This window comes from Schistocerca cancellata, chromosome 2 (assembly GCF_023864275.1).
Source record: "Schistocerca cancellata isolate TAMUIC-IGC-003103 chromosome 2, iqSchCanc2.1, whole genome shotgun sequence".
Taxonomy (NCBI): domain Eukaryota; kingdom Metazoa; phylum Arthropoda; class Insecta; order Orthoptera; family Acrididae; genus Schistocerca; species Schistocerca cancellata.
Window position 1 is genome coordinate 161,507,933 of NC_064627.1, and position 72,089 is coordinate 161,580,021.

The 72,089-nt window shown below is 44.9% G+C and overlaps 1 pseudogene; it reads left to right on the forward strand.

Annotated features, from left to right (window-relative positions):
* Positions 1-22,143: 22,143 nt before the first annotated feature.
* Positions 22,144-22,261, forward strand: LOC126163640 (5S ribosomal RNA; annotated as a pseudogene).
* Positions 22,262-72,089: the final 49,828 nt, after the last annotated feature.

Here is a 72,089-nt window from a genome sequence, read left to right on the forward strand (position 1 = left end):
AGGAGAAATAAAAATTAAAAATTAAATAAAACATTATTTAATATGTAAAAGCACCTTTCCTCTCCCAACACAACCACCACCCTACAACCTCAAGAGTAACAGTATTCAATGTGAATAACAACAGTTCAGTATACATGCCAACGTCTTAAGCAGAAGACAAATAGGCACCTCAAGTACATGAGGATATTAAACGAGCAATTTAGTATGAAAGGGAGACGAAAACTTAACAGCCATGGGAGACCAGAAAACGTTAGCGGGGGAATGAGATGAAGAAGTTACGGGAAAAAATGGGATTGGTAACAGGAATGAGAGAGGAGAATGAGCAATAAATTTCAGCTCAAAAATCGGAAGAAGACGAGGCATACGTGGAAAAGGTCTAACCCGAGAAAAGCGTTCACCAACGTAAAGTGTTGCAACATGTTGGAAATTCTGGGAAAAATAGGGCTAAGCTATAGGGAAAGATGGATAATATACAGTATGTACAAGAAACGAGAGACGACAGTAAGACTGAAAGACCAAGAACGAAGACGTCAGGATAGAAAGTGTACCAATAGGGATGTATTTGTTAGCCCATACTATTCAAACTATACATTTAGGAAATAACGGCTGAAATGAAAGGCAAGTGTATCAAAATTCAAGGTGAAAGGATATCAGTGATAAGATTCTCTGGTGACACAGTTATTCTCAAAGAAAGTGAAGATGAGTTACAGGACCTGTGGAATGAACAGTCTAGTAAGTACACAATGCGGACTGAGAGTAAACCGCACAAAAACGAAAATAATTAGGGGTAGCAGAAAAGAGAATAGCGAGAAAGTTAATATCAGGATTCGTGATGAAGTAGACAAAGGGAAGGAATTCTGCTACTTTAAAAGAAAAATAACTCATGACGGACAAAGTACGAACGAAATGAAAGGCAGATTAACACAGGCAAAGAAGGCAAACCGGATCAAAGTAATTGCGTTGGTTGTAACACCATAGTACGATATTATGTAAATTTTTTCTTCAGGTTAATTATGCTTTGCATAAAGTGTACTGCTCTTTGATATGTTGTACTATGTTTTCTCTTTACTGAATAATAGCTTTGGTTGTATTTAGAAATGGATGATTTTGGTTAAATAATTTTGTATTGATTTGTTAATATGGGTAAATGCAATGTTTGCTTAAAAATGTCTACTTGGTGCTTTGTAACTGCTGACCCACACTTAGGGCTCTTGGTTCATGTTATGGTAAAAGTTGGAGTGGTTCCCCTCTAAAACGGAAGTTATTTAGCGCACGCAAATTGCGGTTGGTGCAAGTAAAAAGGTGGACATGAGAGTCAGTCGGAGGCTAGCTACCGTACAGTTGGCAGCTAGTGATTGGAAAGTGCATTGTGCAGGTGGCGAGTGAGGCTTTTAGTGCTTGGATTTATTACGCCAAAGCCTCGGGTGTATGCATGGATTTAATACAATCCTCTACGTGCTGAAGTTATTATAAAATTTGATGATCGACGCCATGAAGAAAATAATAGAGCATATCAATTACAACTGCAAGTCCATCTGCCATCATATACTCGCCACCAATACTACGCAATCACTGTAACAGTGACGAGGAATGATAGATTTGTAAAGTGATGGATCAACACATTTAGTATGTCCAAATACAAGGTAACTCATACCAAAATTTATGTACCTACCTTGATTTTCCCCTTATCGTAACACATATCAGGATCCTCTCCTTTTGAACTATGATTTCCGAATGTCCATATTGCAAGAAATGATTATCAGAAAAGAGAGACAATTATCTGATTCAATTTGTTAAAAATTGAGTGAAATAGGTTATCTAAAATTATAGTGGATTTTGTTGAAGTTGAGGGAGGAAGTAAGTGTAGCTTTTCTGAAAGCATCCCAGTAATTGAACTTCTTCATCTTAAAGTTTTGTGATATCTTAAATTTACTTGCTTAACCTCTGGTTTCAAAAGTAAACAACTGAGATGGTGATACACAGAAAACAAACAATTTTGAGGTCAGTTTAAAGTAAATGTTCTTAATTATTGGTTTGAAAAGCAATACCCAGTGAATAAATTAACTGTAGAATCTGTTAAAAATGCACACAAGGCGAGTCAATTTACAAAGAACTGTTTTCCTAAGTTGGCATCCTCTATATTGTTCATGAAAGTCTCTTTAGTTTGCTTTACTATAGTAGTCATGATTATGGGGCCTCCACACTGAAAGTTGCTCAATATGCACAAAGGTACTTGATTATAGAAAGTTCCAGCTGCTCTTTAAATTTGAGTTTTGTGTACATTGTGTATTAAAAGGTGTAATATCAGTTCATGAGCACCCACTTACTGTTTTATTCTAGCTGAAGGTAAAGTTACTATGAATGCCAATATCCATGAAAAAAGTTACTTCTTTGTTTTTAAAGAATAGTGTGAATCTTACAGCATGTGCATTTTATTTAAATTTGTACTGTGTAGAAACTATTTGATGAAATAAGACTAGGCACATGCCCAAATTCCAGTTTAGCAGTGACTTGCAATTGTAGTGCTGATGAAGTTATTCAGTTTTGACAAAGTAATATTGATAAGTGTAACTGTCTATCGTGTTTGTGAGAACGTGAGTATCTTTCTGCTACTGCTTTTTCCCACTATAGCATTTTCTGCTTGTAACTGCACTTTCGTAGGAAAGAATAGGGTGAGTTTTTCCACTACAACTGTCTACTTTTTCTTTAAAAGAAATGTTTCACATTTTTATGCCTAATAAGGCTGGCGACCGTATTCTATTACATTTGAGTAAGTTTGAGCAGTTAAAACAGTTTCTAAATTAGATCTCTTACTTTCTGTGTGTTTTCGTAACTTTAATTTCATGTCCGATAAGCAAAACCCTTTAGGCAGTTCACGCTCAATCCAGCAAAATTCTTCACAGAGGGTAACATTATACTGTGTCTAAATACCATGATTGGTTACAAATATAGTATCAGTAACAAACGGTGCCGTGTATAGTGTTATACGTGGCTTTTTCCGTGAGAGGATTAGTTGTTCTGTTGGTACATTCTAACATTCTGTGTGGTGTCTGTTTGTTCTATATCGTGTCTCCCTACCACTTTCACGCAACGACGCTCTGAGCGTGTTTTTTAGGGAATTGGCTAGTTTGAACCTGGGACCTGTTGCTGGAATTAGACGCCAGACCACACATTACCTGTAGAGTTCAGAAGAGTTCAGTGAGACTAGCAATGATATAACCAAATACTTAATGATTTCAGCGTCAGCTCCACTGCACAATCTTAATACTAACTAAATTTAGTGGAAGGGGTTCAAGGATTTCCTATTTTTAGTAATCTGGTAAAATAACGTCGAAAAAGCAGTTAAGTTTACCATTGGAAATTTTATTCTACTCACAAAACATTGTTTATAAATTGCACTATTGATAAAAGGAAATGTTTTAATACAGGATGGTAAAAACCAACTGCGTTCAACAAAAATTTGAACGAATATTCCCTGAATGGGCTTCCAAGTTCTACAATGGATCGAAGGATGACCTATGCCATATCAGATCTATAATCTAGGTTTAAATAAAGTTTCACAAAAGAGAAAACTATCAAAATGGTCTACAGTGTCCCTCAATTACCATTAATTACTTATCTAACTTGTCATAAATTAAAGTGGCTGATGTGGCGTCTCAACAACTATATAACAGAAAAATCATTGCATTTCAGATTTTTACTTCAAGTGGCAAATGTGAACACCATGAGCTTTAATTGACGATCGACACAAGTATTACGCAAAAAGGGGGTGTAACAGATGAGACTTCTGCAGTTCTGAGTGAAGCTTTATGCGCTGTTATGCGGCATTGCGTGCGTTCATTACCTTGTCGGTGTTCATCAGGGGGCGGCGGGCAGCAAAGCTCCGCTCACCTTGCAGTCTCGGAAGCAACTCTCTCCTAATTTCTCCTTACTACAATTTACCAAAGTTGGTTTTAAAAAACTATCTGGCTGTGTTTTCATCTGACCAATCAGGGTCTCAATGTTAACCTTAAGCTCCGCCTACAAAAATTCTGTCTATCCAATGAGAAACGTTATACTTTTCGTGGTGGGGCAATGGTTTTAAAGTTCGCAACGTAACAGAGAAGCGAAAAAGTCTCACACTAAAACTTGCAGCTGGTGTGGTCCTTTTAGTGTCATCGTAAGATCTATACTGTTCTTCTGGAGGGCTCTATCTTTTAACATGGGCGGGGGGGGGTGGTCCTGACGTAACAAAGACGCGAAAAAGTCTCACGCTAAAACTTGCGGCTGGGGTAGCCCTTTTTGTGTTATCGTAAGATCTATACTGTTCTTCTGGAGGGCTCTAGCTTTTAACATGGTCCTAGCGGTTAGCTAGCGACGTGGGTGTCCGTACCTTATTGTAGGGCCTTTCAGCTTAACACGGTTCTGCTCTCGGCTTCTGTTCTCGTTTCTCCCCTCGGAATTGCGTCTGTCTCACGGTGGGAAGGTATGACATGCATTTAGACATTCTTGTGTTAGTCTATGGTATTCCATTTGCTCACTTGTTACTCGTATTACTTTGGTTAATTTAATGTCACGATTTATTCGGAGCTATGTGACTTACTGCTGGATTTGCTTATCATGTCAGGGTTTTCATGGAAGGTGTTGGATTTGCCTGACACCTTACATATCACCAACCTTCGAACTTAATTTTTGTACTGAAGTTATGCAATGATTGAATCGTTGTCTAAGCCAGTCAAAAATTATTCCGTTCTCTAAATTTTGTGGCCTACTGTTCAGCCACTTTATTCTGTTCTATGCTAGTTTGTATTACTAATTTATATTTTTATATTCTTCCACATTATTATCAAAAATATGTTTATATTGACAAGGGAAGAATATTTTTATTCTGTTATAATCATTATTTTTTAATCATTTTCTTTCTTTATTTAGTTGTGAAGTTTGTTTTTTAAGAAGTTCATTATCGAAAGTGAGGAGTCTTTCACATCGATTTTCTTAGAAATATTGTTTTTATAAATGTAGTAATCAACTAAAATCTATTACTAACACATTTTCTAAATATCATGTACAAGTAAAATGTTTTTGTTTCTAGACTCTCATTTCAACATTGTTACACTAACAAATAAGAATTGCTTTGACAAAGAAATATACATACACAAGTATTGGGATGTTATCCTAACAAATGTTACAAATGGTAAAAAAATGGAAAACATCCAACAAGATAATTTTTTATTCTTTGTTTTTATAAGGAGAAAGTAAGTAAAATGTAGTTATCCTTTTATTTTTATGAGGAGAAAATAAGTGGTGTATAGTTTTTGTGTTTATTATGCCTTACTTTTGTTCTTTATATACTGTCCATTTCAGAACTAATGACTTATTTTTATCGATAGTCTATTTTTTACTTAAGTCCATAGTCAATGACTGTTATTTTGTAGTTTATTAGCTGTCTGGTGTGCTTAACTTATTTAGTTTTTCACACGTTTCTTTTGCACAATTCCTACATCACATAATTTGATTTCACACATTCACACAATCCTATGAATGTTTAAGCATGAGGTTGGCGAATGTTTTTGCACGAAGGTGGTGGACTTGAGCGAGATGGATGTGGGCAAATATTTGCTGTACAGCTTCGTTCGTCGTTCCTTGTTGGCTTTGCAAGTGTGTGTTGCTGTTGTGGAGATCCCATAATGGAATGCAGCTGTGAGTGCAGAATCTTGTGGGTTACTGGCTTTGTATGTGTGAAAGTCATCGTTATGTGTCACTGAAAGCGGTCGTTTTTCGTTGTAATACTTCGCTGACGACTAGTTTACAATAGGATAGGGATTTGGGAAGGTATGTCGTCTATTCTTCACCCATCTTCTTTCATGGTCTCAATCTTGCGAATATTCAACTTCTGTTGTTCCTGCTTTTTCTCTGCATCTTACTTGCTTCTTGGTTCTTCTCTGCGCAGGATATGGAAATATTTATTGATAACTAGTCGCTTTGAAGTTCTCCTCTTAGTAACAGTTTGATAAATTGTTTGGGCATGTCATTTTTACTTTGTGGAAGTTTTCTTCAGTTTCGTGCATCAGCATGCTGTTTAATAGCAGTAGTGTGACTTTTACACATTTTTTTTTTTTTTGCCAGTGGTGGCTTGACCAAGCCATCTTCTCGTTGGGCCGTTTTTTGCTCACTCCGCTGAGTCAGGGCGTCCCGGGGTTTACGAGGGGTTAAAGTTTGGTGTTTGCTTGTCAGTCCCTGCACCGGTCCCTTCCGTGTTCCGCCACTCTGTGGTTCCATCTTCTCTCCCAGCAGGATTCTACCACCCTGTGGTTCAGCAGATTTACTGCCTGCTTCAGCTAGCCTCTGTTGGTCTTGCTGTCCTTTCCCTTCTCTCGATGCTTCTGCCTTGTAGGAATCGTGTCTTGCTAATTACGTCCTTTCCTTTCTTGATACTTCTCGCATTGCAACTTGTGGGTCGTTGCATCTCGTCCTTGCTGGAGTTTTTACAATGGTTCTTACAAAAAGTTTTACTTATAATCATCTAACATATGTCTAGTACCTACATTGTTTTACGCCTTCTTAAAAGCTTTACAAATTTCGGCGCCCTTTCCAAGTTACAATTCTAAGATATTTTGAGTCTTAACTTCTACAAAAATCCTCAAATTCGTTTTTTTTAATTTTTTGTGTAGTGTCGTGGTGTATAGCATTTTAGTATTTCATGCTGTTAGACTATCTATGCTTTATCCCTTCACCTTAATCTATGGTACTATTGGTGTTATTTTTGTTTTTATTTTTATTGAAACTACTTTCTTTTTCCCACCTTCCTCTCTCTTCATTCTTCTTTCTCCTGACGATCTTATCTGCAACATAATCTTGAAATATTGTGCTGATTATTTACCAAAAATAAAATTAATCTTCAAACTTGTACTGAAAGTGTTTAATACTGCCAGTCTTAGGTAAAAATACCTCTGCTTTATCTCGTAAAATACCCTCTAATTCTCTTTTACTGTGTTCCGAAATACTTTGAACTTCTTGCAATTTTTCGTCGATTTCCTTACGGACTTCTAACATGAGTTGAGGCGATTCCCCCTTTTGTGCATACCATTCCAATTTTTCATCCTCTTTATCTCGTGTCATTCTTAATTGTTTGTTTATAACTGGTATTTCTTCTAGTTTTAGCTTTTGCTCAAAGAGAAGTGTGACATTTTCGAATGTTACGCTACCTTTCCCCATATCTGTTATCGCTCGTCTCTCATTTAAAAAATCTGCACCTATAATCAAATCTACAGTTAGTTTCGGTATAATCACGAAGTTGGCTTCGATCTTTTGACCTTGACACGAAAGAGTTAACCTTGTTTGTCTCGTAACTTCCGCAGCATTGTTTCTAATAGGACCTCTTACTTTAATCGTACGTGTTTTCAGAACTGGCAATTCCTCATTGGCATTACACTGCATGAATAAATTTTCTGAGATCGCAGTCAGTTCACTTCCGCTATCAATTACAATATTGACTGGGATATGCTTTACCATGGCCTTCACAATTGGTTGAATTTGAAACGGTTGGTTCTGTTCTTCTTCTTCTTGCATCAACGAATCCTCCACTGAATCATACATGAGTCTTTTTAGGAATTTCCCTTGTGAATTCGAACTTTCTGTAGGATAAGCTTCGACTGCTACTTCTCTCTCTTTTATTTCCTCTTCTCTATTTCTTCCTTCATTTACGCTTTCTTCAACATCCTCTACTTTTTCCTCATCCTCGTCTATCTTCTCCTTCTTCGTCGCTACTTCCACATAATCGCATCTAAATGCTCTAATTATCGCTTCATAACTTCCTTCATTATATCCGTTGCGTTGTGTGCCCACTCGTAACTTATTTTCAACTTCAGTCGACTGCGCATTATCCTCATTGAATTCGCTTTCCCTGGTTTCCATCTCAAATAGCTCTGCAATACTTATTACTTCGCCCTATCCTCCTACATTCGTTGTGCATGCCTCTGGTAATTCATCTTCCTCATCAGTATTCTCCCAATTAATTTCGTCCCAACACGATATTGTTGTTTTCCTGTCTCCGTTTTCATCTGGTCCCTGCGGATTTGTTTCTTCCTTTTTCTCTTCTCGTCATAAGGTATTTACTTTTCTGTTCAAGGTGCTGCAATTGTCCTGGGTCGGTGCGTCATTCTCTTTGGCATGGGCGCTTAGCTGTCAATTTGAACGTTTATCGAGGTTTGGTGGCCTTACCTCCACCTCTTCTATCTGTATTCTCTTTTCTTGTTCAGCTTGTTGATAGTGGTTTCTTTGTTGATAATTTGTCGGTCTATTAGTTCTCCAGTACCCGTTCCGGTTGTCGTTATTGTCTCTGTAATAGTTGCTGCCGTTCCTGGGTGAATTATAGTTATTGCCATATTCTCTTCTAAACCCATAACCGGTTCTTTGTTGAAATCTATTGTCGTTTCTTGGTGAGAAGTTATCACATGGTTCGTAATTATTGTTTCTTCGTACTGTGTCTTGTGGATTCCACTGCTTTTTGCTTTCGTTTTCACGTGCGCTTCGTCTTTTTCTTGCGTCATCTTCCGAAAATATGAACTCTAGTTCCCTTAGAATACCTTTAAATGCTTCGACGTCATTGCCTCCGCGACCTACTAATGATTGCTGGTATTTCAAGTGTAGCTTCATCGCGCATAATCTACTGTATGGTACATCTAAGCATTGATTTTTCTTTGCCATTAATTCGAAAAATTTCACGGGACTCTTCTCTCCTGAATTTTCAAAATATGGGTTCTGTAATAATTCGTACTTCACTCTGTTCTGTGCTTCCCTGGACCAATATCGTGAGGGAAACTTCTCTCTGAAATCTTCGTACGATCGGCATGTCGCTGCAACATTCTGCATGGTTTCTGCGACTGTTCCTGACATGTGTGCACATATAAAGTCTAATTTGTGTGCTAACGTCCAGTGTTCTGGTAATCCTACTCGGAATTGATCAATAAAAGTTCGTGGATGTAGTGAGTTTCCTTCTCGAAAGTGTTGACATTTTCTGACTGTGAGGAAATGATCGTTGTCGTACTTCGTCATAGTTCCATATGAAATTCGCGATTCTTCGCCACTTTCGTTTCTGATCATTTCTCCCGTCGTTCTTTCGGGTTGTGGTAGATCCATTGGATATTGTCCACTGTATCTTTCGCCCACCCTTGCGTAGTATCGTTGGAGTGGTACGCAATAATTTTCTTCCATCGGTTGTGAACGTGTAGCTGAATGCATTGCACTGTACTCTTCGCGACCTGGCTTTCCGTTGTCAGGTATTGGTTCGGTATCTTGTCTGGCTAACCTTGCTGCTTCATTGCACGATCCAAACGGTCTTGAAACATACATTTGTGGTTCCGCATGTGTTTGTGATGACGTTTGTTCATCAAGAATTTCGAAACGTGTTTGTTGCTGTGCAGGCTGTCTGATTTCACGTATGTTACTTTACGCCTGTGATTGGAATCGCAAATGCGTAATATCTTCGTTAATTGATTGTGTTTCAGGTGCTGTTACGGATACGGATGTGGTTGCAGACTCTGTGCTTGTTCGATCCTGTTCACTACGCTCTTCAATGGTTTGCAACAACTCTGTTCGCAATTTCTGAAATTGTCGCTTCGTTTGCGCTTCTATTTTGACTATGCGGTTATCATATCTTTTCAGCGCTGCTTTTGTGATACGTTTGTGTAACACACTGTTTTCAACAACTTCACGCGCTGTACCTGCTGCTTGTCTAGTAATTTCGTTTATCTGTTTCTCTAGTTTCTTGACTTCTCCCTGGGTGTTGTTACGTAATGTTTTGATCTCGTCCTGAATGTCATTACGCAATGATTGTACGTCCGCTTGTACCTTGTCAATGTCTGTTCTCAATTGATTGTGACCTGTTTTTAAGTTTCCTATCACTTCTAGAGATTCTTTTGCCTCGTCTTCAAACGACTTAGGTGTAACTGAATTTTTTTGTTTTGTTCTTTAATCTCACGCATTTGTCTCGTGGTTTCTGCATTCAGAATTTTAATTTGGTTCGCAATTTCTTTATTTTGTCTTGTCGTGGTTTCCGTCATTAGTTGTAATAATTCTGCCAGATTGGTGGGTCCTATTGCGTTTTCTTCCGACGTCCTACGCTCTGTGTTTTCGGCCAAGTGTTGGTTAGCAACCGATTGCATTGAACTGTGCTGTGACACGTTTCTGCTCGCATTCCTTGTACTCTGTGGTGAGGGAGCTCTGATTACTTGTACTATGGGTTCTACGTATTCAAGACGCAAGTTAGAATCCTCATCGACTGTGTCTACTTTCCTCCTCCTCTGTCGTATGCTGACTTACGTTTTCTATGCCTTGACGTACATTATCCTCGTTATGGTGCGTTATATGTTCTATTTCTCGCGATACTGCATCATCTGTTGTACTGTCCTCTATTCTCTGTCCATTTTCATGCTGGGTCTCTACCTCAATTCGGTCAAGGTCTCGATTTGCCATTGCTAATCTTTCCGAACCCCTTATTTTCTGTTTTAAAAGCAATTCACACGCCCTACTTCGAGTCAACATGCGCTCATACGATCTCACGCATTTCATAAACTTTTTGCACACACGACTTGACAATCAATTCACTTACTTGTTGGGTCAGAACCAAATTGTCAACGATGTATCCGCCACCTGTGCACTTGCATTGGAGAGAAAACTTAATTCTAACAATATTAAAATACATAACTTAATTATGCTATTGTCTCCGCTACAACGTCTCACTTTCTACTGAATACTTTCTTACTATCTATCGCTGCAGCTACAGTTTTCAACTATTTATGCCTTTCAAAACAAAAATTTTTTATTACGAAAAATTTTAACCGGATTTTTTTTTGACCTAGTTAGGCATGTGGTCGACCTTCAATCATGGTATTTTACCATCCTGGCAGGGTCGCCATTTTCTAACATTCTGTGTGGTGTCTGTTTGTTCTATATCGTGTCTCCCTACCACTTTCGCGCAACGACGTTCTGAGCGTGTTTTTTAGGGAATTGACTAGTTTGAACCTGGGACCTGTTGCTGGTAAGGAGACGCCAGACCACACATGACATGTAGAGTTCAGAAGAGTTCAGTGAGACTAGCGATGTTATAACCAAATACTTAATGATTTCAGCATCAGCTCCACTTCACAATCTTAATACTAACTAAATTTAGTGGAAGGGGTTCAAGGATTTCCTATTTTTAATTAACTGGTAGAATAACGTCGAAAAAGCAGTTAAGTTTACCATTGGAAATTTTATTCTACTCACAAAACATTGTTTATAAATTGCACTATTGATAAAAGGAAATGTTTTAATACAGAATGGTAAAAACCAACTGCGTTCAACAAAAATTTGAACGAATATTCCCTGAATGGGTTCCAAGTTCTAAAATGGGTCGAAGGATGACCTATGCCATATCACATCTATAATCTAGGTTTAAATAAAGTTTCACAAAAGAGAAAACTATCAAAATGGTCTACAGTGACCCTCAATTACCTTTAATTACTTCTCTAACTTGTCGTAAATTACAGTGGCTGATGTGGCGTCTCAATAACTATATAACAGAAAAATCATTGCATTTCAGATTTTTACTTCAAGTGGCAAATGTGAACACCATGAGCTTTAATTGACGATCGACACAAGTATTACGCACAAAGGGGGTGTAACAGATGAGACTTCTGCAGTTCTGAGTGAAGCTTTATGCGCTGTTATGCGGCATCGCGTGCGTTCATTACCTTGTCGGTGTTCATCAGGGGGCGGCGGACAGCAAAGCTCCGCTCACCTCGCCATCTCGGAAGCAACTCTCTCCTAATTTCTCCCTACTACAATTTACCGAAGTTGGTTTTAAAAAACTGTCTGGCTGTGTTTTCATCTGACCAATCAGGGTCTCAATGTTAACCTTAAGCTCCGCCTACAAAACTTCTGTCTATCCAATGAGAAACGTTATACTTTTCGTGGTAGGGCAATGTTTTTAAAGTTTGCAACGTAACAGAGAAGCGAAAAAGTCTCACGCTAAAACTTGCAGCTGGTGTGGCCCATTTTGTGTTATCGTAAGATCTGTACTGTTCTTCTGGAGGGCTCTATCTTTTAACATGGGCTGGGGGGTGGTCCTGACGTAACAGAGACGCGAAAAAGTCTCACGCTAAAACTTGCGGCTGGGGTAGCCCTTTTTGTGTTATCGTAAGATCTATACTGTTCTTCTGGAGGGCTCTAGCTTTTAACATGGTCCTAGCGGTTAGCTGGCGACGTGGGTGTCCGTCCCTTATCGTAGGGCCTTCCAGCTTAACACGGTTCTGCTCTCGGCTTCTGTTCTCGTTTCTCCCCTCGGAACTGCGTCTGTCTCACGGTGGGAAGGTATGACATGCATTTAGGCATTCTTGTGTTAGTCTGTGGTATTCCATTTGCTGAATCGTTACTCGTATTACTTTGGTTAATTTAATGTCACGATTTATTCGGAGCTATGTAACATACTACTGGATTTTCTTATCATGTCAGGGTTTTCATGGAAGGTGTTGGATTTGCCTGACACCTTACATAGACATAGTTCGTAGTAAACCAAATTTGGTAAATGATAGTACATGTGCAGGAAGTTAATGTTATATGGTATCAAACATAGGTATTAATTTCAGGTAGATATTTCTGTGAAATCGCGTTTGTACCATTGTGGCAGTGTATCATGGACTGCTGGAAAACCGAAAAAAAAAGAATGGAAGCGTTTGAGATGTGGTGCAAGAGGAGAAGATTGAAAACTACGTGGACTACTAGAGTAATGAGTTGCTGTGCAGAATCGACGATGAAATAAACATATCGAACTGTAGATGAAGTCAGAGATTGGAATAAATCCAACACACAGATGAGGACATAGGGTGCAATTTCTCAATTTCTACTCTGCAGAGAAGAGGTTGGTACAAAAGAGTAATTCCTGCCGCATGACATCAAACCAGCCAGAAGACTGATAATTATAAAAACAAACTGAGGTTTTCTTCTGTACATAGTTACGAGGGCGTGATGAAAGTAGTGCCCCCGAATTTTTTATTCTGTTCTCAATATCGGCTGACATATTATACGTCATGCATATTGCTCAGACGATTTTCTCGCTCCTTTCTGGCGCATGTTGCAACCCTCTACCACTAGAGGGCTCCAATCTGTAACGCATAACGTGACAGTGCGCAATGTAACTACGTCAGTGCATGAGATATAGCGGAATGTAATGAAGTTTTCAGTCGCAGAAAACTTCGTCCACACTAACAGAACCCTCTCCTTCAGCAGGACAATACCAGACCACACACGAAGGCTGCAACATCCACAACAGTCCGACGCCCAGAGCACCCTGTCAGCGACCATCCTCCATACAGTCGCGACATAGCCCCATACGATTTTCATCTGTTTCCAAAAGTTAGAGAGCAGCTTTGATAGTGATGAAGCAGTGATGATGTGGCTCCGTCAACAAACGTTCTATAATGACTGTATCAACAATATAGTCTCTTTCTGGGACACTTTTTCTCGTCACCAGGGTGACTATGTTTAGAGACATATACACTACTGGCCATTAAAATTGCTACACCAAGAAGAAATGCAGATGATAAACGGGTATTCATTAGACAAATATATTATACTAGTACTGACATGTGATTATATTTTCGCACAATTTGGGTGCATATATCCTGAGAAATCAGCACCCAGAACAACCACCTCTGGCCCTAATAACGGCCTTGATACGCCTGGGCATTAAGTCAAACAGAGCTTGGATGGGGTGTACAGACAGGAACAGCTGCCCATGCAGCTTCAACACGATACCATAGTTCATCAAGAGTAGTGACTGGCGTATTGTGACGAGTCAGTTGCTCGGCCGCCATTGACCAGACGTTTTCAATGCGCTGGTCAGGGCAGCAGACGAACATTTTCTGTATCTAGAATGGCCCGTATAGGAACTGCAACATGCGGTCGCGTAATATCACGCTGAAAAGCAGTGTTTCGCAGGGATCGAATGAAGGGTAGAGCCACGAGTCGTAACACATCTGAAATGTTAACATCCACTGTTCAAAGTGCCGTCAGTGCGAACAAGAGGTCACCGAGACGTGTAACCAATGGCACCCCATACCATCACGCCGGGTGGTACGCTAGCAAGGCGATGACGAATTCACGCTTCCAATGTGCGTTCACCGCGATGTCGCCAAACACGGATGCAACCATCATGATGCTGTAAACATAACCTGGATTCATCCGAAAAAATGACGTTTTGCTATTCGTGCACCCAGGTTCGTCGTTGAGTACACCATCGCAGGTGCTCCTGTCTGTGATGCAACGTCAAAGGTAACCGCAGCCGTTGTCTCCGAGCTGATAGTCCATGTTGCTGCAAACGTCGTCGAACTGTACGTACAGATGGTTGTTGTCTTGCAAACGTCCCCATCTGTTGACTCAGGGATCGAGACGTTACAGCCATACGGATAAGATGCCTGTCATCTCGACTGCTAGTGATACGAGACCGTTGGGATCCAGCACGGCGTTCCGTATTACACTCCTGAACCCACCGATTCCATATTCTGCTAACAGTCATTGGATGTCGACCAACGCGAGCAGCAATGTCGCGATACGATAAACCGCAATCGCGATAGGCTACAATCCGACCTTTATCAAAGTCGGAAACGTGATGGCACGCATTTCTCCTCCTTACAAGGGGCATCACAACAACGTTTCACCAGGCAACGCCGGTCGACTGCTGTTTCTGTGTGAGAAATCGGTTGGAAACTTTCCTCATGTCAGCACGTTGTAGGTGTCGCCACCGGCGCCAGCCTTGTGTGAATGCTCTGAAAAGCTAATCATTTGCATATCACAGCATCTTCTTCCTGTCGGTTAAATTTCGCGTCTGTAGCACGTCATCTTCGTGGTGTAGCAATTGTAATGACCAGTAGTGTATATACAGATGAAGAATAAAGTTGTAGAATGTGACTGAAGTTTGTTTTGTTTAAAGTGCTCCAAGAGCTTTTATATAACAATATAGGAGGCATTACTTTTCAGCCATCATAGTATTCCTCTATTCGCGGCCTCTTTTGAATTACTATACGATTCTGACATTGCATTGCTATGTCATCACACTTCGCCGTTTGTCATCGCCTCGCAGGCGGTCTTTGAAAATATCCTTAGTGCTATATTAGCTAAATGGAGAAACCCCCGTAACTAAAGCCTCTTTCTGGGCTTTGAAATAACAATAATCGCCAAAAAAGAAATGCGAGAGTGGAACGTTACACATTCCCAAAATCACAATTTTTTTTTTCCTTCATTGCCGAGACCAACGTCGCCTGTGTTGATAATCTAGCACTTTTTAACTGTTGTTAAATGACGTTCCTGGCGTCATTTCGTTATCGTGGCTGTTGTGTAAGATTGTCACGGATACCACCAGTTGTATCTCACTGGTCCATCAATGCTGAAATAGAACAAATGTCGCCACTGCGCTCAAAAGAGTGGCAGCAGTGGGTCCACAAACGAGCGTGGCGTCATCCGCACAACCACGACTCCTACTTATGCCAATCACCAGAACGTCGACAGGCCATCCACCGCCGATAATTGGCCACCAACGTTGTGTGAAGCCAGTGCTGCACCCATCGCATGTTGTCTTCTGTTCGCTGTCTTGTAACTGTTTTGCTTTGTTATTGTTTGCTGCTGTTGTCGTTGTTGTCGTCGTCATTGCATATGTTAATTGGTTTCCTGTTCTTAAGCTTTCGTGCATGTCTGTATTGTAATATTAAGCTGAACAACGCACGTAGTGTGCTTATGTGAAGACTGTCTGAGAAAAACAGTCGCCATATCCATCTGAAATTGTACAACTGCATAGCAATAAACTTGTAACAAAACTATTAGATAACGTAAAACTGTGTACTGAATAAGCTATCCTGTGAAATTCTGTACTGTGCAGTGCAGTGAACAGCGCTGCAATGTGTGACGTCATAGTGCTTGTCTTACAGTTCCAGTACACAAAACAAACAGAATAAAAGTTCTACGTAAAATTACAAATCCAATTTTGAAAGAACAAATATCCAAAACACTTCGGTGAAAATGCCTCGTAAATTTACGAATACAAACTGACTAATTAAAATTCCGAAAATTAAGTGATGTACAAGTAAATATACCACTTTATTGCAAGAATAAGTTCGACAAAGAAATTAAATCTGAACTGAATTTTAAGTAAGCTGGCCCTGAAGACACGCCTACCTTCAGAAAAAATAGAACGCCTTGAACGACTAGGGATAGGACGTTCATATTCAAAGGACACGTACACTAGTATTTTGTACAGAAATGGTTAGCATTTCAGTCACCTCGGATCGGCATGTTTCCTGTTGCCGACTCGGCATATGGCCCTCCATTAGCCCCGATAACTTGTTCCACGCGTGATGGCAGTGACGCGTGTAACACGCCAATGGCGTCCTTTGGTATAGCCATCCATGGTGCATTCACCTGTTTCCAAAGTTCATCTGTGGCAGTTGGAATTGTGCCACAGCACTGCACCTGTCGCTTCAACATATCCCACACATTTTCGATTGGCGCAAGTCTGCTGTTCTAGAGGGCAGGGCAAAAGCCTGACATCCTCTGACACCAAGAAGGCACGTGTTCATGCAAAAACATGTGGCTGTGGATTTTCTTGTTGAAAAATGGCGTCTGTGGTGTTGTTCAGAAAGGTTATGGTACGTCTCGCAGGATGTCATTCACATAGGTCACAGTGCTCTGGACATCTGCGGCGAACCAAATTGCAGCGATAATTTTCAAACAAACAGAACCTGGATTCTTCCGTGAACACTATCCGATGCCATTCCTGTCCCCAGTGACATTGTACCCCATACCGTTGCCGTGTAGCCTGTTTCTGCGCATTCACCAAAAGTAGGCGGGGAAGTGGACGACGCGCCTGTAACCCATGCCGTAATACACGGCATACGATGTGTTGCACTTTTCCACTGTTGCGCCAGAACCGAGGAGGACGCAGATCTGTTCTGGAATGCCATTCGGATGAAGTGTCGATCTGCTTGGAGATGGTTTGGGTGGTGCGACCTGACCCATCTCGTCGTCTTCTACGGCCTTCCGTGAACCATTCTGCACACACCCATTGTACTGCAGAATCTCTTCGGCCCACACGAGCAGCAATTTCCCGAATGGATGCTTCACATTCTCTCATGCCAATAACGCGCCCTCTTTCAAACTCATTGACTTGACGGTACGGTTCGTGCATACGCGTACAAGGCATCCTGCCCACAAGCCATCCTGCACATCTGCTCAAGTCACACTGGTCCATTTCGTTCGGTTTATAGGGACGAGAGCTTGAACCCGCGGGCCACAATGGTTCAAATGTTAATTATTTCTGCAGAACTTACTAATGTACATGTCATGTGAATACGAAAGCCCTATATCTTGTCGTTCAAGGCGTTCTGTTTTTTTCTGAACATGAGCGTAATTTTGAAACGCCAAACTTGACTGAACGATTTCACTGTGCGGTGATGGATGTTAAACTGGCCCAAACAAATTTCCATGATTTACCTCGTAGCAACGGAAACTCGGTGTTGCTTGGAAGTAGCGAAAATTAAAATGCAGCCTAGCAGCAAACCAGCTGAAAAAAAGCCTTGCCAAGTGCAATGCAAGGAAAAGCAACTGTGTTATGCAAATGATGCTTTACTTTGAGCGATGTGTTCCGCTCAGTACAACGCGACGGGAAAAATAATCGTGAGGACACGGTGAAAGAAAGTAAACTCAAAGAAAGACAGAAAAGAGAGTAGCATTCAAAACTGTATTAAGAATCTCATTCCTTAGAATTACAACCATCTTAACAAGAATCAATTATAATAAATACGACCCTGTCTTGAAATTAGTTCATCAAATGGTAACGGAGGGTGAATCTACAGCTCTGAGTCCGAGCTATGTGAACGAATAACTCTGTTTAGTTACTTCTTGACAATCAAACTAACTGACCGGAACCAATACAGAAAAAATCGTGCTACCTATTTGCCTTTCTCAAACTCGTGACAAATTACGCTCGAGCATGCAATGCAGCGACATCCTTACCTGGATACCTTCACACTTCTCATAACAGTCTTTACAAAATCATGTTAGCCATTCTCAGATCGCTTAGCAGGATGGCTAACATCAGGCTCTCTCACTTAATTCTCGCCGGCCGCTGGTGGCCGAGCGGTTCCACGCGCTTCAGTCTGGAACCGCGCGACCGCTACGGTCGCAGGTTCGAATCCTGCCTCGGGCATGGATGTGTGTGATGTCCTTAGGTTGGTTAGGTTTAAGTAGTTCTAAGTTCTAGGGGACTGATGACCTGAGATGTTAAGTCCCATAGTGATCAGAGCCATTTGAACCATTTTGAACTTAATTCTCACTGAAAGCTACACTGGCAACGACACTGCTACAGACCACCAAAGATCACATTGCTTGTACGCATGATATCTGTGGCATAACTTATTGACTACTGAATACCTCTTTTTGAAAAATATGCAATGTATAGATATGAAGGATGACACATTGATTAAAAAGAGAGCTCACATTAGTTTCATTGAGCACCAAAAATAGGCTAGCAACTTTACAGTTTTCACTTCTTGCCGACGTGTTTGGACGTTTCACTGCTCTTTGTACTTCCTTTTTATTCACGAAGAAATTAGTACGAAACGTACCTCCATGTCAGGTGAATATTTAATTTAAAATGACAAGGCATTGGACAGACATTTTTCTGTCATGTCCTTTTGTCTTTTCAAAGTACCGGATTCGACCTTCGTTGCAAGTTATTTTGAAACATATCTGCATCAACATTTGGAGACCTGCATGACGACCTGCAGATGATCGATCATTGGGCACAAAGAACTTCCACAGATATTTGACGAACGGTTGTCACATCACGTTCGCAGAGCCATATGCGGCGATCGACGCTCTGCTGCAAATCAAATCGCCGCCGATTTGAATATGGGTCCCCAGGAGTCCACGGTGCGAAGAGAAATGCACCGTATAGGCTTCAGCAGCCCATGTTCGATTCGTCTTACACTGCCTTTGTATAACTTTTGGCCACGCAGTTTACACTCTATACTGACAAAAGTTATGACATATTTAAAATCTTGATGTTCCAACTACGTCATAAAACTCGAGCTTTCGGAGACTGACACCATCTTCTTCGTCAGGACGTGAATGAATGTCAGAGGGAATGAAACCTGCTCTCCTTATAGTGATGTTCCAGTTTGTCACTTGGCAGGTGGCGTCACTTGTAATTCCACCGGCATTTACTTCACGTAGAAGGCGGAATTAATATGCGCAAATGCAGGGAATCAGTAGTGTGGCAGTATGGCCCTCTCTTCCCCCTTGTTCTTGATTGAGAGGTGGAAGACAAACGGCGACCACCCTATGTCCTCAAAAGCCCATTGTAAAAAGCATTTGACCATAGATTAACACAGAAATTGATCTGAGATCAAGCTTAACGTGGAAATCGGTGTTGTGCAAACGTTAATCTTAGATTATATCGCCATTAGACAGGATCAAATTTGTTATGTTTAAAGCTTTCCCGGGGTAATGATTGTTCTATAAAAACACGGGAGAACTGCCGGATGTCAGTAACGTCCTGCCACGATATTTCGGCGCAGAGTCTTCTGGCCATCTTCAGGTGAACAAAGAAGAGGAAGAGGCCTTCAAGCCGACTGCTTATCTACCATTTATTGGAAATATTTCTTCACAGATAGGCAGTATATTGAGAAAGTATCAAGTGTGAGTCATCTTCCGCCCTCCTTCCAAAATTTCATCACTGGTGGGATTCGTTAAAGACGACCTGGGCCTGTGTAAATCAGGTGTTTACGAGATTCCGTGTGAACGCGGCAAATCATATATAGGGCAAACAACACGAACTGTGCAGGAACGCATTGTAGAACACCAACGGCATACTCGCCTTCTCCAACCCACCAAGTCCGCAATCGCCGAACATTGTATTTCCACAGACCACTCCATGAATTACAACGACACAAAAATTTTGGCCCATACATCAAACTTTTGGAGCTCGATTATCAATGAATCTGGGGAAATAAGGTTGTCTGACAACGAGACTCTCATCAATCGAGATAGCGGTTATCAGCTAAAATGTGCTTGGAATCCTGTTATAGAGAAACTTCGTAGTCGACGTAATTATCTGCATAAAGATGAAAATCGACCTGATATCGATACGCCAAGCTTTCACCGTGGAGGGCGCGAGGCGCAGCGCATGGAGTTATTATGAACAACCACGCTGAGCAGCGGTTGCGCAATGTCACCTCAGTATGGCTTTAAATAGCAGAGCTCAGCGCGTACTCTCCGGTACTGCTACAGTGGTACTCACTTGAAGATGGCCAGAAGACTCTGCGCCGAAATATCGTGGCAGGACGTTACTGACAACCGGCAGTATGAATGATCAAATTTGACTGGTGAATATTGGAGGATCAAAGTCGGGTTCAAATGTAAACGTCAGTTTACAATATACTGACATAAGAAACAAGTCTTTTGTTTTGTGCAATACAAATTGAAATAATAAAGAAGTATTTATTGACACGTAAATCAACGGACGGAAATAAATATCAACACCAAGAAGGAGTTCTGCTACATAGAGAAAAGTTGGTACTCGTTTTTCTACATCTGAAAGATCATGTGTATTCAGATTTCGTACCAGTCGCGTAAGAGTGGCCCTGCTTGCGCCGCTATGAGAATGCAAATCAGATTTGCTAACTGGCCGATGTGATGTACGCAGCCTTTGGAGGTTCCACGGGCTGCTTACACCACATCGGCCAGTTAGCAATATGACGGAAGTATTCACATCACACGGGATTTTAAGTTTCATCTCACAGCTGGTGTCTACCGGATCTTATAAAATCCTCTACGTGGTTTTATCTGACCTAGCTCATTCAGCAGTCATGCTTTATACATTTTGACAATCATGTTTTGTGTGTTCTCTGTTTTATTACGACAACCTACCATTTTGGCTTGACTCTTAACGCACATAACTTCTCGAAAGCTGGGACTCCGTAGTTGTCCATCTACAACTTTCCATTTACACTGTGGAAATATAACCAACATAAACCCGATGATGCATCTATACTGACGTGAAACAGGTAGCTGCGTATAAAACATCTTCACACATCCATGCGGCTTTTGGAAACACATCATCCTTGACTTTTTAAAAGTTATAATTTTTATGATAATTTGGATGGTTACTAAGTGTTGGGTTTTGTTGCTATTCTTCATGTCGACAGGTGATTTTAGCGGTGTTGCCAAGCGAGTTTCATGCTGAAGTAGATCAACACTGAACGTCTTTCGGACTATCCAAGTTTAGTGTTACACAATAGAGAGGAGTCCTGAACTGACGTCAAAACTGACCTCCTGTCATCGATATTTATGTAATCGGTCCTAAGAGTTAGGATTCTTGATTGTATTCCTTCAAAGACGCTCCGTCTCAAGTTCTTATCTCCAGGTTCCACTCAGATTGTAACATGCACATCTGCACATCTCTACCTCCCAGTAGCTCGAATAATGGGAGAGTGAGCCGCTCCAGGAACTTCTTTGCCATCAATCATCAATATCAGACGGCCTGCAGTGTGGCGAATGTTATGTGTGGCGAGACGGAAGTGGAGCAGCGTCGGATAGCTCGGCCTCTCACAAGGAACGCCTTGAATGAGACGTCGCAAAGGCCAATCATGGTTACGGCATTCTATGTCCCACGCGTTATCTACAATGCACCCATAATATTGGCTACTAATAACAAAAAGGACGGGACAGGATGTATCCAATGGTGAGCACAACCTTAGGCTACGGGGCGCTTTTGAACTGCTTAGTCCACGAGTAACTCACAACAATGCTACAGTACTAGTGATGTTGATACAAAGCAAAGCAATGGCAACGATAAAAAGAGCAAACGTTGCAGTATATCTACAGCAGCAGTTGACGAAGTTGACATTTCTTCGGAAAGGAATCCTAGGAATTTCGCAGATTGAGGAAGAATAGGCAGATTAAATACTAGCGTTTCGGCAAGATGAGTCAGATGATTGTGTAGTTTCGTACACGTTCGACTGTGCAGACAATGTACATGAGGAGTAATATGATCTCGATATGTACTGAACAAGTGAAAGTGATACTGAACGAGGTGTCGAGCCATGTACATAGTTCATCATCCTTGTCGGACAGGGCAACGGCCTTGCCGCAGTGGATACACCAGTTCCCGTTAGATCACCGAAGTTAAGCGCTTTTGGGCGTGACCGGCACTGGGATGGGTGACCGTTCGGGCCGCCATGGGCTGTTGCCATATTTCGGGGTGCACTCAGCCTCTTGATGCCAATTGAGGAGCTACTCGACCGAATAGTAGCGCCTCTGGTCACAGAAAACCATCATGACTGGGAGAGCAGTGTGCTGACCACACTCCTCCTGTCCGCATCCTCAGCTGAGGATGATATGGCGGTCGTATGGTCCCGATGGGCCACTTGCAGCCTGAAGACGGAGTGCTTGTCGGACAGGTAGCCGCAAATCCAGTCTTCAGTGAAATGTTGTGAAGGACAATCGTTGTCCGAGGAGCGGCTAGGAAGATTATCTGCAGCATAATAAAAAAAATAAATAAATACTGTAAATAAAAATATGAACAGATTCCGAATAAGTCCGCAACAATATGACCGTGTAGTGCATAAGAAACACTATGGATATTCAAGGGAGGACAAGGCGCAATGTTAAAACGAACTGGTGTTCGCGAGTTTCAAAGACATTCGCTACAATTTACAGGATGTACACGATAGTGAACTACTACATTATTCACACCAATTTGGGGGCGATATAGATTATATCGATTTTAAGTGAAGCAGTGCATAACTTCAAACAGTCTTACAGAACTGGAAGACGTTAGCTAACGACATTTCCAACAAAGTGTCGACTTTACTCACGGCAAACTGCAGAATCGGTCCGAAAATTATTAGATGAGATATTAGCAAATCGTTGAGTAGGGACTTTGTTTCCAATAGAGTTATAAGACTAAATGCATATGAAAGAAATCCTGAAAATTAGAGGTACCAAGAGAGTTGTATAAAGATCAACTAACATCAGTGCTTTAGCGCAAGCGTATACAATTATGCCAACTGTTAATCTGGACGGTAGATCGGCTGGAAAGTTATTTATTAAAGTTCTTTATTAAGAAGTTGGATGTTCTCTGCCCCCCTACGATTCTTTCTCGTATGCATTATCGTGCAAGTGCTGTTGGGAATATGTACGTCACAGTAAGCAAGAGTGCGAATATAGGCTTAAGAGAACTACAACTATGGTACGAACACTGCTTTTGGACAACAGCTGGTCAAAAGAGCTTGTTTTTTCTTGATTCCTGGTCTGCATACAAAAACCATACTCCTTCAGAGCAAACTATCCCTCCCCAAAAGTATGTGAAATTGCAGTTCATACCATTTGGAACCACTGAGCAAATCCTGAGGCTGCACGCTTGTTTCTTCCATGCCTATAAAACATATTATCTCACTATCTGCAGCTACACCTTAAAAAATAGCCAGATTCACGATAGCCACCATGGAAGACTGTTTCACATTCGGCTGTATGCCATCACATTCCATCTGTTCCCGTCTCCGAGGTTACGCATTCCTTAAGAGGCGATACCTACGAGTATCTAAATGTCGTGCACAGTTTGTAACGCCCAAGGAGCTAGCCTTTGATCTTGATGGTGCGAACTTTTGAGATCACTGTGACACTCCATTTTTCATTCGATGTTCTTGGTCTCGTTTTAAACATTTGTTGAATATTAACGATATCCATTTTACAAAATATAATACGCACATCCCGTAGAAGATTGGTCTCTGCACCTCTCGGACATTCGTTTTCAGTCGCCCTCGTGATGCACATGGCGAGTCATTAGCAGCAAATATTTTTCCTGTCATAATTGTTAACACAACACTTTCAAATGAGCCTTACTGAAGACTGAACTTGCGACTTTGCACCTAATGGGTTCCTTGTCAGTGACAGTCTGCCTGCGAAGGAGGAAGACAACACTCGGTCGGCTGGAATGCTTTGGTCAGCAGCCAGCGTGTGTACGGAGTCGCCGAGGTGCAACCTCTGGTCCGTGTCAGCAGGGAACGATCCTCTGGCAACGGCTTCAGGCCCTCTGCCTGTTAATTGCCTGCCTCCGTGTATGCAGTGCGGCGTCTCGATAGATGGTGCGCAGATACCGGTAACGAATGCAGGCTGTGTGCTTGCCTTTGTTTGCTGTCGTGTTCGGAATACGATGTCCAGATGGATGAAACAGAACTGCAAGCAACGAGTACAGGCTCTGTCCTTACCATCTCCTCGCTGCCGTGTTCGAATTACTGTGCGTATGTTCGTGCTATTTTTGTCGTATTCGGATGGATGCAGAAGTGGCAGGAACATACTAGCTAGGTTTGCCACTGTCGCTGCAAGAGGACAAAAAGCCACAACGCTGGTGATCGGCGGAGTGATGTCATTGTCTGTCTGTTGTGGTTCAGTTAGCATCTCCCCTGGCAGAGGCTACTTGTCTGTTCTCCGCTTTGCCGGCCGGGGTGGCCGAGCGGTTCTAGGCGCTACAGTCTGGCACCGCGTGACCGCTAAGGTCGCAGATTCGAATCCTGCCTCGGGCATGTATGTGCGTGATGTCCTTAGCTTGGTTGGGCATAAGTAGTTTTAAGTTCTAGGGGACTGATGACCGCAGCAGTTAAGCCCCATAGTGCTCAGAGCCATCTGAACCATTTTGTTCTACGCTTTACTCCTGCGTACTGTTCCAGCAATATGGGGTGCACCTGCAGTGTAGGTTAACAATGTTTAAGCAACGTTGTTTTCCAGTCATTGAGTCGTTCAGTTTTGAATGACGTTGCCTGTGAGGCTTGTCCTTTGTCAGTGTACGAGCGACAATGTTTAAGTTCTCTTACCTATTACAGTGATGTCCTCGTTAGTGGTGATCTTTTGGTCATGTTTATGTACAGGTTTGAATTGCCCTCAAGTACATCTTCCTTGTATAGACCATCCATATACTTCTTCCACCTTTCAGCTTTCCCTTCTTTGCTTAGGACTGGTTTCCTATCTGAGCTCCTGATTCTCGAACAGCTGCTCTTTCCTCCAAAGGTCACTTTAATTTTTCTGTAGGCGGTATGTATCTTCCTACTCGTGATATATGCTTCTAAAACTTTAAATGGTTGAAGGAGGAACAAGAAGAACTACAGAAGGACAACCAACACTACCATGGACAAAACAGGAAAAGAAAACCACAGAGAGCAGCAAGAAACAGGTAGAAGGGGTAAAAACAAGAGAGCAGATGAACGTGGCTGGCCGACCACGAGAATTAAAAGGAAAAGCCAGCCACTCTGCGACACATTAAAACATCTACCCTAAAAGCATTACAGTGGAGAACACAAAGGGACAAAGGACATGTGCTAAGTCTTATTAAGAGAGATAAAACCCACTGTCATGTATAAAACGTGAAATTAAATTAGCCGATGAGACGTTGTCAGCTAAAATTAATGGCAACGAATCCGGTAACTGAAGAGTCCGTCGCAGGGCGTAATGGGATCCCTTAGGGATATGGCAGCAAGAGAGGGGAAGAAAACCAATGTGCACTCCGTGTGCGTACCGGGGGGAGTCATTCCAGATGTGGAAAGGGTTCTTCCGGATGCGATGAAGGGTACAGGGTGCACCCATCTGCAGGTGGTCGCTCATGTCGGCACCAATGATGTGTGACGCTATGGATCGGAGGAAATCCTCTCTGGCTTCCGGCGGCTATCTGATTTGGTGAAGACTGCCAGTCTCGCTAGCGGGATGAAAGCAGAGCTCACCATCTGCAGCATCGTCGACAGGACTGACTGCGGACCTTTGGTACAGAGCCGAGTGGAAGGTCTGAATCAGAGGTTGAGACGGTTCTGCGACGGTGTGGGCTGCAGATTCCTCGACTTGCGCCATAGGGTGGTGAGGTTTCGGGTTCCGCTGGATAGGTCAGGAGTCCACTACAGGCAACAAGCGGCTACACGGGTAGCAGAGGTTGTGTGGCGTCGCCTGGGCGGTTCTTTAGGTTAGATGGCCTCGGGCAAGTACAGAAAGGGCAACGGGTGCGGGGCAAAGTCAGGACATGCAGGGACCAAGCAGCAATCGGTATTGTAATTGTAAACTGTCGAAGCTGCGTTGGTAAAGTACCAGAACTTCAAGCGCTGATAGAAAGCACCGAAGCTGAAATCGTTATAGATACAGAAAGCTGGTTGAAGCCAGAGATAAATTCTGCCGAAATTTTTACAAAGGTACAGACGGTGTTTAGAAAGGATAGATTGCATGCAACCGGTGGTGGAGTGTTCGTCACTGTTAGTAGTAGTTTATCCTGTAGTGAAGTAGAAGTGGATAGTTCCTGTGAATTATTACGGGTGGAGGTTACACTCAACAACCGAGCTAGGTTAATAGTTGGCTCCTTTTACCGACCTCCCGACTCAGCAGCATTACTGGCAGAACAACTGAGAGAAAATTTGGAATACATTTCACATAACTTTTCTCAGCATGTTATAGTCTTAGGTGGAGATTTCAATTTACCAGATATAGACTGGGACACTCAGATGTTTACGGCTGGTGGTAGGGACAGAGCATCGAGTGACATTATACTGATTACACTATCCGAAAATTACCTCGAGCAATTAAACAGAGAACCGACTCGTGGAGATAACATCTTGGACCTACTGATAACAAACAGACCCGAACTTTTCGACTCTGTATGTGCAGAACAGGGAATCAGTGATCATAAGGCCGTTGCAGCATCCCAGAATTTGGAAGTTAATAGGAATATAAAAAAAGGGAGGAAGATTTATCTGTTTAGCAAAAGTAATAGAAGGCAGATTTCAGACTACCTAACAGATCAAAGCGAAAATTTCTGTTCCGACACTGACAATGTTGAGTGTTTATGGAAAAAGTTGAAGGCAATCGTAAAATGCGTTTTAGACAGGTACGTGCCGAGTAAAACTGTGAGGGACGGGAAAAACCCACCGTGGTACAACAACAAAGTTAGGAAACTACTGCGACAGCAAAGAGAGCTTCACTCCAAGTTTAAACGCAGCCAAAACCTCTCAGACAAACAGAAGCTAAACGATGTCAAAGTTAGCGTAAGGAGGGCTATGCGTGAAGCGTTCAGTGAATTCGAAAGTAAAATTCTATGTACCGACTTGACAGAAAATCCTAGGAAGTTCTGGTCTTACGTTAAATCAGTAAGTGGCTCGAAACAGCATATCCAGACACTCCGGGATGATGAAGGCATTGAAACAGAGGATGACACGCGTAAAGCTGAAATACTAAACACCTTTTTCAAAAGCTGTTTCACAGAGGGAGACCGCACTGCAGTTCCTTCTCTAAATCCTCGCACAAACGAAAAATGGCTGACATGGAAATAAGTGTCCAAGGAATAGAAAAGCAAATGGAATCACTCAACAGAGGAAAGTCCACTGGACCTGACGGGATACCAATTCGATTCTACACAGAGTACGCGAAAGAACTTGCCCCCCTTCTAACAGCCGTGTACCGCAAGTCTCTAGAGGAACGGAAGGTTCCAAATGATTGGAAAAGAGCACAGGTAGTCCCAGTCTTCAAGAAGAGTCGTCGAGCAGATGCGCAGAACTATAGACCTATATCTCTGACGTCGATCTGTTGTAGAATTTTAGAACATGTTTTTTGCTCGAGTATCATGTCGTTTTTGGAAACCCACAATCTACTATGTAGGAATCAACATGGATTCCGGAAACAGCGATCGTGTGAGACCCAACTCTCTTTATTTGTTCATGAGACCCAGAAAATATTAGATACAGGCTCCCAGGTAGATGCTATTTTCCTTGACTTCCGGAAGGCACTCGATACTGTTCCGCACTGTCGCCTGGTAAACAAAGTAAGAGCCTACGGAATACCACACCAGCTGTGTGGCTGAAGAGTTTTTAGCAAACAGAACACAGCATGTTGTTATCAATGGAGAGACGTCTACAGACGTTAAAGTAACCTCTGGCGTGCCACAGGGGAGAGTTATGGGACCACTGCTTTTCAGAATATATATAAATGACCTAGTAGATAGTGTCGGAAGTTCCATGCGGATTTTCGCGGATGATGCTGTAGTATGCAGAGAAGTTGCAGCATTAGAAAATTGTAGCGAAATGCAGGAAGATCTGCAGCGGATAGGCACTTGGTGCAGGGAATGGCAACTGACCCTTAACATAGACAAATGTAATGTATTGCGAATACATAGAAAGAAGGATCCTTTATTGTATGATTATATGATAGCGGAACAAACATTGGTAGCCGTTACTTCTGTAAAATATCTGGGAGTATGCGTGCGGAACGATTTGAATTGGAATGATAATATAAAATTAATTGTTGGTAAGGCGGGTACCAGGTTGAGATTCATTGGGAGAGTCCTTAGAAAATGTAGTCCATCAACAAAGGAGGTGGCTTACAAAACACTCGTTCGACCTATACTTGAGTATTGCTCATCAGTGTGGGATCCCTACCAGATCGGGTTGACGGAGGAGATAGAAAAGATCCAAAGAAGAGCGGCGCGTTTTGTCACGGGGTTATTTGGTAACCGTGATAGCGTTACGGAGATGTTTAACAAACTCAAGTGGCAGACTGCAAGAGAGGCGCTCAGCATCGCGGTGTAGCTTGCTCGCCAGGTTTCGAGAGGGTGCGTTTCTGGATGAGGTATCGAATATATTGCTTCCCCCTACTTACACCTCCCGAGGAGATCAAGAAAGTAAAATTAGAGAGATTCGAGCGCGCACGGAGGCTTTCAGACAGTCGTTCTTCCCGCGAACCATACGCGACTGGAACAGAAAAGGGAGGTAATGACAGGGGCACGTAAAGTGCCCTCCGCCACACACCGTTGGGTGGATTGAGGAGTATAAATGTAGATGTAGATGTAGGGCATCCAAAGAAGGACAGCTGACAAAGATATGGGCCACTGACAGCCAAGCGCCGCTCCGACATTGGGTTGGGTCATCACGGCGGAGAGGCAGCCGTGTGTCACTCACGTGCGGCCAATGCGGAGCCGGCAAAGAACCACAGAGGCCCAGCGAGAGGCTTGCATGCAGGACTGCCACACTTTCGTAGTCTCCTTAATGGCACGCAGTTTGTTGCGCGTGCTGAGGTTATGCCATTTCGTCTCCCACAGCCGCAAAACCTCGAGGCGGAGCACTGAACGCAGGTCAGTTGCAGAGAAGCCGATCTCCACAAGCGTTTTCCGCGTAGCCTGTTTGGTCCGCCTGTCGGTAAGTTCGTTGCCTGGGATTCCGACGTTACCTGGGGCCCAGACAAACACCACTGGAGGACTGGACCCTTCCAGGGCATAGACGGACTCCTGGATGGTCGCTACCAAAGGATGACGAAGGTAGCACGGGACGATAGTTTGTAAGCTGCTCAAGGAGTCAGTACACAGAAGAAACGACTCGCCAGGGGTTGAACTGATGTGCTCAAGAGCACGAAATATAGCCACCAGCTCGGAAAACACTGCAGCCATCGGGGAAGGAATACTGATCAATATGTCCTCCATGGATACACGCGAAGCCGACGTGACCATCAGCCATCGTGCCGTCGGTGTAAACTATTTCGCGGCCTCGGTAAATGCCAAGAATCGAGTGGAAGTGGCAGCGGAGAGCTGCGGTGTTAACTGAGTACTTAGGGCCACGTGAAAGGTCCAGGCGAAGCGGCGGCCTAGGTGTGCACCATGGAGGTTCACGTGAATGGACCTCAAGTATAGGTGGTAAAGGCAAGGACTCCAGTTCGGAAAGAAAGGAGCGGACACGAACTGCAATTGGAAGCCCTGACATGGGCCGCCGATGCGGGAGATGAACCGCCGTGGGTGGGAAAAGGAGACGGTGATTCGGATGCGCAGAACAACTACGAACATGTGCAACATAACTGGCCAGCAGTTGTGCACGCCTGACCTGCAATGGAGGGACTCCAGCTTCCACAAGGACGTGGGTCACCGGACTCGTCCTAAAAGCTCCTGCCGCTAGGCGAACACCACAGTGGTGCACTGGATCGAGCAAACGCAACGCTGGGTTTCGAAAAAGACGGTCATGTGAAACCCAGCTCGCGCTATTCGTCCACGAGACTCAGAGGGCCATAGACACGGGTTCACAGGTAGATGCCGTGTTTCTTGACTTCCGCAAGGCGTTCGATACAGTTCCCCACAGTCGTTTATTGAACAAAGTAAGAGCATATGGACTATCAGACCAATTGTGTGATTGGATTGAGGAGTTCCTAGATAACAGGACGCAGCATGTTATTCTCAATGGAGAGAAGTCTTCCGAAGTAAGAGTAATTTCAGGTGTGCCGCAGGGGAGTGTCATAGGACCGTTGCTATTCACAATATACATAAATGACCTGGTGGATGACATCGGAAGTTCACTGAGGCTTTTTGCAGATGATGCTGTGGTGTATCGAGAGGTTGTAACAATGGAAAATTGTACTGAAATGCAGGAGGATCTGCAGCGAATTGACGCATGGTGCAGGGAATGGCAACTGAATCTCAATGTAGACAAGTGTAATGTGCTGCGAATACACAGAAAGATAGATCCTTTATCATTTAGCTACAAAATAGCAGGTCAGCAACTGGAAGCAGTTAATACCATAAATTATCTGGGAGTACGCATTAGGAGTGATTTAAAATGGAATGATCATATAATGTTGATTGTCGGTAAAGCAGATGCCAGACTGAGATTCATTGGAAGAATCCTAAGGAAATGCAATCCGAAAACAAAGGAAGTAGGTTACAGTACGCTTGTTCGCCCACTGCTTGAATACTGCTCAGCAGTGTGGGATCCGTACCAGATAGGGTTGATACAAGACATAGAGAAGATCCAACGGAGAGCAGCGCGCTTCGTTACAGGATCATTTAGTAATCGCGAAAGCGTTACGGAGATGATAGATAAACTCCAGTGGAAGACTCTGCAGGAGAGACGCTCAGTAGCTCGGTACGGGCTTTTGTCAAAGTTTCGAGAACATACCTTCACCGAAGAGTCAAGCAGTATATTGCTCCCTCCTACGTATATCTCGCGAAGAGACCATGAGGATAAAATCAGAGAGATTAGAGCCCACACAGAGGCATACCGACAATCGTTCTTTCCACGAACAATACGAGACTGGAATAGAAGGGAGAACCGATAGAGGTACTGAAGGTACCCTCCGCCACACACCGTCAGGTGGCTTGCGGAGTATGGATGTAGATGTAGATGTAGAGAGGGCGCCGCCGAACCATCAACCCGAGTCCCATAGTCAAGGCGGGACTTAACAACGGCTCTGTAGTGATGCAGCAGAGTAGAGCTATCTGCACCGCAGTTGGTGTTGCTCAGGCTGCGGAGGGCATTGAGGTGCTGCGAGCACTTCCGCTTAAGCTGACAAAGGTGAGAAAGTGAAGTCTTTAAGGTAATGTTCTGGGTCCGGATGAACGTTACGACGCCGACGAAAGTGCAAGACACATGACTTCGTGGCTGAAAACTGGAAGCCGTGGGCTACAGCCCATGACTGCGCCTTGTGCATGGCTCCCTGTAGGCGCCGCTCAGCAACACCAGTACTGGAGGAGCAGTACTAAATGCAGAAGTCTTCTGCATACAGAGAAGGTGAGACGGACGGCCCTACAGCTGCTGCTAGAATATTAATGGCCACTAAAAATAGAGATACACTGAATACAGAGCCCTACGCGACCCCATTCTCCTCGATGTGGGGGACACTATGGGAGGTACTAACTTGGACCCGGAAAGTATGGAGCAACAGGAAATTTTGTATAAAAATCGGGAGCGGGCTCCAGAGACCCCATTCATACAACGTGACAAGGATAGGATGTCACAAGGTCGCGATGTAAGCTTTTCGTAAAAAAAAAAAAAAAAAAAAAGGCGGCAATCAGGTGTTGGCGTCTGGAAAAGGCTGTTCGGATAGGGGACTCGAGGGGGACAATGCTATCAGTGGTAGAGCGACCCTGGTGAAAACCTCCTTGCCACGGGGCCAGTAGGCCACGTGACTATAGGACAAACTGCCCGCTCACGATGCGTTCTAGCAGCTTAAAAAGAACGTTGGAGTGGCTGATGGGCCGATAGCTACCAACATCAAGCGAGTTTTTACCAGGTTTGAGCACTGAAAAGGTGGTGCTCTCATGCCATTGCGATGGGAAGACGCCATCGCACCAGACCCGGTTGAAGATGATAAGGAGATGTCACTTGTAGTCGGACGAAAGTTGTTGAAGCATCTGACTGTTGATCAGATCGGGCCCAGGAGCTGTGTTGGGGCAATGTGCAAGGACACTGAGGAGCTCCAACTTTGTAAATGGGGCGTTATAGGATTCGCTGTGGCGTTGAATGAACGAGAGGACTTTCCCCACCAGCCGCTGTTTGGGAGTGCGAAAGGCTGGGGGGTAATTCTCCGACGCAGAGGCTCGAGAATGTTGCTCAGCAAAGTGCTCGGAAATTGCGTTTGTGTCTATATATAACACGCCATTTATCTTAACACCGGGAACACCTGTTGGGCGCTGGTACCCAAAATCACGTTTTATCTTTGCCCAGACTTCAGACGGTGACGTATTGCAGCCAATGGTCGAGACATATCTCTCCCAACACTGCTGCTTCTATCGTTTGATGAGCTGGCGAACGCGGGCTCGGAGCCGTTTAAAGGCTACGAGGCGCTCAGGGGAAGGGTGCCGCTTATGCCGCTATAGGGCTCCCCGACGCTCCTTAATTGCTTCAGCGACTTCCGGCAACCACAAAGGGATTGCCTTTCGCTGCGAGCACCCTAAAGAGCGAGGGAACATTTTATCTGCCACAGAAACGATTGTTGTAGTCACCTGTTCTACATCTACATCTATATTCCGCAACCCACCCAACGGTGTGTGGCGGAGGGCACTTTACGTGCCACTGTCATTACCTCCCTTTCCTGTTCCAGTCGCGTATGGTTCGCGGGAAGAACGACTGTCTGAAAGCCTCCGTGCGCGCTCGAATCTCTCTAATTTTACTTTCTTGATCTCCTCGGGAGGTGTAAGTAGGGGGAAGCAATATATTCGATACCTCATCCAGAAACGCACCCTCTCGAAACCTGGCGAGCAAGCTACACCGCGATGCTGAGCGCCTCTCTTGCAGTCTGCCACTTGAGTTTGTTAAACATCTCCGTAACGCTATCACGGTTACCAAATAACCCCGTGACAAAACGCGCCGCTCTTCTTTGGATCTTTTCTATCTCCTCCGTCAACCCGATCTGGTAGGGATCCCACACTGATGAGCAATACTCAAGTATAGGTCGAACGAGTGTTTTGTAAGCCACCTCCTTTGTTGATGGACTACATTTTCTAAGGACTCTCCCAATGAATCTCAACCTGGTACCCGCCTTACCAACAATTAATTTTATATCATCATTCCAATTCAAATCGTTCCGCACACACACTCCCAGATATTTTACAGAAGTAACAGCTACCAATGTTTGTTCCGCTATCATATAATCATACAATAAAGGATCCTTCTTTCTATGTATTCGCAATACATTACATTTGTTTATGTTAAGGGTCAGTTGCCATTCCCTGCACCAAGTGCCTATCCGCTGCAGATCTTCCTGCATTTCGCTACAATTTTCTAATGCTGCAACTTCTCTGCATACTACAGCATCATCCGCGAAAAGCCGCATGGAACTTCCGACACTATCTACTAGGTCATTTATATATATTCTGAAAAGCAAGGGTCCCATTACACTTCCCTGTGGCACGCCAGAGGTTACTTTAACGTCTGTAGACGTCTCTCCATTGATAACAACATGCTGTGTTCTGTTTGCTAAAAACTCTTCAGCCACACAGCTGGTGTGGTATTCCGTAGGCTCTTACTTTGTTTACCAGGCGACAGTGCGGAACAGTATCGAGCGCCTTCCGGAAGTCAAGGAAAATAGCATCTACCTGGGAGCCTGTATCTAATATTTTCTGGGTCTCATGAACAAATAAAGAGAGTTGGGTCTCACACGATCGCTGTTTCCGGAATCCATGTTGATTCCTACATAGTAGATTGTGGGTTTCCAAAAACGACATGATACTCGAGCAAAAAACATGTTCTAAAATTCTACAACAGATCGACGTCAGAGATATAGGTCTATAGTTCTGAGCCTGCTCGACGACCCTTCTTGAAGACTACCTGTGCTCTTTTCCAATCATTTGGATCCTTTCGTTCCTCTAGAGACTTGCGGTACACGGCTGTTAGAAGGGGGGCAAGTTCTTTCGCGTACTCTGTGTAGAATCGAATTGGTATCCCGTCAGGTCCAGTGGACTTTCCTCTGTTGAGTGATTCCAGTTGCTTTTCTATTTCTTGGACACTTATTTCGATGTCAGCCATTTTTTCGTTTGTGCGAGGATTTAGAGAAGGAACTGCAGTGCGGTCTTCCTCTGTGAAACAGCTTTTGAAAAAGGTGTTTAGTATTTCAGCTTTATGCGTGTCATCCTCTGTTTCAATGCCATTATCATCCCAGAGTGTCTGGATATGCTGTTTCGAGCCACTTACTGATTTAACGTAAGACCAGAACTTCCTAGGATTTTCTGTCAAGTCGGTACATAGAATTTTACTTTCGAATTCACTGAACGCTTCACGCATAGCCCTCCTTACGCTAACTTTGACATCGTTTAGCTTCTGTTTGTCTGAGAGGTTTTGGCTGCGTTTAAACTTGGAGTGAAGCTCTCTTTGCTGTCGCAGTAGTTTCCTAACTTTGTTGTTGAACCACGGTAGGTTTTTACCGTCCCTCACAGTTTTACTCGGCACGTACCTGTCTAAAACGCATTTTTCGATTGCCTTCAACTTTTTCCATAAACACTCAACATTGTCAATGTCGGAACAAATATTTTCGTTTTAATCTGTTAGGTAGTCTGAAACCTGCCTTCTATTACTCTTGCTAAACTGATAAACCTTCCTCCCTTTTTTTATATTCCTATTAACTTCCAAATTCTGGGATGCTGCAACGGCCTTATGATCACTGATTCCCTGTTCTGCACATACAGATTCGAAAAGTTCGGGTCTGTTTGTTATCAGTAGGTCCAAGATGTTATCTCCACGAGTCGGTTCTCTGTTTAATTGCTCGAGATAATTTTCGGATAGTGTAATCAGTATAAAGTCACTCGATGCTCTGTCCCTACCACCCGTCATAAACATCTGAGTGTCCCAGTCTATATCTGGTAAATTGAAATCTCCACCTAAGACTATAACATGCTGAGAAAATTTATGTGAAATGTATTCCAAATTTTCTCTCAGTTGTTCTGCCAGTAATGCTGCTGAGTCGGGAGGTCGGTAAAAGGAGCCAACTATTAACCTAGCTCGGTTGTTGAGTGTAACCTCCACCCATAATAATTCACAGGAACTATCCACTTCTACTTCACTACGGGATAAACTACTACTAACAGCGACGAACACTCCACCACCGGTTGCATGCAATCTATCCTTTCTAAACACCGTCTGTACCTTTGTAAAAATTTCGACAGCATTTATCTCTGGCTTCAGCCAGCTTTCTATACCTATAACGATTTCAGCTTCGGTGCTTTCTATCAGCGCTTGAAGTTCCAGTACTTTACCAATGCAGCTTCGACAGTTTACAATTACAATACCGATTGCTGCTTGGTCCCCGCATGTCCTGACTTTTTCCCGCACCCTTTGAGGCTGTTGCCCTTTCTGTACTTGCCCGAGGCCATATAACCTAAAAAACCGCCCAGTCCACACCACACAACCCCTGCTACCCGTGTAGCCGCTTGCTGCGTGTAGTGGACTCCTGACCAATCCAGCAGAACCCGAAACCCCACCACCCTATGGCGCAAGTCGAGGAATATGCAGCCCACACCGTCGCAGAACCGTCTCAACCTCTGATTCAGACCCTCCACTCGGCTCTGTAGCAAAGGTCCACAGTCATTCCTGTCGACGTTGCTGCAGATGGTGAGCTCTGCTTTCATCCCGCTAGCGAGACTGGCAGTCTGCACCAAATCAAATAGCCGCCGGAAGCCAGAGAGGATTTCCTCCGATCCATAGCGACACACATCATTGGTGCCGACATGAGCGACCACCTGCAGATGGGTGCACCCTGTACACTTCATGGCATCTGGAATGACTCCCCCCGGTATGCATACGGAGTGTACATTGGTTTTCTTCCCCTCTCTTGCTACCATATCCCTAAGGCGCCCCATTACGCGCCTGACGTTGGTGCTCCCAACTACCAGTAAGCCCACCCTCTGCGACCACCCGGATCTTGCAGACTGAGGGGCAACCTCTGGAACAAGACAAGCAGCCTTGTCCGGCCGAAGATCAGTATCAGCCTGAGACAGAGCCTGAAACCGGTTCGTCCGACAAACTGGAGAGGTCTTCCGTTCAGCCCTCCGGAATGTCTTTCGCCCCCTGCCACACCTCGAGAAGACCTCCCACTCTACCACAGGTGAGGATCAGCCTGAATGTGGGCAGTATTCCGGGGAGCCAGGGTCTTAGTCCGATCGGGAGATGCGTGGGACGAGCTGGCCGTCCCCGACAAACCCCCATCCGGACCCCCACAGTGATGCCCATTGGCAACAGCCTCAAGCTGTGTGACCGAAGCTAACACTGCCTGAAGCTGGGAGCGAAGGGATGGCAACTCAGCCTGCATCTGAACACAGCAGTTGCAGTCCCTATCCATGCTAAAAACTGTTGTGCAAAGAACGTCTGAACTAATCTACAGAGAGCACAAACAATTCGACACAAAATTTAATCGGTTATTAAAATACAAGATTGCCTAGTAAATGCAGTAATGCTGCTACTTGCGCACTGCTGACACACTGCTCGGCGGCGGAAGGAGACTACGCGATTTTACACTATTCAGGTACTAAAACGCGATGCTATAACTCTCAAATACTATAATATGCCCGAAATTATGAATTAAACAATGCAAGTACCAAAAACACGCAAAGAAATTAAGAATTAAACCATGTAAAAAATAAGTGAGCTACGAGTATACGACTTGCTGCTGGCAGCTGCTTATACAACTGCGGCAGGGAGCACCATCACATCGATGTTACCGGTGGGGGAGATTCAACGGTGACAGCAGAGGTGAAAGTTTCACAGTCCACCTTGTTTAAAGCCCATCTGGGCAGGCGTCCGTGGGCCTGACATTGGGGCAGTGACAGGAAGATGGGGAAGTGGTCGCTACCAGACAGGTGGTCATGTGCTCTCCAGTGGATAGATGGGAGAAGTACTGGGCTGCAAATTGATACATCAATAGGCGAGTAACTACCATGAGCCACACCGAAATGTGTGGTGGCCCCAGTATTTAAGAGTCAGAGGTCGAACTGAGACTGTAAAGTCTCGACATCTCTGCTTCGGCCAGTAAGCGTGGTGCCACCCCACCAGGGGTTATTGGCGTTAAAATCTCCCAAAACACGGGAAGGTTTAGGGAGTTGATCAATCAGTGCAGTTAATACATTCATGTAGGAAGATGTACATTGCAGATAGTTATTTCCTGTGTCATCCTATTCTGACAGCCACAGCTTCAAGAGGGGTTTGAATTGGAACAGTTTCACTACAGACTGAGTTTAGGACATAAACACAAACTCCACCTGACACTCAAGTGTAGTCGCTACAGTTCCTGTAGTATCCCTTACAGTCATGGAGGGAATTGGTCCACATTGCTGGGAACCAGGTTTCCTAGAGGGCAATGCATATAGCAGGTGTAAAGCTTAAAAGCTGCTGTAGCTCAGCCAGACAGAGGAAAAAACAGCCGCTATTCCACTGGAAGATGACGTCATCGTGAGACTGTGAAGTCATAGGACATCCAATGAGATGTTTTACGCCCCAGGTCACCTACTGCCACTGACTTTTTGCCTGAGTAGTCTGTATACATTGTGTTTGAAGGTCCAGCGAGATCTAGATCCTCAGCGGACGCCAGATTCTCCACCTCATCTGCAGATGCAGAGCTTGTAGGTAGCGGTGGTGTGGGTGCTACCGCAATTCCCTTGATCTTGGGGACCTTATTTTTGGATTTCTTGCACTGCTCCTCAGGTTTCCCTGGCTGGGAGGGCTTCACTGATTAAGTCTCTAGGACTGAGGATGAGTGTGAAGCCCTTTGACCAGCTGCTTTTGGGCTCTTCAGCCACTAGCAGGTGTCTTCTTTTCCACTAGCAGAAACCTGGGATGCGAGTGACCCAAGAGACCCCTCCCTAGCGAGAGGAGCCGAAGAAGACTTACGCTTCTCTGGCTCAGAGGTGGGAGCTGATATCCCGATTGTTGTGGAGGGGGGTGTTGCTCCCACAGTAGGTGGTGCAGGAGCACCAGGGAACAGGGAGGGAAGTGATATCCCCGATGGTTGGGGGATGTTGCTCCCGAGCAAAGGGGAGCAACAGGGAGGGAAGTGCCCCCCACCATTAAGGCGGCATGTGTAGCCTTCTGTTTCTGAGAGGCGACAGGAATGAGAGGAACTGATTGTTCTCGTAGTAGCGGTGTAAGAGGAGGTCATAGCCACAGGATGTAGATGCTCAAATTTCCTCCTAGCCTCAGTGTAGGTCAGTCGGTCCAGGGTCTTATTTTCCATGATTTTCCTCTCTTTCTGTAAAATCCTGCAGTCTGGCGAGCAAGGTGAATGATGCTCTTCACAATTGACACAGATGGGTGGTGGGGCACTTGCAGTATTGGGATCTGAGGGACATCCACAATCGCGAGATGTGACGATGGAAGTACAGCAGGAAGACATATGGCCGAACTTCTAGCACTTAAGGCACCACATCGGGGGAGGTATATTTGGCTTGACATCACAGTGGTAGACCATCACCTTGACCTTCTCGGGCAATGTGTCACCCTCTAAGGTCAAGATGAAGGCATCGGTTGCAACCTGATTATCCCTCCGACCCTGATGGGCGCGCCAGACGAAATGAACACCTCGTCGCTCTAAACTGGCGGGCAGCTCGTTGTGAGACTGGAAAAGAAGGTCCCTGGACCATATTTAAGCTCTTATGTGGCATGATGGTAACAGAAACATCCCCCAACTTGTCACAAGTGAGTAATGCCCGCGACTGAGCAGAGGTTGGCCGCTGTGGCCGAGCGGTTCTAGGGACTTCAGTCCAGAACAACGCGGCTGCTACGGTCGCAGGTTCGAATCCTGCCTTGAGCATGGATGCGTGTGATGTCCTTAGGTGTGTTAGGTTTCAGTATTTCTAAGTCTAGGGGACTGATGACTTCAGATGTTAAGTCCCATAGTGCGCAGAGCCATTTGAACCATTTGACTGGGCAGAGGATGCTGTTTTTATCAAGACTGACCCAGAGCGCATTTTGGACAAACCCTCCAACTCCCCAATCTTGTCCTCCAAATGCTCCACAAAAAAACGCAGGCTTCATGGACATGATAGATTCCCCATCAACATACGAGGTACTGAGGTGAATAAGCTGCACTGTCATCCTTAGCCTGGCGTTCGTCTCATGGTGTGGACAGGGAGGGGATCGATTTGGGGTCATATTTATTAACTTTGAAGTTAGAATTTGCCCATTTAGAAACTGCTGGCGGTGGACCACCACCAAGGGATGACATACTGCACTTCACGGCGGGTGATCCACCCTGATGCCACCCACTCCAGCGTCTGGCCCTTCATACCCAGCCTCAGCAAGGGCCACCTGGCAGGATGGCCGTTGCCATGAGCCCTGATGCCCCAGGAAGATGGGCATCTGCTCCATGGCATTCATGGGGAGTTAACGGCGCAGGCATCAGCAGAGCGATCCGTGTGTGGTCAAGGGGCTACAACCAACAGCGTATATGGCGGCCCCACCACAACAAACTGGCTACTGTGCTTGATATGAGGGGCTAAGAAGTCCATGGTCATCGTCGGCGCAGAATGCGACACTGCATAGTGCATGGTGGAAAACGCACCCAGGAAGGTGTCCTCGCCCAAGAGATGGAACATGAGCGGGACTGCTATGCGACGACGAGAAAGTGGGCAGAAGAGGTCTGTGCATGATAGACACGATGCACCATGTAAGGTGCCCTTCCCCAATTGGCACGCTCTTCGGGAAAATTTAGAAAGATGGAGGTCAAACCCGAGAGGGGTCCATCACATAAAGGCTGAAACGTGTGAGACTCCATTTAGTCCCCTCTTACGACAGACAGGAATACCTCAGGCGTATTCTGTCCCCCGGACCCACAGGGGAGGGATGCACTTCCAGTCAATCTTATTTTTTAAACGTCTGTATTTCCTTTAGGCTGCTTCATTTACTGCATTTTTATATTGTCTCCCTTCATCAATTAAATATCTGCTGTGTTATTCAATGATTTCTACTAGGCATTGTCTTATATTTACATGATCCTCCTCTTCTTTCACTATTTTATTTTTCAAAGCTACCCATTGCTCTTCTACTGTATTCATTTCCCCTGTTCTTGTCAATCATTGCCTAATGTTCCATCTGAAACCCGCAGCAACCTCTGGTTCTTTCAACTTATCCAGATATACTCTGCTTAGTTTCCTATCTTTTGCCGCACGGGGTAGCCACATGGTTTAAGGCGCCTAGCCACGGTTCGCGCGGCTATCCCCATCTGAAGTTCGAGTTCCCTCGGGCATGTGTGTGTGTGTGTGTGTGTGTGTGTGTGTGTGTGTGTGTGTTGTCCTTAGCCTAAGTTAACTGAAGTTAGGTCAAGTAGTGCGTTAGCCTAGGTACTGATAACCACAGCAGTTTGGTCCCATAGGAACTTACCACAAATTTCCTATCTTTTTACGATTCATTCAGTTTTAATCTACATTTCATAACCAATAACTTGCGGTCAGAGATGACATCTGTCCCTGGAAATGTCTTACAATGTAAAATCTGGTTCCGAAATCTCTGTCTTACCATTACATTGTCAATCTGAAATCTTCCACTGTCTCCATGTCTCTTCTACATATAACACCTTCTTTCATGATTGTTAAACCAAGTGTCATCGATGGTTGAATTATGCTGTGTGCAAGATTCTACCAGACGATTTTTGTCTTTCATACCTTTGCCGCAGTCTGTATTCACCTACTATTTTTCCTTCTCCTCGTTTTCCTACTATCGAATTCCAGTCCCTCGCCACTATTAAATTTTCGTCTTCCTTAACTATCTGAATAATTTATTTTACCTCGTCACGCAGTTCTTCAATCTCTTCCTCATCTGCAGAGCTAGTTGGCATATAAACTTCTAGCACTGTGGTGGGTATGGGCTTTGTGTCTATCTTGGCTGCATTTATGCGTTCACTATGCAGTTCATTCTTGCCCGCATTCCTATTTTCTCATTTATTATTAAACCTACTCCTGCGTTTCTCCTGTTTGATTTTGTATTTATAACTCTGTATTCACCTGATCCTAAGTCATGTTCCTCCTGCCACCAAACTTCATTAATTCAACTATATCTAACTTTAACCTATCTGTTTCCGTTTTTAATTTTCTAACCTACCTGCTCTGTTTAGGGATCTAACATTCCATTCTCCGATCTGTAGAAAACCAGTTTTGTTTCTCCTGGTGACGAAATCCTCCTGAGTAGTCCCCACTGGGAGGTCCGAATGGGGGATTACTTTACCTCCTGAATATTTTACCCAAGAGGATGCCATCATTATCCAAGCCTACAGCAGAGCTGGATGCCCTCGGGAAAAATTATGGTTGTAGTTTCCCCCTTGCTCTCAGCCGTTCGCAGAACCAGCACAACACGGCCATTTTCATTGATGTTACAAGGCCAGATCAGTCAATCATTCAAACCGTTGCCCCTGCAGCTACTGAAAAGGTTGCTGCCTCTCTTCAGAGACATACTCGTGTATCAGTGTAATTGTACCTAGCCCAAGGATGGGGTTTGTTGACGATGGCAACCGGCCATCGCTGGTCGGACCCAGTTCGGTCGCACACTTAGAGAGCGTCAGTACTGCCTAATAGGAAGACGTTACTTAGCCTGCGTTCTGCGAGTGGTAATAGTGCGTAAAAGTAATTGCATCTAGGACGCACAGGAAGCACACCGAGCTACCTCATAACCGTAAGTTTAGTTACGTCCCTTTCCTTTTAAGAAATAAAGTGTTCTATTAATCTGCAAGTGTTATTTGGGATTCTCGCCTTCCTTTATGTGCCGGTGCTGGCTTCCGGAGTAGCCGACACAATAGTCTTTAAGTGATGTAAGCGAGTTAGATATTTCTTGACCTATGGAAGGATTCTCTATTCGTTTTATTTTCAAATTTTTCTAGCACTGCTAGCGCCGAGAGTGTGCACAGACTGTACCGTTAATACGAGAGATGTATAATGATTCTAAGTTTAAAACTCCCTGGCAGATTGAAACTGTGTGCCGGATGGAGACTCGAACTCGGGACCTTTGCCTTACGCGGGCAAGTGCTCTACCAATTGAGCTACCTAAGCACGACTCACGCCCCGTCCTCACAGCTTTACTTCCGCCAGTACCTCGTCTCCTACCTTCCAAACTTCTCATTCTGGATTCTAAATTTAAGCTGAAGGCCACCATGTCATTGTTCGCCCGGCTAACCGTGCGGTCTAACGCACTGCTTCCCGAGCGGGAAGGCGTGCCAATCCCCGGCACGAATCCGCCCGGCGGATTAGTGTCGAGGTCTGGTGTGCTGGCCAGCCTGTAGATGGTTTTTAAGGTGGTTTTCCATCTGCCTCGGCGAATGCGGGCTGGTTTCCCTTGATCCGCCTCAGTTACACTATGTCGCCGATTGCTGCACAAGCCGGCCGGAGTGGCCGTGCGGTTCTAGGCGCCACAGTCTGGAACCGCGCTGCTGCTACGGTCGCAGGTTCTAATCCTGCCTCGGGCATGTATGTGTGTGATGTCCATAGGTTAGTTAGGTTTAAGTAGTTCTAAGTCTAGCGGTTAGAGCCATTTGAACCATTTTGCTGCACAAACACCGTCTCCACGTACGCGTACACCATCATTACTCTACCACGCAAACATTGGGGTTACACTCGTCTGGAATGAGACGTTCCCGGGGGGTCCACTGGAGGCAGAACCGCACAATAACCCTGGGTTCTGTGTGGGGCGGTGTGGTGAGTGAACTGCTGTAGCCTGTTGTGGGGTTGTGTACCACTGAGCGCTACGGCGGGGACGAAACCTCTCTGTCGTGCCTAGATCCCCAGTTCCATACATGCATACATACATGTCATTGTTCATGCAACCATGCATCTGTGTTAAGGTATACAGTTTGCGTTGTACTAGCGGTTAGGGAACCATTTAGGTTGTATGAAACAATTTGATGTATGCTTTTTATGTATGTCGACCTCGGGGGAGATCAGTTTGGGTTCTGGAGAAATATAGAAACACGTGAGGCAATACAGACCCTACGACTTCTATTAGAAGACAGATGATGAAGGAGAGGCTAATCTGTCGCGCAGGACAGAGTAGCATCGAGAGTTGCATCAAACCGGTCTTTGGACTGAAAACCACGACAACAACATGTGTGTTTGAAATATTTTGGCTGAAAAGTATTTGTAAAGACATGGAGAATTAAGTTATGGCCAGCCGGAGTGGCCGAGCGGTTCTAGGCGCTACAGTCCGGAACCGCGCTGCTGCTACGGTCGCAGGTTCGAATCCTGCCTCGGGCATGGATGTGTGTGATGTCCTTAGGTTGGTTAGGTTTAAGTAGTTCTAAGTTCTAGGGGACTGATGACCCCAGAAGTTCAGTCCCATAGTGCTCAGAGCCGTTTTGAATTAAGTTATGAATATTTTTTGTCATTTGCAAGATAATTTTTTTTAACTTATTAGCTATGCCTTTTAAAATGGGTTGCGTTTCATGTTTATAAAATCGCTATTGTTATCAATTGTAACGTGGTGATACTATGTTTATTAATAAATGAGATCTTGGAACCATGTCCATTAGAACTCCCAGTGTTTTCTGTTTCCCACCACCTGCACTCTTACAGCATCAGAGAGGTCAATTCCTTCAAAGTTGATATTGTAAGGCTGTGTTCTGATGTCACTCGTTTATCAAGACGTGTATTTCACATTCTGTCTATGTTCAGCCCAGCTGTTGGCTATGATGTGGATTTTCTCCTAGATGCAGTTTTTGCCACATTCGCATGGCATATTGTAGACACTAGGTTCTCTAAAATCCAGCCAGTCTTTCATTGGACGCAGCAAATTCTTCGTTTTCCGCGGAGATCGGAGTACTAGACTAACAGCGTATTCACATAATATGCGCCTAATTTTAACTGAGGTCGCACCTCAGAATGGAGCGAAGCAGAGGAGGAACATATCGTCACTTTACCAATTTCATGTGTTTGCGCAAGTACATCTCTTGCTCCACTGACGCTGTTGCCAATAGAATTTGGAATTGCAAGCGACGTTACCCAATCTATGCCAAGGTTAAACGTTACTGTACATTGTTGCGGTGTAAATTCAAGCGCCATCACGCCAGTCGGGGACGATAGAGAAGAGATGGCTGTGAGAAGAAGTCACCCAATCGCAGATGATCGGATCTCCCTCCAGGACAACGCGACAGCAGCGGCTCCTATGTGAAGCGGACATAAGCGCCGCGACGACTAGTGACAGCCCATTTCAATAACAGCTTCAAAATCGTTGACTTCGATAGCAGCGTCAACTCTAGTCACTTCGCTTGTACTCTCTACGTAGCACTGACTTGGGATTGTTTATACTGAACAAGGTTATTTCGTATGTCGCCCTTTGTTTGCGACACATCTGTGCAATTGCAAAAGTTAAGTATTGTAGTTTTTTTTGGTAATTACCAAGAATGATTGCCTACCGAAGTCGCGGCGTCCAAGCGATACATATCGAACGTGCGATCGTAAATCGATCACGCGACTCTGGTGGCGGGCGTTATGAGTATGTTTACGTTGGTAGCTACAGCAGCGACAGAAGAAGAGCGTTAGAAAATTGCTTGTAATTGTACGGGAGACGACTTACCTCACTCGTCGTCGGTGTTGTCATGTGAAAGTCCATTACTCTGGTGTGGATGGATAATTTGGAAGAGTCGAACCATGTATTATTCCTGATATTCGTTCGTTTTCCATACTGCCCGCAATGAAACTGTAGCGGTATTTCAGCCTTGAAACTGTTGTTACGAAGTTTTGCTCACTTCGCACCACCACAGTCTACACAGTTCCTCCTTTCCTCGTTCGGTAGTACTCCATATTTGCGACAAAAGTCGAACAGTTTTCTATGCTGGATAAGCTTGGAATTATATTTTCCATGTGAGAGAATCCGCCAAAGAAACGTCAAGAACACCAGACATGCCACTCACTACCGGCGTAAATCGTCTGGGTTTCCCTAGCAACTCACAAACAATTCGCGGAGGTATGTAATTTAGAGCAACTAGGTGAACAACGGAAAATGGATAAAAATGACGATCAGGAATAATAGATCATAACGCCCACCACCAGAGTCGTATGATCGATTTACGATCAGAATCGTATGATCGATTTATGATCGCACATTCGACATGTATCGTTTGCACCCCGCGACTTCGATAGGCAATCATTCTTGGGAATTACCTTTTTTTTTAATAAAACTCATTAATACGACTTATTTGAATGTTTGTCTAGCGAACCGTGTATGCAGGCTTCCTAGACACTACATAAAAGAAGCAGACTTTGCTCCCACCATACATTAATCTCCTGATGAAGAAGACACTGTTCATCTTTTTTTTTTCTTTATTGTTATTTTAAACACCTTGTACAAAGGTGGGCTGTCAGCAGCATAATACGCTGCTCTCCAGCCGAGAGTGGTACAATAAATATGACATAAAGGTGGTACAGATAATACAATAAATATGGCGGGAAAAAACTGTAGACACGAAAAACAATAAACATGAAGCCGTTCACGCTGGACGAGAAAAAACACTAAAAACCCGTTGACACGGCGCACAAAACACGGACGACTGCGACGGCACAGGTGAACAGTGGTGGCGTGACGGCGAAAGAACACTAAACACAAAACGAAGGCACACACACTAAGCACTGATGGCGATGATCTCCGGCGCGCGAATGTCCACTGAGCGTGTACGAGTCCGGGGACCTGCCAAGAGAGGAGGAGGTGGGGGGTGGGAGAGGGAGAGGGGAGAGCAGAGATGCCACGGGCAGGGGAGATAGGGGGAGAGAGGAAGGGGGATGGGAAGCCCATGGGAAGAGGGGTGGAGGAAGGGGGGATGGGTGGAAAAGGAGAGAGAAGGGAGAGAGGGTGACCAAAGGAAAAGACACAGGAAGTGGGAGGGGAGGATCAAAGTTGACAGGAGGGGTAGATGGAGGGGAGGAGGACATCATCAGGGAGGGGGAGCTGGCAGAAGCCACCTTGGGAGAGGGTAAGGAGGGTGGAGGATGGAGACCGGGTGAGATGTGGGAATACATGCACGGCAGCAGGCGGGGGTGGGAGAGGATGGGGGAGACAAGCGGGTGAGGAGAATCGAGTTTTCAGGAGGTGTACAGGATCCGTATCTGTTCAAGGAAAAGGAGGAGGTGGGGGAACGGAATGAGGTCGTACAGGATCCGCGTGGGGGGATGGGAGACGGATGCGATATGCGAGGTGGAGAGCATGGCATTCAAGGATCTGAAGGGATTTGTAAAAGGTAGGGGGGGCGGAGATCCAGGTGGGATGGGCATAACAGAGGATAGGGCGGATGAGGGTTTTATAGTTGTGGAGGATAGTGGAGGGGTCCAGACCCCACGTACAGCCAGAAAGGAGCTTGAGGAGACAGAGTCAGGAGCGTGCCTTGGCTTGGATTGTCTGGAGATGGGGGATCCAGGAGAGGCGACGGTTGAGGGTGACGCCAAGGTACTTAAGGGCGGGGGTGAGGGCGATAGGACGGCCATAGATGGTGGGATATAAATCAAGGAGGCGGAAGGAAGGGGTGGTTTTGCCTACAATGATCGCCTGGGTTTTGGAGGGATTGACCTTGAGCAACCACTGGTTGCACCAAGTGGTGAACCGGTCAAGATGGGATTGGAGAAGGTGTTGGGAACGCTGCAGGGTGGAGGCGAGGGCAAGGAAAGCAGTGTCATCGGCAAACTGGAGAAGGTGGATGGGGGGTGACGGCGGCGGCATGTCCGCCGTATACAAAAGGTACAGAAGGGGGGAGAGGACGGAGCCTTGGGGCACACCGGCGGAGGCAAAAAAGGTGTAGGAATCCGTTTTATGGATGGTGACATAGGAAGCACGGTGGGAGAGAAAGGAGCCGATCAGACGGACGTAGTTAATGGGAAGGGCGAAGGTTTGGAGCTTGAAGAGGAGACCGGAATCCCATACGCGGTCATAGGCACGTTCGAGGTCCAGGGAGAGGAAGATCGCAGAGCGACGGGAATTTAGCTGTTCGGAAAGGAGATGAGTGAGGTGGAAGAGAAGGTCATCGGAAGAGCAGGACGGTCGAATGCCACACTGGTAAAGGGAAGGAGGCGGTGCTGGCGGAGATGCTGGTGGATGCGTCGGGTGAGGATAGATTCCAGGACCTTGCTGAAGACCGAGGTGAGGCTGATGGGACGGTAGGAGGAGACGGCGGACGGCGGTTTACCAGGTTTAAGGAACATCAGGATACGGGAGGTCTTCCACAGGTCGGGGTAGTAACTGGTGGACAGGACTACATTGTAGACCCTGGCCAGGGTGGAGAGGAAAGAGTCAGGAGCTTCACGAAGGTGACGGTAGGTGACACGATCGTGACCAGGAGCGGTGTTGCGTTTCGTGCGGAGTGTAGCAATGAGATCCTGTGTAGTGATAGGGGCATTGAGTTCCGTGTCATCAGCGCTTTTTTTTTTTTTCTTTATTGTGATTTCATTCCCCTGCCCCATATGGGCAGAGGAGGGCTGTCAGCAGCACAATCCGCCGCTCTTCAGTCGAGTGACACGACAACTAAAACAAGAATAAAATAATACATACATAAGGAGATAAAAAAGGGGAACATAAAACAGAGTAAGGGGAGAAAATGGAGGTAAAAAGACATGGACATGTAGACGTTCATGTGGAACGGTTAAAAAAGTCACCAGAAAGTTAAAAAACACAGCTGGCGATTCTTAAACCACAGAGAAGACGCTGGATGCTCATGCACAGGTTAAAAGTTGGCCACAGTATTAAAAACACTCCGAAACAACACACTTAAAACCCACTTGGAGTACATACGACGAAGAATAAAACTACCAGGTGGGACCTGCCGAGGGAAAGGTCAGAGAGGATGGAAAAGGAGGGGAGAGCATGGGGCAGCCGGGGAAGCGGCGGGATGAAGAGAGGAGGGGCAATCGTGGGTTCACGAAGAGGCAGGAGACACGTGGGGCGGGAGAGGAAAAGGGAAGACAGGGCAGGAGGAGCGCAGAGACACTGAAAGAAGGCACAAGAGATGGAGGGGGAGTAGGAGGGGTAATCTGCTCAGAAGGAGGGAGGGGGAGGAGAGGGAGCCCTGAGGAGGAGGCAGGAAGAGGGGGTTAGAGTTGGTAGGAAGGGTAAATGTCAGGGCGAAGCTCATCATCCGGGAGGGGTAGACGGTGGAAGTTGTGTTGGGAAAGGAGATGGAGGTGTGGAGATGGAGAGAGGGAGGGACACAACGGTAAAGGCGCGGCAACTGGTTGGGAGTGGAGAGGAAGGGAGACACCAGGGGGTGAGGGGGATCAAGGCGGCGGACAATATATAGTGTGCGGATGTGTTCAAGGAAAAGGAGAAGGTGGGGGTCATCAGCGCTTTTTTTTTTCTTTATTGTAATTTTTATCACCTTACACAAGGCGGGCTGTCAGCAGCTGAGTACGCCGCTCTTCAGCCTTGAGATTTTCAATAAAATAGAGGGGACACAGAGAATACAATCAAAAATGGTGGGCATAACAATGTAGACAGCAAAAAACAAAAAACACAGAGCCGTTCACGCCTGACGAAAAAACATCACTGACACTAGTTGACATGGCGCACAAAACACGGACAGCTGCGACGGAACACGTGAACAGTGGAGGCGTGACGACGAAAGAACACTAAACACAGACGAAGGCACACACACGAGACACTGATGGCGATGATCTCCGGCGCGCGAATGTTCACAGAGCGTGTGCGAGTCCGGGGACCTGCCAAGAGAGGAGGAGGAGGAAGGGGAGAGGAAGAGGGAGAGCAGAGATGCCATGGGCAGGGAAGAGTGGGGGAGGGGGGAGGGGAAGCCCGGGGGAAGAGGGGCGGAAGACGGGGGATGGGGGAAAAAGGAAAGAGAAGGGAGGGAGGGTGCCTAAAGGAAAGGAAACAGGGAATGGGGGGGAGGATCAAAGTTGATAGGAGGGTTAAATGGAAGGGTGGAGGACATCATCAGGGAGGGGGAGCTGGCGGAAGCCACCTCGGGAGAGGGTAAGGAGGGTGGAGAGATGGAGACCAGGTGGGACATGGAAATAGAGGCGCGGCAGCGGGCGGGGGTGGGAGAGGATCGGGGAGATGAGCGGGTGAGGAGGATCGAGTTTACGGGAGGTGTACAGGATCCGTATCCTTTCAAGGAAAAGTAGGAGGTGGGGGAAGGGGATGAGATCATAGAGGATCCGCGTGGGGGAGGGAAGACGGATGCGATAGGCGAGGCGGAGAGCATGGCGTTCAAGGATTTGGAGGGATTTGTAAAAGGTAGGGGGGGGCGGAGACCCAAGCCGGATGAGCATAACAAAGGATAGGGCGGATGAGGGATTTATAGGTGTGGAGGATGGTGGAGGGGTCCAGACCCCGCGTACGGCCGGAGAGGAGCTTGAGGAGACTGAGGCGGGAGCGTGGATTGTCCGGAGATGGGGAGTCCAGGAGAGGCGACGGTCGAGGGTGACGCCAAGGTACTTAAGGGTGGGAGTGAGGGCGATAGGACGGCCATAGATGGTGAGATAGAAATCAAGGAGGCGGAAGGAAGGGGTGGTTTTGCCTACAATGATCGCCTGGGTTTTGGAGGGATGTCATCAGCGCATCGGCGAGAAGATTTTACACAGGGAGGACGCCACGAAAAATAAAACGACGTCGAAGTAATGCAAGACTGGATAAGTTCCTTTAGGTGTGATTATGGAAGTTAACCTAAAGACGTAATTGGCAGCTACGAGCACAACACAAGAACAACAGTCTACTGCGAGAATTAATGGTATAAATGTATAAGGAGTAACGAAATGTGAGAGCAGTATTATGCACGCGCTCGGGCATTAAAAGATGAATGGACGGTATCTCGTTACCATTACTAGTTTCGGGTCTTACCAGCAGATGGCCGGGCCAAGTACACACGGAGTGCGGCCACCTGACGCCAGAGGCCGCCAGCGGCGCGCGGTCTTAGCGTGGCATCGCGCGGTGGAGGGGGGGCCGCGGCGCGCGCCGTGACCCGCGGACAGTCTGCCTTGGGCGCCCGCTGGTTGCAGTCTCGCCGGCAACCGCAACAGCGGCGCCACGCTCGGACGCTGTCGCTACGCTACGCCACGCTCCCACGCCACGAGGCCGCATCGCGCCCATGCCACAGCCGTAGCCGTAGCCCCCAGTCCGTTGTCCACAGCACTCGCCGGTCCCGCGTACAAGTGCATGTGCCGTTTCCTCTCGCCGACGTCCCTTTTCTCAGTTTTGTTTCCGATTTTTTATCCGCGGTTCGTGGGCTGCGCGAAAATGGTGAAGGGTGAAGTGTGCTACGTCACCCTGCTACTGCTGTTGTGCGTGTGTAATTACGCCACCGTGGTCGGGAGCACGGTGCCCAGTGACGACAATGCCGAGGATGTGGTCAAATCTTGCGCCGCAGTCAAACCCATCTTCGAAGCCAAAAACATTTCGGCTGACATCCCAGATACGCCCGTAAACGGTGAGTTGTCACCCCCACATACACTTCTTCATTGTTGCCAAAAGTCATGTGCTGCCTTTTCGTTTATTCGGAGCAAAATATCTCAACTAGTTAGGAGTCACCAAAGTTTATAAACGGCATTCATCGCTATCTGATTAATCTAAATTATGACACGGAACGCCTGCTTCTTTCCGTAACATTGCTGTCATAAAATAAAATTGCTTGTGAACAAAAAAAAAAAAATGGCTCTGAGCACTATGGGACTTAACATCTGAGGTCATCAGTCCCCTACAACTGAGAACTACTTAAACCTAACTACCCTAAGAACATCACACACATCCATACCCGAGGCAGGATTCGAACCTGCGACCGGAGCGGTAGCGCGGTTCCAGACTGAAGCTTGTGAATACAGCAACATGCTAGTTTTTAAGGCTTTATTTAAGCCAAGATGCGTTTCGGCCTTTCGCCCTCTTCAGTTGCCGTAACACAATCAGTACAATGTTTTTATCGGCTGCAATTTGAACGCTGTAGCAAGGCTATGCAAAGTAGCAATTCTTTTATCTATCACGTTCCAGGAGTTGTATATTTATGTTTAATTAGTAGCAGCACCTACAGAATAAAAGTAACCTATAGCTCATTTTTTCCCCGCATTTATGTGTCTAGTATAAGAACTGCACTGGCGCATCGTTGCAGCGCAGCATCCGGGCCTGTGACCCATTCATGCGTTTGTTTATATTCCAAATTACGTCTAAAGTCATTTTACAGCTCTCTTACGTGTTCCGAACTACATCTGAATTCATTTTTATAGATTTAATATTGCTGACCTTTAAACTGTATGACTAAAAAGTTGCTTAACTGTATAACGCTAAAAGGGAGAAAACGTTACATTGTTACTAAACTATCGTAAATTTTACTGCTCCCTATTTTATTAATAGGAGATTATAAATTATAGTGTATGCACTCCTGTGGAATGTCACATACAAATTAAGTACAAAATATCCCGTTTTACACCCCACACTATCATTATGAGATTGGTAGGAAATGCGAATTGCTACCTCAACTGCAGTCGTAAATTTTACAAGGATTTAGTAATCTACGGTTAACATCCATCATAGGCCGTAAGTCGCCATACACTGTATTGCAGATACCTTTTTAGTGGCAATATAAAATAACAGTATTAGTAATTAAATTGACGTGTTATCTACCTAACAGAGTAGAGACGTAATGACTTAAGGAAGAAGGTAGTGTATATTGAATGTTACAAAAGTAATATTGCACATTGTCTATGGAAGAAGTAAGTTCACATACTTTACACTGACTTAATAAACGGACATATTGGACTAACGTAAATGCAAAGTTTCAGCTGTCGACAATCGGATACCGGCAGAGCTGATTAACCGTTTATTCCCGAGGAAAGTGACTACAGCTTCTGTTGTTTCAAGCTTTGTTTTACCAACATAAATAGGAAAAGCACACTTCACCCGTAAGAGAAGAGCGAATGACTACAGCTGATCGCTGAGTGTTCCCCGTTCGCAGCGCTCCGCGCTGGTTTAGTAGCGTATGAAGATTCAAAAGACTCAACACGAACATCAAAATCTCCCGTTCTCGTGACTGAATTTCCGACAATGCGTTCCACGCCAGCGTTTCAAGTCGACGAATTTCTTCTTCATTAGCAATCACAGCCATCTATAATCTTATAAATGATAATTACTCCACCATTAAACTGTCATTTTATTTACTTCTGACTACGCTATGCCAATTTTGGCTTTGCAGCCATTTTCGAGTGATTGTGCAGTTAAAATACACATTCCAGTGTTATTACGTTATTGCAACAGTGTAATTTACACGATGAAAATTCCTATGGAGTTTGGACCGTACTTCTATTGGTTAACATACCAGTATTGTCCTTTCGAAATTAATCACGCTCCATGTAGTACAGGAACGCTACATTCACTACGTAACCTTACAGGGTCACGTCATGTTAAGGTCGTTTGCGTAGTGTTTTAGAGTACTAAGTGAAGTTATCACATTCCTTATCGATAAATTTATACCAGGCCCAAAGACATTTCTACAATATCATTAGTAAAATAACCGTTCTCAGTTACCTATTGAAGTAGCAATATTAGTAACAGGATATATGCTGTACGAATTTTACTAATCGAAACAAGTTTACGAACACCAAACACGATTTTTATTCTTTTATTAAATTAACATACCCTGTTAACAATAAAAGCTATTTGAAGACCTAACTGCCAAAGGTGTACTTTACCTATGATGTCATTACAGTAATATCTTTCGCTCTTATGTGAAATTGTTGACAACCTACGTACCTAAAATTTTAATTTCGTACTCTGATATATATAAGTCGCCGAAATAGGAACACTATATGCAGAAGGAAATAAAATAACATCGAAGTAGCGAAGGATTGTCATTTAGTGTTTTAACTTTTTTCGACAGAATTCCCACGAAGGTATTGCAAAAAAATTTACGTTTTCACGGTCCAGGAGCACTGTCTAAACATTAAATACTCCTGCTGATTATCAACAAAATATGCTGGATGTTTGTAAAATCTTATTTGTTGATGAATTATTCTGCAAAAGACAATACTTTATTTGGGCCGAATGTGTTCCTCTTTATTATGTCCTTTTGTCAGTGTTGATTATAACGGTCACGGTTTGGCCTACATTCATGTTAAAAGGGCGAGTTAAAAGCGAAAATTGATAACAATTAGAGTTTCACTTACACTACAATTAGACCCTGCAAATGAGGCGAAACCTGTCTGGTTGAAATAAAGACTTAATTGTAGTACTAAAGGATGTTCTAACCAAGATTTTGTCGTTAAATGAATACTGAGTGTATATAACCACTGCACTAAAGACTTTTTGTAATATTTCGAATTTTTATCATATGTAGATAAGGTTTTTCTTTTCTTAAAGCGTTCAGAAAACATGAAACAAGAGAATAGATAAATACTAGGTTCACTTTGCGTTGCGCTATTGAAATTTGTGATATTGGTGTGAGCCATACGCGATTCGGGTTTTCATTTAGATAAGAGACCTACAAGCGTATTTGTTTTGAAAGGCCTTTGCTGTAAATAAACATGGCAAGTTTCGTACTTACGGCATATGATAACATAAATCTGCCCACTTCAGTACAAAAGAGGTCAGGACTCAGAGAAACGCTTTCAATATTAAATTTACTTGCTTTTAGCATACATGTTTCTTTTCTTTTTCCTTTTTTCTTCTTCTAAGAAGCGTCATTTTCACTGCCCCGAAAATAAATGTTATTTACAGATGTAGGCAGAATGTGTAAATGTATGAGACCTGTTGTTCAAGACAGATGCTTTATTTGCTGTAACCTGGAACCATATTGTAGAATCCTGTCAAAATGCACTGTTTTATTTTTCTTGTTCTCGGCAATTTACGTTGCTACTATCAGACCACTCTTGCATAAAAAGATACACCAGTAATACCAAACTACGCGTTTGACAGTATGGTGTAAATAATGCCAGTTAGATCACGTACTGTCTTTCTTTATTAAGACGTCTGGGCTAATGCTATCATCAGATTTAAACTTGGAACTTGTAAAACAAAATTCATTGTTAATTGGAATAAAATCTATGCCAAACAAATAAGTTAACGCTTAAGCGTAGCTTTTATTGCAAGTGGCACTGAACTTTGGTTTATAAGTTTTGGAGTGATGATGGCATTAGCCGAAACGTTGTAATGTAAATAAGTACCGTATAATAAGCGATCGAGACTACTTTATTTGCAAAAATTCACAACCATCGCAGCAGATTTACTTGGTAAATTTGTTTCATTTACTTAAATATGCGTGTGAAAGTCTCATTGAAAACTAAATACAACACGGTCACCGACGCTGTAGTGAAAGTAAAGTAATTATTTAAGACTATAACATAACAGAGTCCCACACTCAGGGGGCGAGTGTAGGGGAGCAGATGCTGAAATCGTGCCTCGCCGTCCTGAACCATAACCTAGTGGAGGTGGTTTGCCATTGCCTACCACTGACATGTTGTGGAATTTCAGGAGTGGATGTCTGCGATGCGTGCGTGTACAGTGTCCTGGTGGATTTGTGTTGTTATGGATGAGCGGAAGGGAGAAACCTGTTATCACCACATACCCTGCTCCTCTCGTGTATCTTCAAGGAGACCATGTTTGCTGTGCCATCACCAACGCTCCTTAATCTTCATACAGGCGATGCATCCAACACTGATGCTAACAAGATTCAATTTCTTGCTAAACTAACACTAGCTTATCAAGTAGGGAAGAGTGTGAAAGAGCTTCGGCCACGGATTTACACACTATTTGTGGTTTCTTCAAGAACTGGGGATTGAAGCCATATGCATCTGAAACAGAAATAAATGCTTATCATCTTTATAACTCTGTGGAAAATTGAGATTGTTACTACTGAACATGTGTCATACCCAAAATACTTGAAGACGATTTTGAATCGGCCATTACTTTTAAGAACCACTCACAAATGCAGCGAAAAAGGCGACCACCACAACATCAGAGAAATAGCTGGGTCAGGACGGGATGCAGAGACAAATACTCTTCGTACTGCTACGTTTGCTAAGGCAGAGTACTGCGCTCCAGTATGGGAAAACGGTGGATAGCGTTAAGTGATGTTAAAGTAAAGCAAGCAATGAAAATAATTAGTGGCACTACTAAATCAACTCCACTGACACGGCTGCTTGTATTATGTAATACTGCACCAACATCAGTTATACGATAAGCAGCAGCTGTACGAGCTCCGGAAGTGTGCTACTCGTCACAACTCACTTCCGTATAACCGGTTATAGAATATATACCTGCCGGCAGGAAACCACCCTAGCCAACGCAAGATCCGCCACATATATATGAAATGCGTCAAGAAAGGAGAGAGATTTCGCAAAAGTTTCCCCGAGCTCTTTCTCGCCTTGTAACTAATACTACAAGAAATGTAGATGTCAATAACATTATCCAGGGTGTGTCACTGCATTGTTAATATATAAATATCTCCGGTGTTTCGGCTACTGTTGCAAATGGTCTTCGTTAGGGTGTTTTGCTTACACGCTGAGGAAGGCCATTTGAAACAGTAGCTGAAAGTACGGGAAACTTTATATATTAACAATGTAATCACATATCCTGAAAAATACGAGTATTATTGACCGTGACAACGAACGAAGAAGCCTGCGCTTACGTTTAATATGTAAATAGATTTGGCATTTCCAGGTAAATAGAGATAGCTCTGAATCGATTGCTACAAGACATGGGAGGTATGGTGCCTGTTTGTGTGACTGGAAGTTCAAAACCATCCCGACGTGTGATGAGAACGGGGGGGGGGGGCGCTCGCTTCGAGTGTGTGTTTTTTGTATTTGTTTTTATACTACGTACTCTCGGGTATATGTAATCATTTATATAAACATGTATGATGGCCATGTTAACAATAGGAATAAAATAATAATAATAATAATAATAATAATAACACCAAGCAAGCCGCAGTCTAAGTCAGGCCTTGGCCCATACGCCACACCGCGTACCACTGCGGGTCTTAACACGTGCCAGCAACCGTTTCCGGCGGAGAGAGAGTAACTACACTGAAGAGCCAAAGAAACTGGTGCACCTGACTAATATCGTGTACGGCTCCCGAGAGAACGCAGAAGTGCCGCAGCGCGATGCGGCATGGACTGTACTAACGTCTGAAGTAGTGCTGGAGGAAACTGACTCCATGAACCCTGCAGGGCTGTCCATAAATCCGTAATAGTACGAGGGGGTGGAGGTATCTTCTGAACAGCACGTTGCAAGGCATCCCAGATATGCTCAATAATCTTCATGCTTGGGGAGTCTGGTGGCTAGCGGAACAGAAGAGTGTTCCTGGAGATACTCTGTAGCAATTCTCGACGTGTGAGGTGTCGCATTGTCCTGCTGGTACTGCCAAGTCCGTCGGTATGCACAGTGGACGTGAATGGATGCAGGTGACCAGACGTGTCACCCATCAGATTTGTTTCTAGAAGTACTGGGGGTCCCATATTACTCCAACTGCACAAGCCCCACATCATTACAGAGCCTCCACCAGCTTGAACGGTCCCCTGCTGACATGCACGTCCGCTGGCCGCGGTGGCCGTGAGGTTCTGGCGCTGCAGTCCGGAACCGCGGGACTGCTACGGTCGCAGGTTCGAATCCTGCCTCGGGCATGGGTGTGTGTGATGTCCTTAGGTTAGTTAGGTTTAAGTAGTTCTAAGTTCTAGGGGACTTATGACCTAAGATGTTGAGTCCCATAGTGCTCCGAGCCCTTTGAACCCCATGCACGTCCGTGGACTCATGAGGGTGTCTCCATACCCGTACACGTTCATCTGCTCAATACAATTTGAAACGAGGCAACATGTTTCGAATCAACAGTCCAATGTCGGTGCTGACAGGGTCAGGCGAGGCGTAAAGCTTTGTATCGTACAGTCTTGAAGGGTACATGAGTGGGCCTTCGGCTCCGAAAGCTCACATCGATGATATTTCGTTGAATGGTTCGCACGCTCGCTGACACTATTTGCTGGCCCAACATTGAAATCTGCAGCAGTTTGTTGAAGGGCTGTACCTCTGTAACGCTGAACGATTCTGTTCAGTCGTCGTTAGTCCCGTTGCAGGATCTTTTTCCGGCCGCAGCGATGTCTGAGATTTGATGGTTTACACGATACCTGATATTCGCGGTACACTTGTGAAATTGTTGTACAGGAAAATCCCCCACTGCATCGTTACCTCCGAAATGCTGTGCCCCATCGCTAGTGCGCCGACTATAACACGATGTTCAAAGTAACTTAAATGTTGACAACCTGCTATTGTGGCAGCAGTAACCGATCTAGCAACTGCGCCAGATACTTGTTGTCTTATATAGGCGTTGCCGATCGCAGTGCAGTATTCTGCCTGTTTACGTATCTCTGTATTTGAATACGCATGCATATACCAGTTTCTTCGGCGTTTCAGTGTATGACATGTGTCAAGAACGGAGATAGGTTTGGCAGAAGTTTCCTAAAGCGCATTCTCGCCTTATTACCGATTCTACAAAACGTGTCAATATCAAAAAGATTTCAGGGTATGTGACTGCGTTGTGAATACACAAATTTCTCTCACGTTTCGGTTGCTGTTGCAAAAGGTCTTCGTCAGAGTGGTTTTATTACATCCTGAGGAAGGCCATTTGCAACGGTAGATTTAACGTCGGAGAACTTTATATATTAATAATGTGGTCACATGTCGTGAAAAATATTATTGATAGTGACAGCGAACGAGGAAGCCTGCGCTTATGTTTCTTGTGTAAATGGATTTCGTCTTTCCAGGAAAATATAGGTAGCTCTTAATCGATTGCGTATAGGACGTGGAAGGTGTGGTGCCTGTTTGCGTGACTGCAAGTTCAAAACTGTCCCGACGTGCGACTGTGGGGTCCCTGTGCAAACTACACACCACCTGACTGAAGAGTGTATATCGCGAAAGTGTCCTGGTGGTCTAAGTGAACTGCTTCTGGTTACACCAAAATCTGTTGACTGGTTCGACACCTAGATATTCAGTTATAAAATTTTCGAGTGTTTGTTTTTTATATTATGTTTTTTATGCTACGTACCCTTACGTATATTTAATCATTTATATAAAAATGCATAATAACCATGTTTACCAGAGGAATAAAATAATAATAATGCTAAGGAAGCCGCAGAGAAAGACAGGCCTTTGCGCATACGCCACAGGACGCAAGTCCCAGCAGCCGTCTCCGGCGGAGAGCGGGTAACTATTTAAGAGAAGTTTAATGATTCTTAACAGCAGGTTTAAATGAATGCAAGCTCTCTGTACAACATGACAGGTTTCAGACCTTTAGTGGGTACCTTTTAAGTTACATATTGATTTCCCGTGGGCCGAGCGTTCGCGACGTGTGGCAGACAAGCCGAGTAGTGTGACGCCGTAATTTCATTTCAGGGCCCATATTCCTCGTGGGCCCCGACCGCATCCAAATGACGTCACTCGTAAAAGCTGACGCGGTAGCCGGGCGAGCCGTCCGGCTGTACATACAAGCGAACCGGACCTACTCGTCACCACTGATTTCGTTCAAATTTATGCTATATTCAAAGCTTGGTCAGAAATAAAAGCGACAAAAGAGCTCCAGACATCCAAGCGTTCAGAAAGATTAGAATTTTTGTGCGCGGGTCAGGAGCTTAGTTCCAGGTAGCACTTGGAACAGCGCAAAGACTAGACAACGGTAATCCGAAGGTGGTGGGGTCAAGTCCGTATGTGGAAAAAAAAAATTATTTTTTTAATGTCAACTTTTACGTTACATAAAACTGCAAATAAATCGAAATGTTAATAAAGTAACCAACTCGTATACGGCACAGTGTGCTAGAACTCTTTCTGGAAAATAATTGCCAACAGTCTATGTATGCCTACTACGGAGTACTAGCTGTTTTGGACAGAGGACTCCAAACACTATGGAGGAGAAGGCGCCAAAATGTAGGAATATCGCCATTACTTCGCCAAAATCTGGGAGACTTACAACAGCGTTATACGAAAATATTTTTGATTTGTGATGAAGCCCTCCGTGCAAAAGAACAAACTCCTCTGTTAACTGTCTCGAGAGGAAGATAACAAATTCACAGATGTACGACGACATATTTCAAGGTCAACAGGAATCGCCACAGTGCAGTATTAAAGTTCAAATGGTTCAAATGGCTCTGAGCGCTATGCGACTTAACTTCTGACGTCATCAGTCGCCTAGAACTTAGAAATAATTAAACCTAACTAACCTAAGGACATCACACACATCCATGCCCGAGGCAGGATTCGAACCTGCGACCGTAGCGGTCGCTCGGCTCCAGATTGTAGCGCCTAGAACCGCACGGCCACTCCGGCCGGCAGTATTAAAGTGGTTCGCCTCCAAGTCACTCCGCCGGTACAGCTCTGCGAGGTCAGCTAAAGTACGGAATTGTATAAAAAAGCTTCCAGACTGTTCTTATGTCGTCGAGAGAAAAAAAGAATCACATCCCGAAAAGTGTGCATTAAAACAGTTTCCACTGTACATCACCAGCTATCCTCGCCAATATTTGGCGAGCACGCAGAAGCGCCGCAACACGACATGATATGGACTCGACTAATGTCTGAAGTAGTGCTGCAGGGACTTGTCACCATGAATCCTGAAGGGCTACCCATAGATCAGTAAGAATACGAGGGGCTGGAGATCTCTCCTGAACAGCACGATGCAAGGCATCCCAGATATGCTCAATACTGTTGATGTCTGTGAAGTTTGGTGGCCAGAGGAAGTGCCTGAAGTCAGAAGAGTGTTCCTGGAAACCACTTTAGCAATTCTGGATGTGTGGGGTGTCGCATTGTTCTCCTGAAATTGCCCGAGTCCGTCGGAATGCACAATGAACATGAATGGATGCAGGTGATCAGACAGAATGCTTACGTGCTTGTCACCTGTCAGAGTCACATGTAGACGTATCAGAGGTCCCATATGACTCCAAGTGCACACGCCCCACACCATTACAGAGCCTCCAGTAGATTGAACAGTCCCCTGCTGACAGACAGGGTCCATGGATTTATGACGTTGTCTCCATACCCGTACACGTCCATCCACTCGATGCAGTTTGTAACGAGACCTGTCCGGCCAGACAGTCTGTTTCCAGCCATCAGCAGTCCAATGTCTGTGTTGACAGGGCCCAGGCGTGGCGTAAAGATGGTTCAGATGGCTCTGAGCACTATGGAACTTGACATCTGAGGTCATCAGTCACCTAGACTTAGAACCACTTAAACCTAATTATCCTAAGGACATCACACACATCCATGCCCAAGGCAGGATTCGAGCCTGCGACCGTAGCGGTCGCGCGGTTCCAGACTGTAGCGCCTAGAACCGCTCGGCCACTCCGGCCGGCCCAGGCGTGGCGTAAAGCTTTGTGTCGTGCAGTAATCAATGGTACGTGTGGGCCCTCGGCTCCGAAAGCCCATATAGTTGACGTTTCGTTGAGTAGCTCGCACGCTGACACTTGTTGAGGGCCCAGCACTGAAATGTGCTGCAGTTTCGAGGAAGGGTTGCACTTCTGTCACGTTGAACGATTCTCTTCAGTCGTCATTGGTCCCGTTCTAGCAGGATCTTTTTCCGGCCTCAGCGATGTCGGGGATTTGATGTTTTACCGGATTCCTGATATTCACGGTACACTCACGAAATGGTCGTACGGGAAAACCCTCACTTTATCGCTACATCGGAGCTGCTGTGTCCCATCGCTCGTGCGCCGACTAGAACGCCACGTTGAAACTCGGTCAAATTTTGTCAACCTGTTGTTGCAGCAGCAGTAGCCGATCTGACAACTGCCAGATACTTGTTGTTTTCTATGGGCGTTGCCGATAGCAGCGCCGTATTCTGCCTGTTTACATATCTCAGTATTTGAATACGCATGCCTATTCCAGTTTATTTGGCGCTTCAGTGTATAACAATTAACATTTATGAATAAACGGGAGAAACAGGCAGTAATAAGTGAGACGGGAGGATTAAAAAAAATGGTACAATACAGGAGAGACTCTTGGCGTGCGAATGCTAAACGCGGTCCCGCCGGACTGCAGCTACAGCCGGGCACCGCTCCGCCAGGCGGTCTGTTTTCGCGGCACTGTCAGTCAGTGTCTGCGGCGCCTGTGCAGCGCGGCGGAATGCGCGCGCGTTGGCAGCGATTTCGCTTTCTTCGGAATGCGCCGTGGGCCGCGCGCCGCCCACGTGGCCGCTTCCTGCGGGCGCCCGCTCTGCAGACACTGTGCGGTGTCCGCTGCCCGCCGGTCTGCTCGCCAGCTTGGCGGCCGGCGCTGGCAGGCGGCCCGTGCCTTGTTGCATTTATTTCTCGCCGCGGAAGGTCGACGGTCGAAGCTCGTCCGCCAAACCTAACGCTACCGTTTCGGGACCCGTTGTGTGGGGAAAAGCAGCAGCACCTGCGCATAGCGAGGGCTTGTCGTTCGTCGTACTTACACGGTTTCCCGAAATTCCTTCATCGAAGAAGTGCCTGTTCCAGAATTCGAATAAAGAAAAGTGTCCAACTTAGAAGCAGACCCTCGGTGTAGCGAAGCACTTTAAATCACTTATTAAAAGGAAATCCAGATACCCTACCAATTATGTTATTTACAGTGTACGCTGCTAAAATAGCGCTGGCCGGAGTGGCCGAGCGGTTCTAGGCGCTACAGTCTGCAACCGCGCGACCGCTACGGTCGCAGGTTCGAATCCTGTCTCGGGCATGGATGTGTGTGATGTCCTTAGGTTAGTTAGGTTTAAGTAGTTCTAAGTTCTAGGGGACTGATGACCTCAGATATTAGGTCCCATAGTGCTCAGGGCCATTTGAACCATTTGCTACAATAGCTGCATACTCACAAGGGAACCTCCCCATGGCACCCCCCTCAGATTTAGTTATAAGTTGGCACAGTAGATAGGCCTTGAAAAACTGAACACAGATCAATCGAGAAAACAGGAAGAAGTTATGTGGAACTATGTAAATATAAGCAAAATATACAAACTGAGTAGTCCATGCGCAAGATAGGCAACAACAAGGAAAGAGCAAGCTCAGGAGTGCCGTAGTCCTGTGGTTAGCGTGAGCAGCTGCAGACCGATAGATCCTTGGTTCAAGCTTTTTATTTTCACTTTATGTGACATCACTTTTTTGGGAGTGATTATCACATCCACAAGAAAACCTAAATCGGGCAAGGTAGAAAAATCTTTTTACTCATTCGCCAAGTGTACAAGTTAGGTGGGTCGACAACATATTCCTGTCATTTGACCCACATGCCGTCACCGGTGTTGTATAGAATATAGCAGACGTGTTTTCCTGTTGAGGAATCGGTTGACTTATGACCTTGCGATCAAATGTTTTCAGTTCCCATTGGAGAGGTACATCCTTTCGTCTACTAATCACACGGTTTTGCGGTGCGGTCGCAAAAAATAGACACTATACTTATTACAGTGAACAGTGATGTCAATGAGCGAACGGACAGATCATAACTGCGAAAATAAAGAAAGTTAACTTTTCACCCGAGAGAAGACTTTAACCAAGGACCTCTCATTCCACAGCTGCTCACGCTAACCACGGGACCACGACGCTCCTGAGCTCACACTATCCTTGATGTTGCCTGTCTTGCACATGGACTACTCAGTTTGTATATTTTGCTTATTTTTTCATAGTTCCACACAACTTCAAAAAAATGGTTCAAATGGCTCTGGGCACTATGGGACTTAACTTCGGAGGTCATCAGTCCCCTAGAACTTAGAACTACTTAAAACTAACTAACCTAAGGACATCACACACATCCATGCCCGAGGCAGGATTCGAACCTGCGACCGTAGCGGTCACGCGGTTCCAGACTGAAGCGCCTAGAAACGCACGGCCACACCGGCCGGCCACACAACTTCTTCCTGTTTTCTCGATTGATCTGTGTTTAGTTTTTCAAGGCCTACCCCACTGTGCCAACTTATAACTAAATCTGAGGGGGGGGGGCGGGAGAGGGGGTGCGATGGGGAGGTTCCCTTGTCAGCAATCACGTACACTAGGTGACAAAGGTCAGGGGATAGCGATACTCACATAACAGGTGGCGGTAGTATCGCATTCACAACGTATAAAAGGGCAATGCATCGGTACAACTGCCATTTGTACTCTGGAGATTCATATGAAAAGGTTTTCCACCTGAATATGGTCGCACGATGAGAATTAACAGACTTTGAAGGCGGAATGTTAGTTGGAGCTAGACGAATGTGATATTCCATTTCGGAAATCGTTAGGGAATTCAATAATCTGCGACAAACAGTGTCAAGAGTCGGTCGAGAATAACAGATTTCAGGCATTACAATAACTTTATCTTGGAACTCTTCCATTTGGCCCGTGTTTGCATATAACAATAAAAATATGGCAATTGTGAGACGCGGTCTAAGGCGCTGCAGTCATGGACTATGCGGCTGGTCCCGGCGGAGGTTTGAGTCCTCCCTCGGGCATGCCTGTGTGTGTGTTTGTCCTTAGGATAATTTAGGTTAAGTAGTGTGTAAGCTTAGGGACTGATGACCTTAGCAGTTAAGTCCCATAAGATTTCAAACACATTTGAACATTTTTGAATTGTGAGACGCCTTAGCCGGCCGGTGTGCCCGTGCGGTTCTAGGCGCTTCAGTCTGGAACCGCGTGACCGCTACGGTCGCAGGTTCGAATCCTTCCTCAGGCATGGATGTGTGTGATGTCCTTAGGTTAGTTAGGTTTAAGTAGTTCTGAGTTCTAGTGGACTGATGACCTCAGATGTTAAGTCCCATAGTGCTCAGAGCCATTTGAACCATTTTGAGACGCCTTGATGCAAAATACCTGTCATTTGTTTACTTATTTATCCCCCAAACTAGTTTCGGCGACAAATATCACCATCATCAGTGGGTTCTTTAAATCTAAAACACGCATAGTTGTACAAACAGAGCAACACATTATTACATTTTTACTGTTAGTTTTTTGAAATATAGTTTTTTATGATACTTTCATACTACCTTATTTACTGTATGTTATGGCATTATTGTCGCTGTTTGTTGGATATTTTCTGTGCTTTTTCTACTGCCGTTTTCTCTCAGCGTACATCATGTCATCTGCAGATGTGTGAGCGGTCATGTGCGACTAGCCGGCAGGAGTGGCCGAGCGGTTTTAGGCGCTTCAGTCTGGAACCACGCGACCTCTACGGTCGCAGGTTCGAATCCTGCCTCGGGCATGGATGTGTGTAATGTCCTTAGGTTAGTGCTTTGTGGTGTAATGCGTCCCTTTCGTTTATGAAACGATCCAAAGGGGCCAATTTTCTCCGTATATTTACATATTTATAAAGAATCATCATACGGAGTGTTTAAAAGTCATTGCATCACACGGTTAAGTGCAACAGGTCACAACAACAAAATGTTCGCTGATGCTTCCGGGCAACACTTGGCACGTTTTGTTGAATTCACCGGTCCTTCGACGACGAGATTTCACAGAACCAGCAGGGTCCACTCCAGTTTGCTTACCCAGTAAATTAGTAGTGTATTTCAACAATAAGAAGAAAGAAAAACGTGAGAGCTGTGTCTCTTAGCGCAAAATTTTTGTAAGTTGATCAGAAACACTGACTACTCCTTTCACTTGGAGCAGATGACTGTATTATAGACAACACACACTGCATACGCAAGCTGTGGAGAGCATACAAAAAATAGTTCAAATGGCTCTGAGCACTATGGGACTTAACATCTATGGTCATCAGTCCCCTAGAACTTAGAACTACTTAAACCTAACTAACCTAAGGACATCACACAACACCCAGTCATCATGAGGCAGAGAAAATCCCTGACCCCGCCGAGAATCGAACCCGGGAGCCCGGGCGTGGGAAGCGAGAAAGTGCCTACACTCTGCCACCTTCCCTCAGTGGCACAACCAATAGTAAATGACTCGTAGTATCGCCAGGAAGTGTCAGCGAACACAATGTCTCCCAGAAAAGTTATTCACCATGACGTCATCTGCCACCTGCAGATTCTGACTTCGAAACACCCTGTATATACACTCCTGGAAATGGAAAAAAGAACACATTGACACCGGTGTGTCAGACCCACCATACTTGCTCCGGACACTGCGAGAGGGCTGTACAAGCAATGATCACACGCACGGCACAGCGGACACACCAGGAACCGCGGTGTTGGCCGTCGAATGGCGCTAGCTGCGCAGCATTTGTGCACCGCCGCCGTCAGTGTCAGCCAGTTTGCCGTGGCATACGGAGCTCCATCGCAGTCTTTAACACTGGTAGCATGCCGCGACAGCGTGGACGTGAACCGTATGTGCAGTTGACGGACTTTGAGCGAGGGCGTATAGTGGGCATGCGGGAGGCCGGGTGGACGTACCGCCGAATTGCTCAACACGTGGGGCGTGAGGTCTCCACAGTACATCGATGTTGTCGCCAGTGGTCGGCGGAAGGTGCACGTGCCCGTCGACCTGGGACCGGACCGCAGCGACGCACAGATGCATGCCAAGACCGTAGGATCCTACGCAGTGCCGTAGGGGACCGCACCGCCACTTCCCAGCAAATTAGGGACACTGTTGCTCCTGGGGTATCGGCGAGGACCATTCGCAACCGTCTCCATGAAGCTGGGCTACGGTCCCGCACACCGTTAGGCCGTCTTCCGCTCATACCCCAACATCGTGCAGCCCGCCTCCAGTGGTGTCGCGACAGGCGTGAATGGAGGGACGAATGGAGACGTGTCGTCTTCAGCGATGAGAGTCGCTTCTGCCTTGGTGCCAATGATGGTCGTATGCGTGTTTGGCGCCGTGCAGGTGAGCGCCACAATCAGGACTGCATACGACCGAGGCACACAGGGCCAACACCCGGCATCATGGTGTGGGGAGCGATCTCCTACACTGGCCGTACACCACTGGTGATCGTCGAGGGGACACTGAATAGTGCACGGTACATCCAAACCGTCATCGAACCCATCGTTCTACCATTCCTAGACCGGCAAGGGAACGTGCTGTTCCAACAGGACAATGCACGTCCGCATGTATCCCGTGCCACCCAACGTGCTCTAGAAGGTGTAAGTCAACTACCCTGGCCAGCAAGATCTCCGGATCTGTCCCCCCTTGAGCATGTTTGGGACTGGTTGAAGCGTCGTCTCACGCGGTCTGCACGTCCAGCACGAACGCTGGTCCAACTGAGGCGCCAGGTGGAAATGGCATGGCAAGCTGTTCCACAGGACTACATCCAGCATCTCTACGATCGTCTCCATGGGAGAATAGCAGCCTGCATTGCTGCGAAAGGTGGATATACACTGTACTAGTGCCGACATTGTGCATGCTCTGTTGCCTGTGTCTATGTGCCTGTGGTTCTGTCAGTGTGATCATGTGATGTATCTGACCCCAGGAATGTGTCAATAAAGTTTCCCCTTCCTGGGACAATGAATTCACGGTGTTCTTATTTCAATTTCCAGGAGTGTATATATGTGTGTGTGTGTGTGTGTGTGTGTGTGTGTGTGTGTGTGTGTGTGTGTGTAAGGTAGACCGGGGGTGGGGAAGATGCCATTGTTAATTTTTTTTTCTGTAACGTTTTAGCCACCCATTCAAAAAGTTTGAAAATCCTCAAACATAAACAGTAAATATTTGAATAAATGATAGGTACACTGCCATATCGAAAGTACTATATAGTTGTATCTTCCACTCATTGCTGTATAAGATGCCATCTGTAGTGGAGGAAGATGTAACTCTATGAAAGAAACGAAATTTGTGGATCGGATATAACACAAGAAAATTAAATTATTTCGATTAACAAAAATACAAGAATAATCTGGCAGTTAGTTGCTCGTTGCTGTTAGATTAACGCTTTCATTTGCTGTTCACTGTTGAGTGATTTATGTTTTACAAATATTGCAGTTACCACTGCCATTTCCCAGTCCTAACACAACCACTTCTTACGTCTAAAGCATTGGATCCTGTCGCACTTTCGTCCTTCATTATCATAAAAGGAGCCACACATTTCCACACTCATCGTCGTCGCTGTCATTCTGCTCATTGGTGTTACTCAGAGATAAAGAATCCTCATTGCTTGAAGATGAATTGATTGAGGGTCTCAACTCCGTGTTTCACAGTATATGGAGTTTTAGTCCGTTCTTTCGTGCATTGTCCCATATCTGCCCTATTTTTGGACTACGTTATTACCTCTGATATTTGAGCTTTCCTCTAGGTTGGCCTTGATGCCAAAGCTTTGTTAGATGTATTTCATCAAAAGAGCAATTATTAGACTGTTCTGCACGACTTCTCGATGGTCTTGCAGCACTTCTGGATGGTCCTGCATGCATGTGGCTACTAATGTTTTAGCTGTGAGCGGTGCTGGTGCAGGAGCAGACGTTGAAACACGGCTTGTAGATTGTACAGCAGGATTATTAGAATGCTCTGCATTGCTGTGTGTTAATTGTATCGCCTGTTGCTCTGTCCGATATTGCAAATGCGTAGTCTGGGATTTTGGAGGATCATGTGGACAAATTACGCATGCCGAAAATGCAGAGGTGCCATTACCCACAGATGCAGCACGATTCCATGCAGAACTCCACAAGTTACCAAACTGCAGACAAATAACTTTGAGGCTGGATGGTTGTGAACCCAACTGTTGACAGCCTCTTGCCAAAATGTTTTTAAGGGCTTTAAGAAACCCAATCTAGGGATTGCTAGTACTGCGTAGTATGGCTAGGTAGATGGAGGAGAACAGTCTAATTCTCGTCTTCGAAATCAAGAAGATTGAAATCAGAAGAGAGTGACCTGTGCCATCCAGAATTAGCAATAGTTTGCCATATTCCTTCTAGGAATGAAGCAATAGTTCAACGATTTTCTAACACATACCCATATTTACATACGCAAACCTATCTTTCATTTCGACGTGGTAGGCATACCGTCTTCAAATTCAGATTTTTTTTCCTTTTCTCTTTAAATATGCAGTAGGGTGTAAGGAATTTCCATTCTCCATTGCAGCAAGGAATTAGGGATACGGTTTCGCCTTTCTCTAATTACGTCACATGATGGATGTCTCTGGCACCTCTCACTAAAAGAACTTTCCCAAGTTTATCGCTCATATGAAGTCCACATCGCTCTTGTTGTAAATTTTCCCTTGTTGCCAGAACAACTTGTTCTCCTGGCAGGTGTGTAAAAATAGGGAAAATAGTTACCAACCAACACATTTCCACATTGCAATGGATGTACCCTGGGTGTTGCTTACAACTACAGTTGAATGAATAGATTCAATCAGTCCCAGCCTGCCATCTGACTTTCTTTATTGATTTGATTAGGTACTCCACGTTTCTCCGAAAATGAATGTGCCAACCCCCGAACTGACGTTGACGGTGGTGGGTATCCAGCATTTTGCAGTCGTCTGATACAGTCCAAAAGCTTGGTTTCATTTTCATCAAAAAGATATCCTGAATAAATTTCCAATATGAATTACGTTTATTGTTTTTTGCAACTAAAATCCAGCGTCTGTAGTAACAACAAAGTTTGCGCCACTGTTGATTTCATGATATTTTTACCTGCAGGGCCTGGGTCGACCTTTGCTTGAATTGTTTTTTGTACTCCACTTCTGGGCCCTGCATGTTCTTACATCTCTTATTTAAATGTACTACTTACATATTTTAATATCAATCACAAGTAGTCAGAATAAATTCCTAACACTTACTCTACACAACTCTTTTGAACTTATCCGGCACACAGAAAAGATGCAACCTACATTTTTTTCAACATAACCTCCATTAAAAAAAGGCTGATCATACTAGCTGGAAGCCACACAGTATGATTTCAAAATACCAATCATGATCATCAAACATTCACGACAACGGAATTGTAAGCTGCTTGCTTACAACTCAAAGTCAATACATCCTACGCTTACTTTGTCTTCAATGGATAAATGCAGGCAACTTTCTTCTTCCTACAAACTCCACGTCCTCAGTAACAAGTGGTTTCGGACAGTGCTGTCATCTTTTGGGTATTGGCTGAATATCAACATAGTGGCGTCTGCCGCCTACTGGCATCTTACACTGAATTATCTACATATTTATGTACGTTTTAAGTCTTCTCGTGAACTACTAGACCAGTTTCAGTCAGACATGGTACACACATCACTTTCTATCTGATAGAACCACTGGTAGGGAAGAACGACCTACATCCCATACTGCTGGGGGTGTAGAGGAGGTAACTTAGAAGCGTAACTCAGGAACGTATTGAGCAATCTCAATCAAATTTTATATATATATATATATATGATTCATTATTTGTGTAGAAATAATGTAAAGTTAATTTACCTGTACTAACCGTAGGGAGACGAAGTGAGCAGTATGGGCACGCCAAAACTTTGGATAACGGCTGATATTAATATCGAATCAATTTTTTACTCGGTCTCCAGGTTCATTGATGATAATCACCGACCTATTCATATTCCATGAACACAACGATCTCAGTTGTCTTTGGAGTGTTGTTTGTAACTTGAAATAAGTGTAGCTTCTAAAACTGTACGTCTTTTCATTTGAACAGTAACTACTGTTATAAACAAACTTTCTAAAAGGAGGAGTGTGAGAGAATACGAAAAAAGGAGATGAATACGAGCCATTTTACAGATGTCCACAACTTTTTGCATGCTTGAAGCTAAGCCAGAGTTAAAAGTTTCCTCACGATTCAGATGAAACTGCAGTGTGAAATTCGCTACAGATACAGATGAAACATGTGTACAAGTACGTGTGACTCGGGCGAAGCTGCGAGGAAAAAAGCTAGTTCAGTTTAAAATCTAATGGCCATCCCGTGATAACCTGTGACTTCACCCTATCGAATGATTCAAATAGTTTTACAATTATTTATGTATCTGTCGTTTTCGAATCCGTACCACGGTCGAACGTAACACCTGTGTTGTGAGCTTCTGCGGTAAAGCAATTTCCAGAAACAGTACACTACTTTTTTTTATTGTGATATGTTTATGTTCTAAGTCTGAAAGTTAGAAGGTTTCTCGTAGAGTCCTGAAGTTGTGGTTTTGATTTAATGCTGAACTACGTGAATACTACACGCCTCGGCAGTTTTCCAGTATTTTTGCGAGCAGTCTCTATGAAAACTGCAGTTTCCCACTGCCTTGCCGATAAAGTGGAGTCTACCGCTTGCGTGACATATAGTTGAGTCTCTGTAGCCGTCCAATTCAATCTCTCCAAAGCTAAATTTTATCAGATAGGTTCGTCATATGGTAACTTCCAGCTGTGACTCATTCACACTTTAAAGTAAAGATTTTTAAGTTTTGTACGTGCGTAATTTCAGATATATCGGGTAATGAAAGCATACAGCTGTTTGCTCTGCGAACACCCTTTTATGTGTGAGCATTCAGCTCAGGCCTATCGTCGTTGATACTGCTACGTATCCTCCTTGTCGTCACGACACTTGTACGAACCGCGGTTAAGTTTCTTCAGAACTGCACCATTAAGAGCAGATTTCATATTACCCCAAATGTAACGCTATCAACGGCGCATCCGAATGGGACTTTGCTAGTCATCAGGGCTCAGTTCGAAACTGGACTCATCACTGAAGACAACTGTACTTCAGTCAATGAGATTCCAGATCGTAGACGTCACGGACAGCGGTGAGATACCAAAATGACTGTCGCCCGCCTTGCGGTTCGACCGACAAACATGAATGATGGTTCTGGCACTATGGGACTTAACATCTGAGGTCATCAGTCCCCTAGAACTTAGAACTACTTAAACCTAACTAACCTAAGGGCATCGCACACATCCATGCCCGAGGCAGGATTTGAACCTGCGACCGTAGCGGTCGCGCGGTTTCAGACTGTAGCGCCTAGAACCACTCGGCCACCCCGGCCAGCCAGGAATGATGGTCTTGGGTGCCATTTCTTTTCATAGCAAGACCCCTTGGGTAGTCAGCTCTGACCTTTACAGCACAGCGATACGTCGACGAAATTCTACGCCCCGTTTTCTCGTCCTTCATAGCAAGCTTTCCTGGGCTTACATTTCAGCAAGATAATGCCAGCCCGCACACTGCGGCGACAATTTCTGCTGCTTGTCTTCGTGCTTGCCAAATCCTACTGTGGTCAGTAAGGTGGCCGGATCTCTCCTCAATTGAGACTGTTTGGAGCATTATGGACGAGGCTCTCCAACCAGCTCGGATTTTGAAGATACTATGCGCGAAGTGGACAGAACAATGGTTCAAATGGCTCTGAGCACTATGGGACTTAACAACTGTGGTCATCAGTCCCCTAGAACTTAGAACTACTTAAACCGAACTAACCTAAGGACATCACACACATCCATGCCCGAGGCAGGATTCGAACCTGCGACCGTAGCAGTCGCGCGGTTCCGGACTGAGCGCCTTAACCGCGAGACCACCGCGGCCGGCGAAGTGGACAGAATTTGGCACGATATCCCTCAGGAGGACCCCCAACAACTGTATCAGTCTATGCCAGGCCGAATAACTGCTTGCACATGGGCCATAGATGAACGAACGACTCATCGAGTTGCCAATTTGTGAATTTCTTTCCCTCGAATAAATCATCCAGTTTTTCTGAAATTGTAACCATCTGATCATTTTTTCTTTGTACATGTATATCACGTCTACCGATTTCCGTCCCATTCTGATAATTCCTTCGCGGTGCGTCGCTGGTTTTTTTTCCCCCTAGTGTATCTTGATGGCAACAAAAATCAGATTGGTCGTAAAGTGAAATGTTACATGCGAACGGAAGACACCACTATAAATGAGTTCATTAGTTGAAAATACGTCGACTTTCATATAATAGTAGTAAGTTAAAATTAATTACGTTCTTGGTCCTTGTATCGCATCAGTGGCGAGCGTGAACGTAAACGGAACAGAAAATATTACAGTGTAATTATTCGTCCAGAGTGAGCTCATTAAGAGATTGAACTTCACGATATCTGAGATAAAAATTTGTCCG